We start from the raw sequence: 72,089 nt of genomic DNA on the forward strand, positions 1-72,089 counted from the left end.
TCTTAAAAACTATTTCCCAAGATATTATAATTGCAGAAAATAGTTCGCATATAAATGATAGTTTGAAAAAATTATGTAATGTTTTGGACGATATTTGCTCCCCTTTGTTTAAAAAGAAAATAAATTCAAACCCAAAAAAAGCCTACCAATGTAAATGTGCCTTATTTTGATGGAGAGTGTAAAAATTTGAAACAGAATTATTATAGATGTTTAAATATGTTCAGAAATTATTCATGTGATGAAAACAGGGTAGCTATGGTAAAGGCCAGGGGTGAATATAAAAAACTGTTAGAAAAAAGAAATTCCTTTATGACAAAGATCAGTCTAAAAAACTTGAAAATGAACGTATTTTGAATGCTAAAGCATACTGGAAGATGCTCAGAGGTACTGTTGTAAATACATGTAATAATTGAAGTTTGTCATCGAATGATTTTCAACGTTATTTTAAAGCTATAAATGAGCCTGATTCAGTTTTTTATCAACCAGATGAAGATGTTTTATTTTTTAATAATAGGTACTTGGATGGTGAATTAAATATTATGTTTTCTGAGTTAAATATACCATTTAGTAACCTGGAAATAATAAAAGCATGTAAAAACTTAAACTCTGGGAAATCAGCAGGTTCCGACTACTTGTTAATTGAATTTTTTAAATACGGTTCCTGTTCAACTCATTTTGTTAATACTCTAAATATAATCTTTTTAATAAAATATTTGATTTAGGTTACTTTCCGGAACAATGGACCGAAGGCTTTATAGTACCGCTTCGTAAAAAGGGTGACATTAATGACCCAAGTAACTATAGAGGAATTACTTTACTCTTTTGGTAAATTATTTACAAAAATTTTAAATGATAGATTAAATACTTGGGCAGAAAAATATCACGTCTACATTGAAGCTCAGTCCGGTTTTAGACAACAAATGGGAACCATAGATAACATTTTTGTTTTGCACGGCCTTATTACGTATATGTTGAATAACAATAAGAAACTATATGCTGCGTTTGTTGATTTTACTAAGGCTTTTGACTATTTAGTTAGAGATATTATATGGTTTAAATTAATTAAATATGGTGTAAGAGGAAAAAATGTTAGACGTTATTAAATCAATGTGCGAAAGTGTAAGATCCAGAATAAAATATCAAAATGTTTTGAGTGAAGAATTTTCATGTGTGTTAGGCGCCCCCCAAGGAGAGTCTTTATCACCTTTTTTGTTCGCCATGTATCTTAATGATATAGAAGAATATTTTATTATGAATAAATTTGAAGAAGTTGATTTAGGTTTCTTAAAATTGTCTTTACTCTTATATGCAGATGATATCGTTATTCTATCTGAAACAGAAGAAGGCTTACATAAAGGTTTATTGTTATTGGAGAATTATTGTGATAAGTGGAGATTAACTGTAAATATTAAGAAAACTAAAATAATGATTCTCAGAAAAGGTAGATTAAGACATAACATTTCATTCGTATATAAAGGAGAAAATTTAGAAATTGCCGACAAATTTACTTATCTAGGAGTAGTCTTTAAAACTGGTGGATCTTTTAATACTTCTTTTGAAACATTATCTGGTCAGGCTTTGAAGGGCATTATATAAATTACAATTAGATTTGATTAAATTCCCATGTATAACTGTGAAACATAAACTAGACCTTTTTGATAAATTGATCTCACCAATTTTGAATTATGCTTCAGAGATAAGCGGTATATATGATTGTTGTAAATTAGAAAAAGTGCATTTAAATTTTTGTAAAAAAAATGTTAGGCGTCAGACTACAAACTCAGAACAATTTTATTTATGGTGAATTAGGTAGAACAAATTTGAAAATGCAGAAGAATTGTAAGTGTAATAAAATATTGGCTTAAAATTATACAGCTTGAAGATATAAAATATGTTAAAATAGTTTATAATTTATTGTACAGAGAGTTACAGGTAAGACCTAACAAAAAAACATGGGTTAGAAGTGTTAAAGATTTATTACAGTCGCTTGGTTTTAATGGTGCATGGTTATCTCAAGGCGTAGGCAATGTAGATGTATTTATTAGTTTAGTAAAACAAAGAGTAAATGATGTGTTTATCCAAAATTGGTTTTCAGAAATAGATAACTCAACTAGAGCTCGTACATATGTAATATTTGCAGATTTTAAATTTCAAAAGTATTTAAAATGTATTAATATTGAAACATTTAGAATTGCTCTGTCCCGGCTAAGAGTTTCTTCACCTAGACTCGAAATTGAAACCGGCAGGTGGAATAAACCTAGTGCTATACCTTTTGATGATAGGAAATGTAAAAATTGTTTTATTTTGGAAGATGAATTTCACTTTATTTTAGAATGTTCTCTATATAATGATTTACGAAAAAAATATATAAAAAAACACTTTTGGAAAAGACCAAATATACCTAAATTTGTTACATTGATGAATTCAGAAAATGAAATAGAAATAAGAAACTTATCAATGTATATATTTAAAGCTTTCGATGTTCGAAACACTATTCTTTATAGTTAATCAAAAGTTTGTCCCAAACGCTGTATAACTGTATCTTACATACACTTATTTTCGTTTTGTTTTGTGATTTACTTCCTTATTAATAGGATTGTATCTTTCCTTAGTATTTATTTACCAGTATATGAATTGAGACATGTTGATAGTATATTCTATCTGTAAGTTACGTTTTCTGATTGCTAAAAATACTGTGTAACTTAATGATATATGTTTTATAAAGTGTGACATTGACCATTTGATTGTATTGTATGTTTGTTATATGTACTGTGTATACATGGGCATATTGTCCAAATGTACTTTGAAATAAACTTGAAACTTGAAACTTGTAATAAAATAGATTGTTATCTTTTATTATACAAGAATACCGGAATGCTGGTTTAATAGTACATTCAAACAGGCTTTAAATGGCCGACATAACCTCTGAGAGTGACGCAAAATATATATAATAATATGAAACTATTTTGCTATCGAACCTATTCAAAAACTTACAAATATATATGTATGATGAAAGCGAAACTAAATCAAAACTACCTGTAATCAACGTTTTTTTCTTTTTCTATTATCAAACAAAATAATACAATTTAACTTGGGTTCTTAACTTTTTTTATCCTATTGTATGTTTTCAATCCGATGGCGTCTCGATTTTTACATGACAGATGAAATCATTTTATCAACAACGACAATACAGGCAAAGTTAACTTAAATTTCTAATTTTTAACACTTGAGCAAATGTGAAAATATTATTGGTGTCACTTCATAAGATGATGTTAATATCTTAAAATTGTCCTTTTCTGCTGTAGTAATTTTACAAAGTCTACCAATTTTAATTAGCTTTTAAAAGACGTTTGTAAAGTGTAAACAATGTGCAAATTCCAAATTCCTTCTTTCGAAACAATTATTGCAAATTTAAAGATATCTGTTTGTCGTTATTTGAAAAAAACTCACATGACATTTTGAACTTCAATTCTAAAATACCTACTTAATGCTGGTAAAGATCATTTGTTAGGTACCTGGCCATGAAGTTGTTTCTATACTTGAAACCAAATTAATCACATCTTATAAACGGTCATTTGCTTTTGAATCAAATGATCTTAGGAATTCATACATTTATATTGTTAAATTAGTTATTGGCAAGTTGTGTTCAGTTAAGAAATTGTTTCATGGTTAAAGAAATTGGAATAATCATTAATCTTGAAGCCATAGATTTGATTTGATACTGTTTGTGAAAGATAAAACTAATATTGGCAACATTCTGACAAAAAAGATAAAAAGATATTACATTATTTGCAGCAAAAAGGGACATATGATTTCGAATTAATGGTTATCAAAAATCCGCAGTTGACATAGTCTTTCTTTATTACTAAAATATTTTCGCAAAATGTATTATTTAGTGGTTTTGTAGTTCATTTAAAGTATCAAATATATACACGTTTCTTCTTATAACATTATTAATGTTTTTCTTTTTCTTAGATTTCTTAATAAGTTAGAAAGTTTGGAATTGATAATAACATTACCTGTCACCTTTAACATTACAGACATTCTTGATCAGCTGTCACACGTGTTCTAAAATCATGAGAAATTGTCGTAGTCGGTTCATAACATGATATTATTTAACTGCAGTTTTATAAAGGCAAGTCATTTTACATATTTACAAGAAGAATTTTCATTTACAACTTATTTTATCGTGACTTAGATATTTGGCAAACGTTCTATTCAAGCAAACAGAAGACTCGATTTAGATAATTATGTTTATATTTTATTGTCCTCGTTCATTTAACCTACAATGTTGTTGATTTAAATAGTAATGAATTACAGCAGGTTGGGTGGCTCTGATCCCGGATGTTGCTCTAAGTTTGTAGCACCTGAAGTTAGCCAAAATCATCTTTGCTGTCATATGAACAAAATTAAACGATCAAAGATATTTCAATAACTTCCATGTAGAAAATGTAGTCAGTCGTTCAAAACTGGTTTTAATTTAAGATTTACAGTTCATATTACCTAAAAGATACGGTTTAACAAATAAACTTGTTTAATGTTTATCACCCAATAAAAGAGGATGTGAATAAATTTCTTAACCCATTACGTGATATACACGCCTTTTACCGCGTTTTTCATTCCCCCCCCCCCCCCCCCATCTGTTAACCCGAGCTCGATCATAAAGTAACGTGTAACCAATGCTGAAAAGCATTTGACTCTATCTCAATCAATTGAGAAATTGCAGCACTTTGAAATCATTTTTAATGGAAAGAATCATCGCAAAATAATGATTTCTGGCAATATTAAGATGTCCCCTCGTTTCCATGGAATAGGAAATTTAAGCCAAGATCATGTTGTTGCTAAGGCAATTGTCCAGTCAACAATTGTGCCAAGTTTGAAGCAGTATTGAAGCAGTTTTTAAAAACTTGTAACGTGAGACTTTTCAATGAAAAAGCCATTTTTCACAAAAGGCTCATGAAGTAATGGGTTATTATAGCTTACTTAGTACTTGGCAAAGCATTTCTTTACCCCCTTTTGGTGTGTTGTATTTTTGCAAAGTTATTGGATCTTTGTATAAACAGGCTCGACTTATTGATTCATAATTGTGACGTAGGCTTATAACAAGGGGACATAATTTTTTCTCTCTTATTGTAAATAATGTAGAGATGTTTCTTACAAAGATTTATTATTGTTTTGCATTAGATTAATTGTCCATCTACCTATTGGTATATGCTGACGCCGTCGTTTTTTTTTTTTTTTTTTTTTTTGTTATTTTTATTTCTTATTTTTTAAGAAATGGTGGACGGGCTACAACTATTTAATACATAATTTAAAATATTATAGTCAAACGTGGAACATACAGGTAAATTCTGAGTAATTCATGCACTAAATGAAACTAGAGGTAGATTGAATTGAGTTGTAATTATCTGTATTATGATGGGGAAACATAAGAAATTACTTAAAATCTTGGCGATTAGTAGTTTTGACTCGAAATTAATAGAATGAAAAATATAACTTAAAGTAAAAATTCACGAGATAGAAAGTAAAAATTCCAAACGACCTACTACTGGCAAAACAGCCACATCCTTAACAAATATAATAACCACTTCTATCATTCTCTTTATAATGCCTATAAAAATAAAGCAAAGAAATATCTAATGACAATACATTTAAATTTATATATGCACTAATTATAATATATTGACACAAAGCAAGGGAATAGATTGATTTACAAATCAAAAGCGGAGTTTTAATTTTAGTTTAAGAAACTGTCATAAATGGTTAAAAAAACATTGCAGAGCGTTGCACCATACGGTTCCTTCGTTTCTTGAGTCAGAATCATTAAATTTGGTCAGCGTTCATACTATATATCAGTTCAGTGGAATCCGTTTTGTGGGATAACACTGTGATTTATTTGTTTCTAACACCATGCATCGGACAGGAAAATACAGTTTCAGTGAAAAAAAGATATCGATTCTGTTGTTAATGTGATGAAATAAATTGAAGAAGAACATCAGAAATTGTATAATAGTATAATGGATTACACTCAGTTTTAAGTAACGAATTCGTAGACGATATACCATAGTTATAGACAAAAGAAGAATAGTCAAATAATGAGTGTTACGAAATAAAAGGTTTGAGAAAAAATATTTTTGTGTCTTAAGATATTATAGAGAAGCAGAAATGATAATGCATTTTTAATAAAGTGGCTTTAAATAAACTTAGCGATACAATTCATAAATTGTGTTGGTTTTTTTTTTGTTCTTTTGCAGGTATGCCTAAGACTTTTTTTTAATGTTTACCTTAGGTTTACACAATGTTTACAAAGTGGTGAAAAGTTGCATTCTCGATATTATAACGTATGTTCGATAATTAAAAAACCTATACCCGCTAACACCAGCCTCAGCTATTATAGCGTGTTATTAACACTATAGTAGAGAAATACAACGGATTCAGTGATCCCGGAGAGCCCGAATAAAAATACTCAAAACTTCTCAGATAAAAATAAGCGCTATTTTTACAAAAATCATTTATCATTTTTTTAAACAGTGGACAAAATAATTGCATCTAGTTGTCAGGGACTCGATCGATATAGCGCCAGCTGAAAACCCAAACACCTGACACCTTTCTGTGTAGTTGATTAAACAGGTACCTGGTATCTATAATTGATGATGATGTTGTCCTATTGTGGGAAATAAAGAAACCTGAAACTATGATAATTGCTCTTTAATTAAATATGATTTATTAGAACATAACATGCAGTTTTCCTTCCAGGGCGATTATTCGACGAGAATGATTTTTTTTAATAACAGAATGAAAATAGTAGAATTAATGTAACGCTTTTTTAAGATGTCTTTGATATTGTTTCTTTGATTTGGGTTGAATTAGCTGATTTAACATGTGCAATGAATATAAGGTAGAGAACTTGTTGTGAAATAATTTATATCTATTAAATATCATTTTGATAATAAGTATGATAATCGGATTATGTTTTTATGAAAACAGAACCAAATGCAATATGTACAGTTTTGTCAAATTTCAATTCTGTATAAATCGGTATGCTTATTAATAAAAACCTTCGTGAAACTATGTAAATAATGACCAAGCTTACTATTTTCAACTCTGTTCTTTAGTCGCCGTTTTGTGCACACTTGACCTACTCTAGTTCAAACATTAAATATTTACAATCTCAATGTGACCCTATAAAACTGAGTATACATCAAAATAAGAAGGTTCACGTAACAGTAGCAAACGCGTGAAACACGCAACAGTTCTCTAAGAAAAACAATGCCTTTGTTTGTTTTATTGCTGCATGGTTAATTGTATTATATCATGAAAACTTTCATTCTGTGATAAAAAAGGCATAGATCTATTCCAAACACAATGTAAATCAAGTGCGACTCGTTTGGTAAGATAAGGCATCGATTAATCTGTTGCTCCCAATCAATTCAACCGGGACGTATTGCCCATGAAGACAATTTAGTGATGTGCACAATTTCATAACAATGTTAAAATCGATCGTTCCAGGTGATGTAACTTCTCCATCTGATAATGTGAAGAAATAACCATTTGTTTAATTTAATATAATCATATTGTATTACTTTCTTCATTCTATACATGTACAGATACAATTTCACATGCAAACTTATGAAAAACAATACCGATTTTCAGATGCTATTGTTATTCATAAAAAAGCAAAAAGGTATATATCAGCAGTCAATATGATATCATTAAAAAGTAGAATTTGACTATAAAAACAGAAATAATGATTGAAAAATGTGTCGCAGATTTTTTTCGTCGATTTGTTTCCCTGACAACTGGTACAGTCTTTATGAAAAATATACTTTATAGAATTTTAAGGTTGTACCGTTATCGATACAACCTTTGACAATGATAAAATTTAAAAATTTAATAGTATATAATGAAAATAGTGTTGTTTAACCCTTTCCAGTAAAAAAAAAAATATATATGATGAAAACGAAACTTAAAGAAAATAAAGTTATATCCAATGCATTTATTCAGAGACATAAATAACTATGTTATCTATGTCGCTGAATTATTTCATAAATTATATAAACATTAAAATTATGATAATTTAATAATATGGTAAATTCTCAAAATATTTAGTTTTGTACAATAAAACCATACTTAGTCAAAATCAACCCTGTATGATAAATTTTGTTTTCTATATTCATTTTACAATGTTTAGGTTTTTTATGTCCTAAATTGTTTTTAATATAATTTTTATATAAAAATCTGGAAACAAAGTGATCCCACGGAAGCATTTATCATAACAAAAATACATAAGAACTGCAGACTCGGTTTGAGTCTGTACATGAGGGATAATGAATACGTGCAACATATAGACAGAATTAAACGTTTAGGAAAGAAACTAGCATGTTGCTATATATAGTAGAATTTTGACCGTTTAGCAATATTTCGAATTTGTGTCATTCGCTCTTTTATACAAACATAGTCTTTGATTCGGGTAATGAAAAGTATTTTCTTTTTTAAGAATAAAGATCAATTATCTTGTTAAAGTTATACTGTGCTCATCTTTGATTGAAATATGGCAGAAATTTATTGAAATCTATAAAATTATTAGTAAAATATTTCTTATTTAAAAAAATAACGTTCAAACTATGTAATAGGCATCTGCGTTTCTTATTACGGGTCAGATTAAGCTGGTCCTGTCTTGAAAAAAAGCCAATTATTAAATTTCACTATATATACATAGAGTGTCCATTTATAGTGTGTAGGATTTTATACATAACATATCTATTTTATGTGGAGATTGTATATGTACAAAAAGACTGTATAGCAATTATCAAAAGTTTCAAAAATCAAATTTGAGCAAAGTATATCTTTAGCTATATGTATCAGGTAGGTTTAAATTCGTTAAACATACTTCACTAAATAGCAATTATATACATTAATATTAAAAATAAAATGTAATATTTCTAAATGAAGTATCCACAAATTTTTAAATGATACCTATTAAACTAATTTATTTTCAAATTTCGTTATTTTTACAATTCAATGGGAATTCGTTCTTATCATTTTTTACATTTTTTCAAGGTTTCTAATTGTTGTCTTTTTAAATATTTCATCAACAATTATAATACACAGTTAACTGATATTTCAAGCTTTAAATATTTGTCCACATTCCTATAGGTACATGTATGCATGTTGTTCAATGAAGATTAATGTAGTTTCATAGTCATAAGATAAAGATAACTTTTTCTTTCTTGGCTTAAATCTTAATATGATAGCGCAAAATAGAACAAAAAAACCGTAAAAATACACAGTGTCATTCAAAATGAAAGATTATTTTTACAGGAAGGACTACCTTTATTTGACCTGTAATAGGAAATGCAGCTTCCCATTCATAGTTTTACGCAATTTTTATTGAAATTAGACATATTCAGAAGAGAAATCATGGAGTTGAATACATTTCTGCAACAACAAAAAAACGTATGTTACCTAAAGATAAGCAAAGTATATCTTATAATAAAATGGAAAACATCTTGCAGCCCAGTGTTTTTTTACATTAATTATTTACTGTTTTAGGTATTGTACAAGTAACACATGCTTTGGCAAAGTCAAACTAGATAATATATTATAATTGACAAACAATTTATCAAAGTACTCAGACTTGTTTAATGGTAATCAATAGAAAATTAATCGTTTGTTTTATGTAACGTTAACATAAAAAATACATTAAACCACGTTGGAAACAAACATCAAATACATGCTTCTGTTTTACGACCCAAAACGCTCCATCCGCTCAAGCAGTAAAGTGTTACGGCCTAAATCATTTTCTATTAAAGCGGCCTTCATTATGTTTTTGTTTTTTTTTTTTGTTTTTTTTTTTGTTTTTTTTTTTGTTGAGAACAATTCTGTGTTGTTTTTTTTTTTTTTTTTGGTTTTTTTTGCAAACTATGTATTCCAGTAATTTTACCTAGGAAGAGTGTATCAATGCACTATTAAGCCTTCCCCGAAAGCTATTTATTATGCGCTGTGACGTTTTTATCAAAATAAAAGATTAAGAAACGAATCGTCCAGTAAACTAAATGACATACATGTATTGAGAACGGACCTGTAGATTAGAAGTATCGAGGGGGTACCTTATTGTCTGTGAATTTTATCGACGACAAATTTTTTTTATACCCTTTTTATTTGACAATTATATAAAACGATGTTTTTTATATAACATATTTAACATTTAGAAAGCTGAAGGCCGCTTTAAAAGCTTTATAAAGTATTAGCATTTTGCGTTATTGAATATCCCCGATTCTGTTGAAAAACATGTATTGCTTGTGTTGAAATAATAAGTCTAAAGTTAGGATCATTACGGCCATAGACAAAAAAAAAAGATAAAAAAGTAATTCATGATCAAAATACACAATTTTATGTTTGTTACCTTCACCATATGTTTAACATCAATATCTATTATTTGTTGACGTGCGTTAACAAAACAATCTGTCGAAGTTCCCGGTTGAATTTCTATTTTGGCGAATATTATTGAAAAAAAAAAGTTTACTTGATTGGGTAATCGTATCAGAATTTGCAATTGGTATTACTGCTTGCAGGTACTTAACGTCCTGTATGCAAAATATAAAATTATGCTAAAACAATCTCTTTTTTTGCAGGATTATATTACTGTTACTTTAATTTGCAGTGAATATAATCAACATAAAACCTTAGCAATGGGTAATTTGGTCACAGGTCGGGATGTGTCTCGTTTTAGTTTATAGTATAACACAATATGTAGAAGTATCTTATATCTGTAAATCCTAAGTTTTAATATCATTTTGTTTTTATCAATGGGAACTCTAAAAGCCAAATATAAAAATGATAATTAATAATGATTAAGCGCTTAATTGTTAATACATCAAACCTTTATTTCCTTTAAATGTAATTTCTATACATATGTGGCAATGCCTTCTTTTCTCTCACTGTCTTTTCTTTTATCTTTGTTTAATATTAGATCTTTTTGCAAATATTTTACGTTCATGTTTTTCTTTTCTTTTAATTTGTTCATTTTTTCTTTCTGTTTCCTTATGCTGCTGCTGGTTGTTGGTTTTGTTTTGCTGTTTTGCTTACCTCTATACTTGATGTTTCTAAGTCAAAACAATTCTATATATAAACAATGGATATCAAAGGTATCCTCTTTGTGAAACAACAACACAATGTTATGCCATGTTGCCAGTCAACATAAGTTGTTTAATATTAGATCAAAGAACTAATCATTCTACAAACAAAACCATTAACAGTACCAACTTGTTAAGTCAACAACTTATATGGCTGTAAGGGTTACTAATCAAACAGTTCTGACAATACGTCTGGGAATCATTTCACATTATAAGGTTACATGTACGCATTATAAACGTGGCAGAACGTTATAATTTGTTGTTTTTTAAGTTCATTTTATAAATAATTACGATGAAATATTATCTAAACCAATGTAATGTGCGATGCTTATATGAGTTTAACTAACTGTAGTTTTATCATGGGTATAAACATTATTTATTTAAGCTCAAATTAGCTGACAGCTTTGTATCAAACGTTACGCCATCTAGATCTTCCGTCAAATATAGCTCCCGCTGGAGCATTATCAGTTATGTCAGTAATGTTTTGTCACGGATTACGCTTTCCGGTATCCTTTTTAATCATGTTTAACAACGCATAATGTCCTCCGCCACGAGACATAACGTTTTTTTAAAAGCGTAATCTAATTAAGTTTACAAACCACAAAGCGGTTTAGAAAAAACAAAGTCGGCCTTTGAGATATCGATACCTCGTATATAACAAAATGATCAAAGGTAGATCCAATTAGTAACAATTAGCATGTTTTTAAGTTAAATTAATAGGACCCGTGGATACACTGATGTCTAATCAAATGGAATTCAAATTGATGGATTTTGCCCATCCTTTTTTAATTTGCGAAACCTCAAAGAGTACTCGAAATTCTCCGGAGCAATTTATAGTATATCAGATCAATGGAATAACACCCGTTGACTTATTACTGACCTCATATACTCTGACGAGCTTCTACAATTTTGCTCAACTTCAATCTTTTATATTATGTCGGCATGTATGATTCGAACCCTCTCGACCCGCTTACTGGTTGTTTCTTATTGCCATCATCATCATCATCATTATCATTATCATCATCATCCTCATCATTATCAACATCATCATCATCAAAATATCGCTATTACAAAAATGACATAACATCACCACCATTAGAATTATTATCTTCTTATTTTTCATCCTCCTTCTCCTCATGATCATCATCTTCATCTCCTTCTTCTTCTTTTTCTTCATTATCTTTTTTTTTAATTTAACATAATACCATGGTTCAGACATATATTCTAATGTTACATAAGTTGTAACATTTTATGGTATCAATTTATATAAAAAAAATTATTTCGTTATGTTTGCAGAAACTTTTAAATACGGCTATATTTTGATGATAAAATGTGGTAAACCTAATATTGCTTCACAAGTTTTGCGCGCATATCAAGGAAAGCACAACAGCTAAATTGAACATGTTGAAATTATACTATGTACCATTGGAAAATGACAATATTCGCCTGAAATACGATAAATGTTTATATGATATTATTATGCTTAAAGAAACCATTCCGTTTACAACTGTCTGTTTATTAACAAATACTTAACATTGAACACAGTTGTTTCACACGTGTGTATTATAATATATACGTATATTGGTTAATATAACGAGTAAAAAATGGTATTTCATGTGCTTCATTTTTTTTTTCAGTTTGAAAACAAATTCAAACTTAATTGATCATTCTCTGGTTAGATTTGCATGAATTAAAAAAAAATAACTAATTTATAAAACTACACACTTCAACGGAATAAGTATTGGTTATTAATTCCGGCCGGGATTCCTCCTCATTATTACAAAATGCAATATTAATATTAAGTGCACACCTTATGAACTTATGAAATATATCCAATGACTTTTTAATGTATGCACCACGTGATTTTTCCAATAAAAGTCATTATTGGATTCAATCCTATTGATTTAGCCTCGTTTTCATTTCAAGAGAACAAAAATTAATATCTATATCAAAGGCATATCGCATGCCAAACTAGCCTCGGATTTATTTTCAGGAAAAAAACCATCTTAAATCCAAATAATACTTATACAACAAAGGTCTGTCATAATGCCAACATTTGTGGTGTTTATGAGGATGTCATTAAACATCGGTTAGAACACAATTATACTGATTCTATTGGACTCGTACACAGCTGCAATACATCAAATTAACAGTTGATCCAAATATTGATATTGATCTTTTAATTGATCCTTTTTTTAGTACGCATATTTTTGTTATTGTTAAAGATCCTGATCTTTTCTTGGTGAACACAGGACCAGGTCTGGTGTTGCTTAAAGTTTGTAACTTCCGAGGTTTGCCAAAGTCATCTTTTATATTTCTGTGCCATACGACTAATCTCTATTGTGTTGGTGTGCCGTAAAACCAAATAAACAAAAAAAACTTACATCAATAGACATTTCATCCTATCAACGTCTTAAGCAAATTTTATATTTAAACAAACCACAGTGGAAAAAGAATATATATTATTCTTTCATGTTGAACATAGAATTTTAATATATTACACAACTATACGCAGAAATGCGCAAACAAGGTTAAAGCAGCATGCCTCCAGATGAGCGAAAAAATAGTCAATAAATCAAACATGTGAAAAAACATACTAAGATTTTAGGAAAAGTTGAAAGATTCAATTATCAAGTTATAATTTACATGTTATGAGCAATAAATGGTGAATCTTTCATTATGTGAAAGCGTTAGTAACGCAGTAAGGGCATTTTTTGCATATTTTGACATCTTTTTGTAATAAACGTGAGTGGTAAGTGTCATTGATAATGTGTAAATAGCTTTCCTTCGGTTCCTATACAATTTTATACATTTGATTTAATTTCAAAAATTTCATAAAAATGTGCATAAATCTTGAGGCGTGTTGCTTTATGATAAAATAATTAATTCATTGTTATTTGAAAGAAAATTGAGCGTTTCTTTTTTCATAAAGTCATTTTCTATATTTCTATAAATGGAATGCCTTCTTCAGTCTGTCTTCGTCTAATATCTGCTGTGGCTACTTCTGAAATTACATAACAAGGACTTTCAGGTATAGTGTACTTTTTTGTTTTTAATTTATATACGAGAGGATGTATACAAGGCGAAGGGGAGATACCCCAGAAGCAATGGAAATTAAATTGTATGAAAATTAAGACTCATTTCGAGAGCTACTGTCATGTGCAACATCTTCAAATTTTCCACGCCCCCTAGCACTGGACCAAACGGTATTCCATCTTCAACACTAAAGTGCTGGAGTCGATGATCCCAAAGAACAAGAAATATATATGAAAAAAACACTGAAATTGTGCTTGACTTGCTTTCAAAGCATTGAAAATGTTAAAAAAAAGTAGTGTTGCGTTGAAAGCCAGGATGCGCAGTACGAAAATGGAACCTTACTTTAATTGATTTAGACGCGTTCATTAGAAAGCGATACTGAACACTTGTTTAGCCGATTGCTAGGACGTGAGAGAGGTTTTTCAGGATCTCTCATTAACAGACGTACTTCCTCTTCGTATTTTGTTTTGTTCCGTTGCTTATTCGTGAGTGATATCCTTTTGTCTAAATATTTTCATATAACTAAGCATTTGCATAACTGTACATTGCAGGTGAATAAATCTTATTAAAACCATTTTAAAATTCCTTGATGAGGGAGAATTCATATAAAACAGTTTAACTTTTGATAAAAATCAGATACGGATAAAATTCACCCTGTTAATAAATGCCAATCATCGACAACCTTTCGTGGATTAAAAAAATTAAAAATATACGTGTTGTAACCTCCAAAACACGTTACTTAAATACAGATTTTGATTAGCCTTTCCTTCGGATGGCTTTTGTTAACAGAGATGTTGACTGTATAATAAAATAAATACTGCAGTACACTTCTTGCCACTCACATGTTAGAAGGTCTTCTGTCGTAATTTCTGTGACCACCTCTGCTATCTTCAGAACTTCTCCTTCTGTCTCTTCTATCTTCCCTCTTAACATCTTCTGATCGACGCCGCCTATCTCTTTTCTCGTCAGACGTTCGTCGGTTGTCCTCGGATCGGTGTCGTTTGCGTTTATCCCCTGTGTCGACCGAGGCTCTTTGCCGATATCTTCCAGTCTTCAAAAAATATATATTTAACACTTTAAAGTGAACTGGTCTACAGTTGGCATATTTTAAAATATTGATAAAATATATGTTGCAATAGAAATGTATGTATCGAGATTTTAAACTTTAATAGGAACTAAATGATATAATTTTCTTATTTATATCTTGATAAATTTGGTTACCAAATACAACTGCATAAATTCGCAAAACGGCGGGATTTTTTAGTGGTTGATGCGTCTGGCGTGTAATGTAAGGATCGCTTACCGCATGGGTTCAAACCCCGTTAAGGGCATGCCGTTGTTTCCTTGACCATGATTATCTAATACCCTTTGTTTGGGATCGGATTCGAGATGATGTCTATAAGCTCGCAGCATCATTTATATAATACGGTATAAAAAATTCCTATGATACCCTATTCTTTTCATCTTTGGATTTCATTGCTTATTTCAATTAAGCATTAGTCTTTACACGATGTTTTTATCAGTAAAAGGATTTTTTTCTCAAATGGCGACCTATGATTTAGCGAATTAAACTTTCTTTAGGCGACATTTTGTCAATCGAAGGGTATAAAGTGAGTGAAGATGTGAAAGTCAAAATAAGTTTATATTTTGTCTTAATTCCATTTAATTGTATAATTTAACTTGGAATGAACGATAGATAAACTCACATGACATAAGATATAAATATCTTTCGGAAATTACCTGTAAGGTTCGATTTATGAAAAAATGGGGCAGCCTTTTATATTTTAGGCAGATGTATATTTATAAAAAACATTTTCCGATATCAACTGTTGGTAAATCACCATTATATCAGTCAACCTTTTGAAATATATAGGCAATTTCGCTCAACTTAACTATGCAATAAAAAAGAGCATAATGTCACTTTAACAGTCATCTTTTTATGCAATAATGTTCTTAATTCATTTTCATTACTGAACACTTTTTAATATAATTTTATATAATGACTTACATTATAATTTGTATTTCCTTCGCCCTTGTATTTCTTACTAGGACTCTGCTTCATGCAGTATGCACAGACCCCGATTATAATGGAAAGAACGATAACCCCTGCTGCCCCGGCCACAACCGGAAGTACCCAACCTTTAGAATGGAAAAAAATCAGAACAATAATGTTATTTCTGTTCATATATCGTTTAATATACAAATATGCAAAATTACCTTCAAATCCGGAAACCTTTCTAATCCGAACTTTATTCTAGTCCAAACGGGATCGGATTAGACAGGTTCCACTGTAGTTACAAAAGGAGACTCTTAAAACTTATTTTATTTCTATATATGTATATTAATTGATTTTGTTTATGGCATTAGATTTAAGCACTTATCTTCGTTAAAGTTTTCTGCAAGTAAGAAACATTAACTTCTTGGACATTCAAACGTGCCTTCCCAAACGCTGCAAGCAGGGAATATTTTAGTCGGTGTGCTTGATTAAGTTTCGAGAATATGTTCTACTTTTCATTTGAGGTAACAGATGCTTTTTCAGAATAAAAGTAGCTTATTAAAATTAGTTGTAGTGTGTAGAATTTTGATAACTGTTATATGTATACAGTTTTGTGTTTGTAATAACAAAATATCAAAAATAAAAGCAAAACAACAAACAAAGCAAGAAACAAAACCTGTTAAAAAGACGCCCGACTATTCTGAGTGCTTTGCTTGTGTAGTGCAGAATTTTCATAGTTCAAAGAGGGTCATAATTCAGCCAAAACCCCTTATTAAAGTTATGGGACTTGGGGAGTAGCTAGCCTCGTATTATTCTGGCAAATATATGTGTATGTGTAAGTTTCAACTCATTGCATGCAGTAATTCTGGAAATACGCACTTGCACGCAAAAACAGTATAATTGTTATCACTATACTTTCACTTTTTTCGAATAGTCAACCTTATTTAGAAATAATATGCAACAGTATTAGGAAAACGGGCATTAATTATAAAACCATGTACAAAAATGGCATTTTACAGGTACTGTGTTAGATATCTTACTCGGGAGTCCCTCTTCCTTCTTTCCTAAAGGGGTTACCAACGTCGTTACTTCTTGTGTCGTTTTCTCTGGTGTGTTTTGATTATCTGACGTCACTGGTGGCGTCGTAGGTTTATCTGTTGGTGGGGTAGATGGTGGCGTATATCCACTACATGTTGCACAGCAATCTGTGTAGAAACGTGAACAGGTCGTGTCCGAGCGGTCACATCCTGCTTTCCTGTCCCCGTACTTACAATCTATACAGAACGAAAAGATATTTGGGCTCATTTTTAAAATTAAATTCCTAAATGTTTAGGAGGTCAAGCTTCCGTGAACTCAATATTTCATTGAGATTAGATGTTCTTAATTTTTTTTTGCTCTTAAATGTATTTTAGTACAATTGTCTTATACATGCGAAAGTAGCGAAACATTATCACTCGAGGAAAATAATATCTGATTTTACAGTTAATATATTGTTTTCAACAACTATTTTAATATATAAATTAAGTGATTTTGCGTTTATTTACCGTCTTCTTGGTAAGTATTTATGTAGAAAAATCTTTATAAGTAATAGGGCCTTTCTAAATGTTTAGTGTTTTCTTCCTAATCCCAGTAATTGTAAGTAATTGTGGTATCTTTCTCAACCACGAATCCGTTGGTTCGATACCTGATGTGGTCAACACAGAGTGATTTAAAGGTTAAGATCCTCCGTGCCCGAGTGGTTAAGGTTGCTGACTTCAAATCACTTGCCCTTTACAGCTGTGGGTTCGAATCCTGCAAAGGATCATTGATTCTTTAATGTGAGGAAGATAACCAGCTAGCTTATGGAAGATTCGGAAATAAAGCACGAAATTACGCCCGACATCTTTCTTCACCACAAAAGCTGGACAGTCGCCATATGGACTTTTCAAAGTATCGGTGTGAATTGAACACTCAAACCCATCCAAAATGAGTTGTAAAAGAGCAGTACATTACCTGCTGGTAGATTGACGTATGACTGTGCAAAATCGTGGCATGTTTTGCAGCATTGTGATTCGTGTATGTTTTTGTCGTAGCACTGCTTAGAACTAATTTGACTGCAATCGCTTTCATCACCGTATTTGCAACCTATGTACATGTATAAGGAAAATAAATGAAATAAAGAAAATAGAGTACACGCAATTTTAAAGTAACACTAGTTTAATATAACCCTTTGCCGTGAATAACGTCTTTGACATCAGGAAGTCAAGCAAGGCTGCAGGTTCGAACCTTCTGTAATGCTCAGCTTTACTTGACCCGTAATATGGAACTAAAAATGGTAGTGTTTTGTATTTTAAAGAAGGATCGCTTTACTTGACCCGTAATAAGGAACGCATATTCTCATTTATATATAGCTTGTACGTTCTCTTTTTTAAAATAAGACTTATCCAGTACGAATTTTATAGATATCAATTTATTTCTGCAATAAGAATATTTAACTCAAAGATGAGAAGAGTGTATCTTTAATTGAAATACCGATATTGTTACTTTAATAGAAACTAGTAATTTACCTTCTATGTCGGTTTTGCCAGCACCACACGTTGCGCAACAGGGCTGTTCTATAGTCACCTGATAACATTTCCAAAGTTGGTCTCCAGCAAGAGTTGTGGCGCAAGATGCTCCGCTGATGAAATTGCCTGTCTGGTCTCCGTGTAAACACGATTCTGTGTTTAGAAATAGTAATTTACTTGTGCAGATTATTAATTAATTAATTTATTTATTTATTTATTTATTTATTTATAATTGACATGTTGCTGATTTTCTGTTCATACTTTAAAGGCTCATTTTGCCCAAGATATTTATTTATTTATTTATTTATAATTGACATGTTGCTGATTTTCTGTTCATACTTTAAATTCTCATTTTGCCCAAGAAATGTTTTATCTTTATCAGAAGCTATTTATTTTTGGTTTACAGTCATATTTTCAACAACAAACCAATAAATAAATAAATAAATATAATAAATAAATCATTGGTCAATTACCTAAACCGCCGTTTTCTTCTTTTGCTTTTTGAACGAAATACTACTTTGTTTGCATTTTTCTACTTTGAATGGCAATCTTTTTCACATTTGGCGCTTTGTCACTTCCGGTAACAAGCGTATAACATGCTCTAGAACTATTATTTAAACTTTGTAAAATGCATGTTTGCTCTTTCTTAAAGAGTAAAATGTTCTCGTTAATGTGACATAATGTGCCTTTGATAACAACAAAGTCATTAAAAAAAACTGCCAACAAATTTTGTTACACGAGTACATGACTGTATCTATATTGAGTACGGATTGTTTTATTTGTTTGAATAATGGAAACAGCTTGACAATTATTTGCAGCAATAAAGATGTGAAAGTACTCTAGCATACACGTAAATTTCCTTTTCGTAGAAAACATCACCTTAGCGAAATGCCAGTAATCATTTTGGCGATAACCTAAATCCGCTGGCAATTTTTTTCTATATTTAGAAAATGCTTGTCACGTGAGAGGATGCTATCGATGTTACGTCATTATTAGAGGGAAAAACCAAAATGGCGGTTCGTATATTAGTCATGAGCCTGCGTAGATTTTCATCATCTGAGTTAAATGGTAACTGATAAAGTTGTTCTTAATTTTTGTCAGAAACATACCGTCTGCTTCGGGGGCCTCCACTGCCGTCACACATTTACCATTCCAGCACCACTGTAAATACAATATTTAAAAGTACATAATGAGCCGCGCCATAACAAAACAAACATAATGGGTTTGCGACCAGCATGGATCCAGATCAGCCTGCGCATCCGCGCGGTTTTGATCAGGATCCATGCTGTTCGCTATCAGTTTATCTACTTGTTATAGGGTTTGTAAGCGAACAGCATGGATCCTGATCAGACTGCGCGGATGCGCAGGCTAGTCTGGATCCATCCTGCTCGCAAACCCATTATGTTGGTTTTGTCATGGCGCGGCTCATATAAAATCATCAAGATTTCATTTTTACTTTGTACCATATTCCATTTTTATTTCATTAAAACGTTATTTTATTCTTTTTCATTCTCACAGCAGACAAAATTTCTCAAAATTTTAAAATATGCAAATCTAATTTATGATATTTTTTTTTGTTCTGATAAAAACAAACCAAACTTATTTCTGAAATTTTGTCATTACCGTAATTTTCGAAACGCATTCGTAAATTGGATGTGTACTCCACGAAGACGTTTAATAAATACATTTCCATTAATTTGTGTCTGAATAGAGGAAAAAGCACATTTGTTCGTGCATTACCGTCTGTAGAAGTACGGAACCGCATTTAACGGCATTTAGTGTGCCCTCGGACTGGTTAAATCCATCGTCCTCGGGCTTTAAACTCGTCTTCGTGCTTTTGCAGATGTTTATGCACAATTAATTAATGCACAAGAAAAAGGTACATAAACTCTTTATTATTGTTTAGATGTTCGCAAAAGCTGTGTTTGGATATATAATCTTCAGTTGGTAATTAAATCAAATGACTTCAAATTTAAAGGTAAAGACAACAATATAATGAGATTATAAAGCTCGTTATCTTTATATTCTTTTTTATTCCTTTCTTCAATATTTACATTTGCAATGGATAAAAACACTTTTGCATGTTAAGAGATAAAAAAAACAAATTGTGAATTAAAAACAATATTATAATTGGCATTGAATATTTAAGGATGTTGCGCAATTTGAAATAATTTCTTCTTGCACGCAGTAGACCATAAACGGAGACGACAAACATGTAACATCACGGGAACACGTGTCGTCGTTGCACGTTGTTGAATATGCGTGAATCAGGCCGTCATTTGAAAATAGCACACTGCAATTATTCCGCAAGTGCAGTATTTTTGTGCAAAACCCTTATACTTTTTTTAATATCTCGACCCCATTGGCTCGGGTTTTAAAAACGTCCTCGTGCATCAGTAGATAAACCAATTAAATATGAACAAACGGCATTCTACTGGTATCGACAATCATCACTATGTTTAAGGAAGGCAACCTTCTTCTATTTTATCAATCCTATTTTTTTTCAATCGCAGTTACTTCCCTTAGTAAGCCGATAGGGAAATCACTGTTTATCATTTGTTCAATGTTACCTGACTTCATTCTAAAATTATGTTATAATTGTAAAAACTTAAAAGCCGTGCACAAATAAAAATACCGTGAGTAATATTCCATTTTTCAATTTAGAATCCTATATCACAAAAAAAAATGAAAATCTTAACAAAAAACTTCTTTTAAAGAAACTCATACCTTTTTATTTCCACATGTTGTACCATCTGCAGGTATAACATACGTTACTTTTGTAAATCCAAGTTGAGTGCATGCCATGGCCGTACATATCCTCTCCCATGCAGTAGAATGCCTTTGCTGGAGAAAATATAAATATATATTTATATAATTATATACCCGAGTATATTTTTATTTAATGTGTGGCCGGTGTATGATTATAACTCCTTGGCCGTAATAATGCTTGTAGAATAATTTTTCATTTTACTTCAATTTCATTTTTATACTTTTTTATGAATATTTTTCTTATTGGATTAAAAACTTATCTTTTTTGGTTGAATAAGAAACAGTTAACATTCATGCATATCACACAGGATTATCTACAGGTTACACCGATGCTAGAAAACCTATCTTACACCACCCTCTCCCTCCCCCCACCCCCATGTAAGACAAATCGTGTAGTTAAAATGGCAAAATTCCGCGCGCCGTTCACGAATGAATTCCGTTCTCTAACCGGCGTCGTTGTGCTGTTATGAATAAATTTGTAAATTCATACGCTACTATAAGAAGATAATCCTGAATGAAAATATTATTTCTCGTTATTTCTTTCTCAATAATGATTAATATGTCATATGTAAGAATAAGAATCAACAATAGCATGAATAGGGCTGTCATAAAAAACACAAATATCTAGCTCTCGGGTTACTGTATAGCGGAAACTCGGTAGAGTCTCGTTACCGCCGTAAGCCTCGGTATAAATATGTAAGATCCTTATAATATTCCGTGATTTTAAAGCTTTAATAATGCCTTCAAGAGACATAAAAAGCTTCGATATGACACGGAACAGCACAGAATCGCTGTCTTTTTAAATCTTGATCAGATAAGTAAATGTAGGACGTTTGCCGATTCAAATTGTCGAACAATATATTTGTACAATATAAACTTAAACAACAAAAACAACAACAATAATAATAATAAAAATAATAATAATAATAATAATAATAATGATAAAAATGATAATAATGATAATAATAATGATAATTAAAGGCCCATTATGGATTAGAAACGCTTTTATGTATATTTCTCAAAAGATATTTTTTTTATTTTTGGCATACTTTTAAAGGCTCCAAAAAGTTACTCATTGGCTAATTACCTGAACCATTTTTTCGAGTGCTGCGTTTTTGCAGTTTGTACAGTTATAGTGATTTAGTATTTTGTATGGAAGTCAAAATACTACATGTGTACTTTGTTTACATTTTGCTACTTAAATGACACATTATTTCATATCTATCGATTATTTGTGCGGGTTACAAGCATGTGACTTGCTTTAAAATCATTATTTAAATGTTACTTAATTCATGTTTGCTCTATCTAAAGAAGTAAAATTTTATTCATTTCTTCTGTGCTTTTAATGATAATAGTAATAACATAAAGAATTTTTAAAAAGTTCTCATTAATACTGTCGATTGCATAAATAAGATAATTAAAAAGTACTTAAAGGCACTACACACTCGAAACATGACTGAGTCCGGGTCAAGCATTAACTGACACTGTTTGTCAGGCGGATATAACTGACCCGGTGGACTTCCGGTCGGTTGAAGAACCGTTTCGGTGTCGTCTTCTTTCAAACAGTTATTTCCTGACCTAGATAAAAGAAACACAGAAACATTGTATAGTAAGTGTATTAAAGATGCATGCCTCCAGATGCTTATTTCAAGAAAATCAACTATGAGAAAAAATGTTTAAATATTTCAAGAAAAAATATTCCCAGTTCAAGAAATAGTTTGTATTATCAATAAATCAAATGTAATTCTGATTTTTATTTGACTAGGAAAAAATAGTTAATAATCCAGATGACCACCGCAATTTTCTATTAATAGTGTTCAAAATGTATCGGTAATGCCCAATTCATTTTTGTAGTGCAGGTAGATTTTATATCGTATCATCCACCTTTTTCATTAATAATTATTGGTTAAGTGCAATTATAATATATATTACTAATTCAACTCAACTTGACAGCGAAATAAATGAGCGTAATGTCACTTTATAACTGCTGATAAAAAGAAGTATAATTATTACGCTTTCAGATCGTCCAGCTTTGATTTGAATGCGTTCGCTGAACATGGAGAAAACTTCCAAGGATGTGTCGCCCTCGAGTCTATATAGACAGAGTTGATTGAAGAAAGTATGAATCCGTATTCATCCTGGCAGTTCTGATCACCGGCATCTTTGTCGTGCAATCCCCCTAAACTTTACAAAAAATAGAGTTTTTAGTTTTATCACAACAAATTTGACACGGTTCTTTTATAATACTACTTTCTTAAATTTACTACGTTGCTTCTAAAAAACTTAATAATTCATTGCACCATTGCACATATTCAGAAACAGTCGCCCTCATGTGCGTTTGTTACCTCTTGATAAATAAAACCAAATTAAAGGTTGTTGGTCGTAATAATCTTTGGTAAGGCTTATACGAAGTTGTTATATGACCACATATTTACAATTACCTATGGTTTTATTTATTAAACTTTGCCTCGCGCCCTCGCTTTCTAGCATGTTTTCGCTCCTTGCCCCCGCCATTTTAACTTGTTAAAATTGGCGGTGTCGCGGGGCGAAAACACGAATGGCACAAATCAGCCACCATAATTTATATATGTTTGAGCTCATGTGACGCTGTTATCCAGTTTCTTCAGCATAATTATTCATGGCTGAGCTTTTATAAAGCTCATACCACATATTATATTAAATCAGAAGAACATGCAACAGGGCTTATGTTTTAGTTGTAACATAGTATACATGTATTATGTCCTATTTGTGAGACTAGTACGTTCTTGTTACCACAAGAATAAAATTAGTATTACCTGTGATTAAGCTCATGTGCAGCTTTTACCACGTGTACCACATAATTATAAACTCAGAATTACCTGTGACAAAGTTCATGTGCCGCTGTTACTGCATAAGCATATGAAATCAGAACTTAGAATTACCTGATACCGAGTTCTTATGCCGTTGTTTCCACATAATGTTATATACTCAGATTTATTTGTGATCGAGTTCATGTGCCGCTATTACCTTATCATAAATTAGTTACACTCAGAATTCCCTGTGGGCGAATTCATGTGCCGCTGCTACCACATAATCATATAAACTCGGAACTCCCTGTAGCCAAGTTTATGTGCCGCTGTTACCACATAATTATATAAACACAGAACCACCTATGACCAAGCTTATGCAACGCTATTACCACATACATTTTGAAATTATATAACTACAAATTCAGAATTACCTGTGGCCGAGTTCATGTGCCGCTGTTACCACGGATATAAAATTAACCTTGTCTTCTACGATTGATACAGACTTATCAGTGCATATTTCTCCAGTATATGCATAACCTAGAATATAAACAGTAATTATAATGATTTGTAAGTGGAATTTGCTTTTAATTCTGACATAACATTTATGTATGAAATAAAAAAGGTCAGTTTGTAAATTTTAACTTTAATAACAAATTAGATTTTAGAGTTCAAATAAAATACTTAAGCCTGTACAACATGGAGATTATAAGTCATGTTATTTCACACATTAAAAAATTGATAATTAAACTTCATCATTCGAACCACGTGATGTTCCAAAATAAATCATTATTGTACATGTATCAAATCCTATCGATTTAGCCTCGTTTCTTGTTCCTGAGTCCAACTAATCCATATTCAATTCATATTGTACCATATAAAGCCTTGTTTTCATTTTCAGAGTCCAAAATAACTATATCAAATACATATTGTAATTCATCAAGCTTTGCTTTTATTTTCAGATAATAAAAATCATACCAAATCCTTATTTTACATAAAGTGAAAAACGTTCTGTGAAAATGTCAAATAAATGGTGGTGTCAAATAGAGATCATTATACATTGTAAAGGAGAATACTAATTAAACTGGACCCATACGCAGCTTCAAACCCTTATCGGACTCGATTTGCGCCTCGTCCAATACAGGTTTAACAGTTATGTACTCATCCCATGTAATTCAATATTGTACTCAACAATGTGGTTATAATGACCTCATACTATAAGTTGCACCAGCATCCCAACAATATCATATTAACGAATTATTACAAATAGGGATTTATTTTTATATCATTTGAAGATCTTACCTGCAGCACCGGCGTTTCCGGTCAGGGCAATTTCTCGTCTGCAATAAATGATTAAAACAAAGTCATCATGATAAAAATAATAATAGCGGCCATAAAATACGATCACGACGATGATGAATATGTTGTTGTTGTTGTTGTTGTTGTTGTTGTTGATGATGATGATGATGAATATGTTGTTGATAAAAGTGATGATGATGATGATGTTGTTGTTTTTGTTTTTGTTGCTGTTGTTGTTGTTGATGATGATGATGATGATGATGATGATTTTGTTTCAACTCATCAGTTGTGTGTTTTTTTTCACAACCTATCTTAAGGTTAAGTTATGCTGAACATATATTTTACACAACACGACCATTGCTATGGTTATTTTGCGACCAGTTTTAAAGGTCGGTGCATTTGATCATGGTCTCATGCATGAGCCGACATTCAATTAAGTAGTAACCATTAAAGCTTCTTTTTAAACCTGTTAGACCGCCTTTTCATGAAGCACGTCACTTTCTCAAAACCTAAGTAGTAGGTGTGGCATGCAATTTGAAGGTCAGTGGATTGCAACAAAGTCAACATACTGTTCAGTTTTGGTAAAAAAAAATAGTAGAAAAAGATTTCAAGAAAAAACAAAACGAAAACAAAAAGTAACAAGACATACGCTGTGAGAAGCATGTAGTGATCCTTATTCATAAATGTGTCCCGATTGCTGATTTTTTGTGTTTTAATCCATTTTTCAAACTCGCCGAGGAGGATCTCTCCGTCAATTACACCACGTGAAAATAATGTTGTGTCCGCATTCTGTGTAAATGCCGACTCTTCTGCTGTCTTCAAAAAAAACCCCAAAAAACAATCAAACAGTTTCCAATATATATATATTTGTAATATAATATAATATAATATAATATAATATAATGTAATGTAATATAATATAATATAATATAATATAATGTAATGTAATGTAATATAAACTCGTATTGCATTGATTAACTCTGCAACTTTCAGTATCATGCATCTATTGTTGTGAATATTATATACGTATACGGTAATTTTTGTTGCTAACATGTATACTTTGTAGCTTATTATTTTTATCGTGCAATGATCGTAATAAATCTTGGTATATCACCAACATTGTTCTTCTTTCACTCCTGACAGCGTATTCAAAGCATCTCATTTTTTACATTTAACGTCGCACAGTTAAGGTCATATGGCGACTTTCCAGTTTTTACTCGTGGAGAAAGACCTCAGCTGACCCTGTGTGCATGATTTCAGGTACGAAAGGGTACCTGAGTAGAACCACCAATGTTCCATAAGCTAGCCTGATAGCTTCCTCACATGAAATAATCCAAAGTCCCTTGCGGAATTCGAACCTACAACGGTGAAGAGCATGTGATTTGAAGTCGATGGCCTTAACAACTCGCACCAAGGACGCCCCAGACAACTAGACCAGTTAATTTGATGTTTTATATAACACAGTTGTGATATTAACGCCAAAGTTTTATGCTATGCAATTTCAAAGAAATTTAAGAAATTTAATACTCTACCTGAAGCACATAGATGCCAGTTAGCTCCACGTCGATATCAAGACCATAGGTAGTCTGTAAACCCTGGTACCGCAAATGAATCTACGGTGAAAAATAAACTATTATAGTAAAAGGGGAACGTCACAGTACCATGAATAAATACAAAAGGTTAACGTACCACGGAAGACCGGTGGAGACATTTCAACTTCTTGAATTCTCGGGTTCATCTTCACGAATTCACGACTTCAACTCTATTGTTTCACGATTTCAACTTTATGAATGTACGTGAAATTATAATAGTGAATTCATGAAGTTGAAATGTTTACAGTCGTCTTCCGTAGTTTACAATGGCGATAAATGCATGATGAAAAATAGTATATAAATCAAACACACACTTTGGTATGTACTATCACATCATATATGTAAGAAATACGTAACGTAGAGTATATACGTAACGCTGTTTATTACGTCGAACGAAATGTTAATGAAAGTAATTATCAAACTTCTTATTTCTGACATTTTTTAAACTAAAACTTGATGTATTGGGGTTTTAGATACGCTCGATGATTTCAATACGAGCTTATTTTCTACAAACATTCTTCTAATTTACATTTTGTTTATTTCTTGCATACTGATGACATTTTTTTTTGTGTTTTACGTGGATTGCAAATGTCACTTGCAATGTGTAAATTACTTTCTTTGGTCACTTGCAAACATTTTACTCTTTATTACATTTTCAAAATTTTCATGAAATAACCATGAATCTGAAGACACGATGCTTTGATGCAAAGCACGTGTTTCAGTGTACAGTATACATCTATATTTGCTCGATTGAAAAAGATTGGTGTGCATAAACAAAAGATAAATCTATGGACAGAGGTGCAATAAAATAGAATTTTGAGAAGTTATAACGCCTTTGTATGACCAATAACAATTGCAAAAAGACAAACTTGAAATAATAAAAGAAAACAATGTATCCTCAAGAAAGTCAATCTTGCTTACTCCATTTCCTAGGAAAGTATACATTTTCTGTATAAGGTCAAGGGCTGCCGCATCACGCTCTACTTCTGTACCGGTAGTTTGTGCTCGCCAACTGTAAAATAAAGAAACCTTTTAAAGTATTTTCGACTTGACTTTCGTTTCTTTTTTGGGATGTTCGCAGTTTTATAAAGAAACAGTTTGTTTGTGTTGCGAGAAAGAAGTCCGTCTCTGATTTTTTTTTTGCAATCTTAAATCGTTGCAAAAACTTACGTCCCTAAAATTCTAGTTCAAAGCTTGGTCAAAGGCTGGTCAAGTGGACACAAAAAAAATCGTTATAACAATAAATACTAAGACTAATAATACGGAATAGTTAAAATGTTCTCTTAATATAAAAATACAGAATTTAATTAGAAGTTCAACATTATTACAATTTCTAAAAAAGTATTATTAAGGTTACATACAATGAGTATAGACTATAGTCTACCACAAGCATTAATTCCACGAATGTTCGATCAGCCGCCCTCCGTAACCGATGATTGACGTTTGGAATTGAATTATCTAGAAGAAATATAAAAAAACGTGTTGAATAAAGCCCAAGTCACATTAGAGCTTACGACCAGTGAAGACAAGTTCACGATCACCAGTGACCTCTGGTCGCGGAAAATCTTTAAAACGTCTTACCACGGTCATCGATGATCTTTGACAGTCGCAGGTTATCTTATTTAGGTCCCACGACCAATTTCAGTTGTAGAGAGGTTTTTGAGCTTGCACCAAAACCTCCTTGCGATCAAACAGGTCGCTAGTGATCTTATAAGGTCTTATGGCTGTCGCACGATGGTCGTTCGGAAGTGCGACAATCTTACAACAGTCTTTACAAATTGCCACTAGTCACTGATAATCTTAAGTAGTCTTTAATAATCGTGTGATGGTCGTACGACAAGTTGTAGGTGATCGCATGTTATGTCACGTGTAGTCGTAAGTAATCCAAGGCAATCTTGAGACCATCGTACGTTTACTTATGACCTGTCGTGCGATTGTCAATGATGACTTGTCTTACGATACTCGCAAAAGTAAATTTATCTGAGCAAAATGGTTTCGGTCGCAGACAATCGCTGATGATCGTCAGTTTTACAAGTCGCCGGTGGTCGCAAGTAATCGTAAGCTCTAGTGTGACTGGGGTTTAAGTCATTTATAATTATTTGAAAAAAAAGTACAAAACTAGAAATACAGCAATTTGACTTAAAAAAATGCTGAGTAAATCTTCCGGAATCTTTTTGCTTGCCATGGAAAGTAGTTAAAGGCCCAATATGCCTTAGAAATGTTTTAATTTACATTTCTGCTGTTTATATTTAGTGTACTATAGTTTCCAGAATGTTACTCATTTGCCAATTATCTAAACCATTTTTTTTTGCTCTTTTGTATTTTTGCAATTATTACAGTTATAGTTATTTATTAGTTTGTAAGGAAGTCAAAATTCTACTTTGTTTACATTTTGATACTTTTATGGTAAAAAAAACCAGAGCACTACTTTTTCGGGTAAAAGCATCTGACATACTCTAAAAGCATTATTTTGACGTTATAATACGCATGTTTGCCCTTTCTAAAACAAGTAAATATTTATATGATTCTAAGGCATAATGTGCCTTCTAGGAAAATCATTACATTTTTCATTTCTTCATCTTCACAAATCAGCATCCAAATTACATATACCAACTTAATGTTTTTAAATATGCAAATCATAATGGTTTTTGTTTTCCAACGTATTGTCATGCAAGTTTGTTTTTTAATTACACTTTGATTCTTTTACCGCAGTGTAATTCTAAAAAGAATCTTAGGCTTACCTTTGACTCGACTAAGATCCGGTATCTTGTAGTCATTTGAAAAGTTTCGAGTCATGTTGACAATAAACAGGCCGTGTCCAGTGTCGATATGTGATTTATCGAGATCTTTAGGTAGAATCATATACATTTGATTGTCCAGAACAACTTCAGCAACCACAGTCACGTGACTGGTTCCTGCACATCTATCTACAAGCGCATGCGCCGAGTTTTGGATATCCTCGTACAAATGTGTACACTGCAATTAATGTACTTAAAATAACACTTTTGTGAAAAAAATACATGTATTTGTAATGAATTTACACGGAACATTTTCAATCATTTTCAGATTTAGAAAAGGGGAGTCATATATTGCTCGCTCGCGTTGCTCATTATCTTTTTTCCCCACGAGATAGTGTCCTTTGACTACGAGATAAGTAAATTCGGCGCTTCTGTAGCATCGTTACAGTAACACAGATAATAACGACATGTACACTTAGTTTTTTTTATGTCACGAGAACGAGATAACTATTATCTCGTGGTTAATAGGAGTTAAGCAAAGAAGTAAATTTGTCACCTCCCTAGCACCGTAATACATGTAAAAGCACAGATAATACACGTGCACGTCGTTATTTATCTCACGGGAACGAGATAACTAAATGATTTAAATAAAATACTATCGCCTGACTACGAGATAAATAAAGAAGTGGAAAAACTACCTCTGTGGCGTTTTAGACTGCTTGAACAAGCTTATCTTGTAACGTTTATTGATCAAAATGATTCCAGTACTTAAATGTTAACCCTAAAACCACTATTTTAATGGATTTACTGCATTGAATAAGGAAGATCTGAATTAAAGTTTGGGACGTACAAAGAAAAAGCTACTGATGGTATTGTGCCTAAACAGACTGCATGGGATTGCAGGCTGGCCTGGCTCTATAATGGGTGCAAATACTTTTCACTTCCGGTTCAAGTAGGTAAGGGTTAAATGGCGAAAAAGCAATAATAATGGTGTAGGAATTTGGTACTTACTTGGACAGTGTCTGTTTTCTCCCCCATACGACTCTTCTCTTCATTTAAAATATATATTGGACTTAAAGGCCTCTTCCTTTTCCTTCTAAATTTCAAAAATGATTTCCGGTTACCTCCGATGATTTCCGTCAATATGATATCCGGAATCCTTGCATATTTTTGCGAGACTTGTCTCTTTATACGATGAATCATTTTATGTGAAATATGTACATTTTCTGAAAGAAAAATAGAACTGTTTTGATAAAAAAAAATGAAGATGAAGAAAAAAATGAAGATTTACGTAGGATGGTCCCCTATGGTACCACTGTTCTTATTATTTCCAGCAAATTGTACACATAAAAAGAACTTGTATTTACTATTTTAATAAATTGTGTTTAACTGTCGCATCTTGCCTTTAAAATACACCTGTCATTCATAGAATAACTCAATGATTTAAATTAGAAACATCTATGGTCATTCAGACATGTTTTGAATGGCAGCTTAAACGGAGAGCACTATGGTACCGTGGTATGTAAATTGATGGCCCTTTTTGGCTTCAGTAGAACTTTTTCAATAAAATATGACATCACTACAGTTTCAGCAGACGACCTTCACTTGTCAGAACATGAAATTATCAGTTTAACTGGTAAATGTGGGGTAAAATTTAAAAAAAATTCCAACACACTCGGGTAGTTTTGGATTTTCCTATCAATGACAGAAATTTATTTAAAATGAAAATATTTCTAACAATTTTTATCCAAATTAAAAAAGCAGCACTTCCACTTTCACTTTAATGATGGAATCATTCAATTGGTCCCGTTCAGTGTGTAAAGAAACACATTTTCTGATTGCATCGGAATAGGCAAGGACGCGGTACCCGCGGGGAGTAGTATATATAAAAATAATTTGAAATAAATGTGTGATGACAATCAAGCTAAGCTCGACATTTCGGTATCTGGGCCTCCGTAAAATTGTGTTAAAGTCACTGACTTTAAATCACTTGCCCCTCAGCGCTATACGGAAAATTTTAATTGTTTTAAGGTGAGGAAGCTATCAAGATAGATTAAAGAATGTCAGTTGTTCTAAACAGGTACCCGTTCGCAACCGAAATAATGCTGCAATCGAGGCCTTCCTTCGAACTTGAAGGCAAACAGTCGTCATAAGACCTTTTCAGTTACGGTGTGTCTTAAATTTAAAGCTCACACAACAAACACAACAATTATAGCGGCAGTAAATTTAATACCAGCTGTGGCAATTTGTTTCAAAATTTCAGCTTTGACATTTTTTTTTTTTAGATTAGACACAGCCTCATCTGACAATACCTCCAGCGTTATTCTAGTAAATGGCAAGAAAGGTATGTTTTTTGTTGTCCCATAAACCGTGCCAATCTGATTAAGAAGAAAAAAAGGGACAATTTTATATGATAATAGCACATTAAACTGATTATCAACGCAAAACATGCACAAATTGCACGATCTAAAAACGCTCGTTTTCGTATTAGCAACTCTATTAGGATATAAAACCATATTATCGCAGACGTTTGTTTTTACATTAACATTTTATTTCAAATTTCAACCTCCCTTAATATGTAAGGCATCGCATGAACACATTTTTATTTCAAAATAAGGTTCAAGTTATCAAATTGATTTTCTTTTTTTTATATTTTGCAAAAGCATGCATAGTGTGTGCAAGTGTAGTACTTAAACTATTTTATTCTTATTTGTCATTCGAAACCATTCATTTATTTTTTTTCTATTGTAAGTTTCTGAAATTAAATAACACTTTAATTCCTTTAAAGTTTGTTTATTCATTGCACTAAAATTAGAGCGGTTTTTATGTTTTCATTAAAGCAGTATGCCTCCAGATCCATGCTAATATTCATGAAAATTTTGAAAATGTATTTCAAGATTGTATATGGTAAAGTGAACAAAGAAAATAATTTTCATATTGCAAATTTATACTATGAAGAACCGAAGTGCGCACAAATAACAACGCATTTCTACATTGTAGACTTAACTACATATGTGCATAAAATTTATAATTGCGTTTTGGTCTCGATTCAAATTTCATCATTTAAGAAATAGAGTTGTAATTTACACTGCAAAAATTAATTTATTCTTTAATTGCTTTTTAATGCGCAGCGTTAGCGTAGCCACTGGTCACGTGCGTCTTTCTCCCGTATTTCTTTGAAAACAGTCTAAAGTTGCTTGGGTTTTCTTCACATGAACTTGTCGTCATTAACAACTTGCATTATTATAAATTCTTTATACTGCCGGGCTATACAGGAGAATAAAGCCAGAACGATATAAATACGCGGCGAGGCGCTAGAAAATTGTATTACTAATATTATATTTCAGGTTCAATGTTTAATTAGCAACGATCAGCACATAGCATGACTTTGGCTTGGGCTAAGACTACTTTGAATAGTAAAATAATCATATTTCATCAATGAATATGGCATTCCTTTTTTAAACAACCAGGAAGGAGTGTTGTTGTGGGTTTTGTTCCTTCTAAATCATATCAAAACTCATATTTGATTAACAGCTGTCAAAGAAAAGGCAAATTTTGATAAATCGTATAAAAAAGGACAACTGTTTGAGAAATTTATTTCACAGCACGTGTTAAGCCAAAACATGTTCCCTAAATTGAATTACCATAACATGATGAGGCATTTTATTTATTAAAATGGTGTAAATCAAATCCGATTTTTACATATAGCCAATGAATTCAATCTAGACAAAACCATACACCTTTTATGGGATTATTTCAAAATACATTTACTGACTGAAAGCTAAAAGTTCAGATCATGAACGGAGGCCATACGGCAGAAATATATCTGCACTGGTAGCACTGGTAGCATGGGCTGTAATATTAAATCAAAGATGATCTTTCTGTTGAAAATGTGTCAGTGTTAAAACTGGAGTGCAGGCACTAGATAGCCCACACTTAAGAGCATGCTCATTGATTTGTCCATTTTGCGGGGTTTACATATTGTAACGACAAATGTTTTTTTTTATGTTTGACTTTGATTTAAAAGAAAAAGAACATAAAAAAACAGGCAATCTGATTAATATTAGGAGACTACGCCCCCTCGTACAAATCAGATAACCTCGTTTTTCGATGCTCTTTCTATTACTTATGACCTGGATTACTAATATGATCATAGTTAATGGAAAGACATATTATATTATGAGTGAATAATAAAATCTGTTCTGTTCTGTTTATTTTTTTTGTCACATTTTGAAAAGGCACTACCCTTGATTTTAGTTGCAATGTGTCCCACAAATATGGGTATTTTTTTTCCTTTTTTGTAAATCAACATAATAAAACAGGATGTGGTTGCCGTAGACACATATTTTTACCATGATGGTAATTTTACATATGATTTATCTTATAAAAAATAATTATATGTGTGAGTAAAGAAACTACTCGTATATATACATGTACTTGAAAGGGAAGATCAAATAAAGCCGTGAAAATAATTTCTAATTGGACAATACAAATGAATTATATAATCTGACGTCAACATTTATATAAAACATAAGTTTCATATGTACATTATATATCTAATATCCGCCTTGAAGATTTATCAACAGTTTGATATTTGATATGTTATCAAATATATTTACCTTTTTTATGGACTCGTGCAGTTTCAAGTTTGATTATAATACTTCGAAAACCCTCCTCTGTTAAAATATTTATTCGATAAGGGCGAACAATCTACAATTCAATTATTTTCGAACCACAATCATCGTATTACAGGAAAAAGGTGAAAATCCATTTCCCAGCAGCGTTTCATAAACGCTTGAAAGTAAAAAAATCATGAAAGCTTGAAAACGAAACTTAAAATCATTTATAAACTCATTTAAATAGTTGTCCATCCTTGAGATTTTTTAAGTGGTATTTAATGAAAAGGGTGATCTCGTTTCAACTAACCATCCCCACTGTTCCTAGAATTGCGTAAGGTCCATTTCAGCATTCGCATATTAAATTTATGAAATATTTCAACAGTGATTGATGTGAATTTAAATAATTTAACTTATTTTTACACGATGTACTTTTAAAAAAAAACGACATCGTGTAAAAATACGTTAAAGAAACGTTGAACCTCCACAGCTTTAGAAAAGTACTCGAGTTAATTTTAAAACGCAGTAGTTTTCTCTTATAAGTAAGACTATAAGTAGACGTTTAAGAAATGATTTACGTTCACTGCTTTGGAAACTTCTTAACTTGTATAATATTTCAATTTGTAGAATAAGTTTCATTTATTTACCCTTTCTAATATTTATTATCTATATATTTTTTAAAAGTTTTTTAATGATAAAAAGAATCTCAGATGTTTACCATGTCAAGGATTATAATTTACAGCTCGTCATTAAAGATCCTGTAACACAAATTTTTATGATTTTGTATCATAAATATGAGGCTCAAATTGAGATTTATCAATTTTGTAAGTTCCAAAAAGCATTTTTTATAAAGATGTTACCGAATTTAACATGTCATATAAATAAAGGGAGGTAATGAAAAAAAATATTTTCTATAAAGTCTTAGTCAATTTTTAAATAAGAAATCAATGTATATATTTTAATGATTACATATAATATGTACAAATATTTGCAGTACATATTTTACATACTAGTATTCTACTATGTTTGAAAATTGTTTTATAAGCATAATTATATACATATATATATAATTTCACTTAAGTGTGGTATACAACCTCAATAACAACATACAGGATCTTTAAACTCGTGTAATAAAATTATTTATTATATGTTCTAAATATAGCTGCAGTCTCATTGGTCCAATAGTAGTCAACATAACGTTTTCACTGGGTGTAGAATCATATTCACTGGCTGAATTGGAATAGATTGAGATCATATATCGTAGACTGTTAATAACGCTTGCTTATTAAAACAATATGTTGCGTTTGGTTCTTTATGGTATATTTCTCGATATCATCACTTAACAATTATATTTAAAAGTTACACCAACTACTTTTGTATACGCAGCGTTCGCGTAGTTGTTGCAAGCGTTACACGTGCGTCTTTTTTACCGCACCTTAACGAAACAGACAAAAGTTGTACATGTATCAAGTTGTACTTTTTAATCCTTGTAATCTATTCATATGATAAATCAAATTATTGACTAGTGTGCCATTTAATATGGGACAGAAAGTCATATTGATCTCGGCTATCGCCTCAGCAAATATGTCATCTGCCGGTGAATATCACATCATATTCAATGGCACACTAGTCTATGATTGTAAAATAATATAAAGTATATTCCAACTCGTTTGAGATTATATATATGTGTGTATAATATTATAAAATTTCACCTACAAACATCAAGTTGTAGGTCACTGATCAGAGGTGTGCAACTATGCATATCTCATAAATTACATGATTTTATTTCACCATAATTCCTTGAAACTACCTAAAATAAACGATAAAACGATTAAGTTGAACACAATGCGTTATTTATGTTGAAAAAAGCAATAAACGCAAACATTAGTACTGGAGAGTGTAAAATTTTCTTTCATGATTAAGTTACTTAAATAGTACTAAAAGGCATATGAGGAGCCAGAAGGTGTGTTAGAGTATCATGAACACGAAGGTTTTGTTAATCTGGTTTAAAACATACATAAAATGCAACATTACATAACTTACTCAATAGCTTTTTTTTTTAAACATACATAAAATGTAACATTACATGAAATTTTGGATATTAACTTACGTTCTTTTTGTTTGTTTGTTTGTTTTAGTTTTAGTTTTGTCGATATACTATTTAAATGACGTAGTAACTAAACTTAAAAGTACTAAGTTTAGTCTTTAAAAAACAACAGAGCGTACATGTCTAAACCAACAACGCCCCCCCCCCCCGAAAAAAAAAAACAACAAAAAAAACAAAACAAAAAAACAAAACAAAACAAAAAATAAAAAACAACAACAACAACAAAACAACAATGACAACAGAACAAAAAAAACATAAACAAAAAACACACAGATAACAACTGTCTGACCATCGTTATAATTAGTATAATCACTAAAAATGGCATTCACTCAGTGAATAAAAGGCTGTGTCAGAGTAACCTCCCTTTGCAAAAAATACCCTGTATTCCATATCAACCCGATGCTCTATGCACTATTCACCTAGACGAATAACCCGGCCTTGTATTGAACTTTATGCATCACAGGGGAACATATTGGCTTGAATAACTAAAAAGAAGATTTTTTTCACCTTGTCAATTTATGACTTTCACAAAATCTTAATACACCGCACGTATGAAAAGAAAATCAAATTAAAGAAAATGAAATTTCTTTTCATGCTGCAAAAAAAGCTGTTGGCAGCCGTCTATCGCTGCAGGATACGATGACATGTTTAAAAAACGAATAAGTTACACGAATGTAGGGAACGAATGTCGATTTTTTAAATTCATTCCATATGCATCCTAAGTAAATTAATAATTCGTGTTTATCAAAAAATAATTGAAATCATAAAACATGGTGTCATTAGTATTCGAACAATAGCATTTTTCTTTAAAGTTGCATGCCTCCGAATGAGCCTAAATATTTCAAGAAAATCAAACGTGAGAAAATATATCTAAGATATTAGGAAAAGTTAAAAGTTATAAGATTCAAGTGATTCCTTAATTTTTTTTATACGATTAATGACTGATTTAACAGTATTCTTTGGCGTGACTAACGCTGTAAGGGCTAATTTTGCTTATTTTGACCTATTCTGGTAATTGACGTGGGTTGTAAGTGATACTTGCAATGTGTTAATTAGTTTCTATGTTTACTTCACAATATTTCGCTTTTAAATACATTTTTCAAATTTTCATGAAAATAAGCATGAATCTGGAGACATGCTGCTTTAAGACTTGACTATGTTACATGTAAGTAATATATTAATATAACAGTCAGAATCATTTAACAGGAGTGAATACTAATATTGCAATGTACATGTATAAACGGTAAAAATATGTTTAAGCCTTTGGTGCATAACGTTACAGACAATGGTATAGGTGAAACATTATGCTATTATTGCCTTTCTTTTACAATCATACGATCATTATTATTGAGTAAGAATCTTTTTTTTCATGTACTGTACTTTCTATGAGAATTATAATCTCCTACCATGAATGTGTTTGGTTTTTGTATGTTTGTTTTGCTGGGTACTAAGTCACACCGCCAAAATAAGGACCATATTGCGACTTTTAAGCTTTTACTTGTAAAGGAAACCTTTTGGTGTCATTCTGTACATAATTTCAGGCACGAACGGGCACCAGAATAGAGCAACCGACGTTATGTTAGCTAGTCGACGAAATTCCACGGACTCCGGCGGGATTTGAGCCCCATAAGTGGTTTGAAGTCAGCGACGTTACCTACTCGGCCACGGACGCCCAGTAAAGTATCATAAAATATGATCATGAGTTTTGAATTGGGGAATAAAGAACAAAATGAGAAAATTAATAAAACATAACAAGATAAAATCTCAATTTAGGCAATACCAATTATCAACTTAAAATTCGTTTTTAATTATTCATCATACAGGCCGAATTTTTTTTTTTATTTCTAATGACCTTATCGGAGGGAGTATTAATAACACGCGGTGATAGCTGACATAACGTATAAACCGCAACATTTTTCCGTAATGCATGAAAGCAAACTACTAGTAAGTCTTCCTAGAATATAGAAAATAGAACAATGGTTAGCTCATTTATTTTTCTGTTTCATCGGAAAGCTTTATCTAAATTATTTATTTTAACTTACATTGTACAAATGCACATCCAGTTAAAGACGTCTAAATTTCAGAGATAAAAAATAATGTTGAAGTTGATTAACAAAAACTAATTTGCTGGTGGCATAGAGGTGTTTAAAGCAACGTTTTTGGAAATTGAAAAGGAAATGAAATTAAATAGAGGATATTTGTTTAGTTCAGTGTAAGATCGAAATTTATTATATACTTATAAATGAAATATTGAGAAATATTGATGAAATAAAATGCGTATTTTCATTTTCCGTATTTCCACTGTAAAAATTTATTTTTCACTGCAGTGAAACATATTTTCCGTATTTTCACTGGTGTCTTGCCAGACTACTTTCTTTTAAATGCTGCCAGTACACAAAATTTAAAGGAAAGTCTTTTAAATTTTAATGTCAGAAAAGAGAAAAATGTATATAATAAACAGAAAATTCAAGTTTTTTCTATAAATACATGATTTATTTTCATCTTGTGGCATGAAAATTACCATATTTCACTCGTGGCTAACGCCACTCATGAAATATTTATTTTCATACCACTCGATGAAAATAAATCATGTATTTATAGAAAAAACTTGAATATCCTCTATATATTTCACCGAGTGAACACCAAAAGGTATATTTCACGAGTGGCGCAGCCACGAGTGAAATATGAACTTTTGGTGTTCACAAGGTGAAATATCTTTCGATCTTACACTTAACTAAACAAATTTTCTTTTTATTATATGCAAAGAAACGTTTTAAAAAGACATTAAACCTAATACTGAATGAAAAAGCGCCAAATAATAATACAACGTGACGTCATTTACGACGTCACGTCATTAAGTTGGTACCCAGTTCTGTGCACGCTGGTATTTCACTGAAACAACGTAAGGGGCTTAAATTCAAAACAGTGAAATTATCAAAGTGGTAATTTCACTGTTTCAAACAGTGAAATTACCAGTTTTATATCACTTATATATTTCTATAAACCACCGAAAAGCATGTAATAAAGCGATTTACAACATCGATTATATAATTATATTGTTTTTATGACTTTATTATTTGAGCTCAATTATAACAATTTACGAGTTTAAATAAATGATTCCTCATTCCCCCAATGAACCTATTCCTCAAGTTGACACACTTAAAAACTTTTTTTTAGAAAGAATACGCTATATTTTTAAAGGCCCATCAAGCCCTAAAAGCATGTTGTTTTTTTCGTCTTCTTTTTCACATATATTTTTAGCCCTATATGTGTAAAAGCTTTGCCCGATTGTCATTATTGGGTCATTTTGCACAATACAAATGCTTATTCTGGATAAACAGGATGAGGGAATGATCTGAAAATGTGCACACATGTTATTAGTTCAGACCTACATCAAATGGTACAGAAATCTTGGGTAAAACATTCCAATCCCATCATGTCAAAAAAACTCAGTAGAGTCCCTTTAAGCAAATAAATAACACGGAAAGAATCGAAGGGAAAATTTGAATTGTTGTAAATTTTATGGTTTACCAATGAAAATAAAGTATTTTTGAAATAATGAAATAAACTAAATTTTTGCCTGCATTATGTGAAGTTACAAATTCAGTGAAGCAAGGAAAAGATTATGGTAATGGTCCTCTTTACTTCGATTTGGTATACTTGAACTGCATTCGGGTATAACAATATGTGTTAAATGGCCATAACTTAAACCTAAAATATCTTGCTAAATTCAGCTAAATCATGACTTATTGTGCAGCAATTAAACGTTTTTAAAGCATAAATAGGGTATTAAAGAACATATTAAACAGATCAAAAATTGTATTGGGTAATCGAAAACTTTTTTGATCGACGGTACGAAGGGAGACAACTTCTTGTATAAGCGTGATATTTTCAATGATCAAAGGAAATAATAACTGTCAGATCGTCAGTTTTCTTTATAAATCGACGCTACTGATGGTTTTCAATAAGATGTATTATTAGATGGTTTACCTAATAAATTATGTTTTAATGAATTAATTGTTTCTGCCAGTATTGTCTTTAACAAACAGGTAAAAAATGGTCCGCAAGCCTGTAAGGATTAAGCCTAGTTCAAAACGTCATATCATTTTATCCGCTTTATTATTCTGCAACTTTGTAACGTCGCTTTTCAATGGATAAGCTTAGTTCATATATCAACTTTATTATACTGCGACTTTGTAACGGGACAAGCTAGACTTCCATAGCATCTATATACGTGGCTGCAGCAACATTTATTTATTATTTTCTATCTGTAAGTTATTAAAATGAAACAATGGTGAAGTTTTATATATTCGTTATATATTTTTACATAATATTGTTTTTTATATGACCGTCACCTATTTTTATTGGACCATATTTTTATAACATTTTATCAAAAAGCTTTATAATAAATAACAAAATAAGAAACAGTTTAGCCCCGGTCACGCTCGTATGATTTTCACGCAACACCGAGATATCCATATTTTACACCCGATTCGTACGAATTTATTGTAAGATTAACAAAAGGTAATTTTAAAATCAGTTATCGTTTTGTACCACCCTCTTTGACTAGAGTATTTTGGTGACAATCTTGTATGATAAAAAAATACATTGAAAAAGGCCTTTGGTAATGAGTTTTATTTGATGCGAAAGTAACTGCCATTTATTTCTTATATTTTGTATATTAAACACATACATTATTTTTAATGTGATCTGTATGGGACAGATCTAGACAACTTATACAAAAGACGGCCTTCGTGGTATTTTTTCTAACATTTCATTATTTGTTAATTGAATTCAATATTCAAGAAAGAATCATAATTTTATTTATTTACTTTTTTTTGGGGGGGGGGGGGGCGGGCGGCGGGGGTAGAAAATAATAGAAAACAGAAAACAGTGCCATGTGCTAGCAAAAAATAAACATGTTTTGCACTTATCGATACAGTCTCATTTTAATACGCAGCCAGTTTATTTACTAATTCTCTAAAGGTTAAAAAAGCAAGTGATTTGTAACATTTACATGGTGTTTTCGGTGAACTTATACCGGAGCATAGGTTCAGTGCTTCAGGACTCGAACCCATGACTAAAATTCCAGTAAATCTAACGCTGTACCTAATCAGCAACGCTAGAATACTTTGAAATAACTGTTTTTAAAAATGAAGCTAGAAAAGACAAGTAAAAAAGAAAAATCATACCGATTTCTTGCAGGTCCTGAAAGTACGACGCGTGCAAAGCACTTCCGGTTGTAATTATTGTGCACGCACACCAAGTTATGAGTAAATAATGCATAACAGTTCCCCGCGATTTTTTCTTACCCGAAAAATCAAATGCATTCAAATGTATGACTAAATTTTAATGTAAATAATTTTAGCTTACTGCATTTAATATATTTGATATATATATTAAGATTAACTAAATTTTCATATCGTTTCAAGCTTATATGTTCAATGAGTATAAATATTTTTTCATGGCTGAACGCATCGCCTATCTCATTTGCATATCCAAGTCATGCAAAATTACCCTCTTCATTTATCCTGATTTAATACCTTTGTAAGTACCAGTGAAATCTTTTCATGTGTAAACGTAAAATCACACCTCCCGTGCGGTGTCATTCAATAAGATTGTGAACATATATACGCAAGATAATGGTTAAAATTTTATTAAACTCATTTCGACAGAAAAGAAATTATGTTTTAGAAATATTAAAATGTTGTATGAGAATGAAAAAGAAAATAAATTGAAAACAAGACAGAACTTTTGAAAATCTGCGAGATTTCAGAAAAGAAAGTACAGTGGTAAAGTGTGGAGAGACTTTCAGGCCATAAATAAATATTGTTTAGGCACAGATTAAGAATTAAGAGTAACAATGCAGGATTATAATCACATTCTGCTTTCTTATCAAGTTGTTTTATCCTAAAAGTGATCTGCAGATTGTCGAAACTAGGATCAATAAAAATAGGATAAGAATAAGGATCAATATTATTATTTTCCAGATCGATAATTTCGATCGGTATTAGGATAAAATTACTTGATCAGGAAGCAGGGGAGTAGTTTGCACGGAATGGAACGGTATCGAGTTTATTGTCGGACTATAGCCATGATCCGACAGAGTGGCCCAACCGGAAATGCGACTGTGCTTATTATGATGAACTTGACTTGTTCACGCACCCTTTGTTCCTTTATATATAAATTACATGAAACTAGCATTGACAAATAAATGCATTTGCTTCCGAACCGCCACTGTCGCTTTTGCATTTATCTTATAAAGCGTCGAACTGCCAGAATCCAACCATTCTTGGTCATTTTGACGCTTACTTGAAATAATTGTGTAGAACACTCAGGCACGGGTTCAGAAACTTGCGCTCAGTAGTTCATGAACTATAAACAAACTCCTTACTCTTTTCTGGATGCCTTCCTGCAGAAAAAAAGTTAAATGCGGGCTTATGGTGCGATTCAGATGTTCATTTTAAGTGTCGTGATAATCGTATTTTCCAGAAAATAGAACATTGAAGCTGGGATGTTAAATTCTAGTCAACCTTATTTTTTTAGACATGCAATTGAGAATTTTGATGTATTTTCCTGAACACAGTTTGAAGTTTACCTTTTTACATTATTAAGCAAACTTAACACTTTAACAATGACAGGAGCGTTAAAAGCTAGCCCCCTTTTAAAAACACTTAAAGTGACATTATGCCCATTTTTTCATCGTCAAATTGACTTTAATTGACTATATATTTCAATAAACTGGTTGTTCTAATGGTGATTGACCATCACAAGATATTTGAAAATATTTAGGGGAAAAAAAATTTAACCCAATATATATAAATAAAATGCCCCACTATTTTTTATAAATTGAAAGTTACAGATACATTCCGAAGGATAAGTACACACATTTCACAGGACCAAGTGAGTTATTTATGGTTCATGTGAAGTGAATTATAAAATTGAAAAGAATTATGAGAAAATGTTGACATGTTTTGACTTTCACCTGTTCACTCTATATCTTCCAATGGATGGACATAATGTCACTTTAATATGTCTTCTCTTTTAAAGAAGAAAGTAAACAGACCAGGGCGTCCGGGGATGTTTTAGTCCCATGCTTCTACAAAACAAACCTATAGGCATATATCTATTTACTATTTCATTTGTAAAAATGGCTCGGAAAATGACATGGATTTTACCTTTCAATCCATGACATGGGCATAAACTTACATGATTTATTCTTATAAAGGTACTTCCCGGTATTCTACATAAATTAAATTAAATTATCTTACAGTTCACCGAATTCTATGAATATTTAACCGCAATGAGTTTTGGTGCGATTTTCAACCGTGTCATTTTCTTCTATGTATTTCTTTGTATTGAATTGAAAAGTTACGTGTGATTTAAAATCGCGTTCGTTTCAATTGAAAGTTTTTGGCTTTTCAGCCGATATAATTATTAATCTTATATTTAATTTATTTAATTGTACGAGTACATAATTTTTATTTTAAGTTTTTTCCCCGTACTTTGCTTGTTCTGTTGCGCATGCCTTATTTCAATGAAAAGATTCTTTATCATGTCAATGTTTCATTTTGTTTCACTTTTCTTAACATTATAGGAAACCTTTGTTTGTGTGTGTGTGTGTGTGTGCGTGCGTGCGTGCGTGCGTGTGTGTGTGTGTGTGTGCAAGGATGGGGCGGGGGAATAGTGCGGGTCGCCGTGACCGACTTGCCCGTACCGCTTTGACCTCAAATAGCAATTAATTGGCACTCTGGATATTTTCGTATAGTATACGATGATATTATCCAGGCAACTCTTACGAAAGGATTAGAGTTAATGCTCTTTAGGGCTTTAAATAGGCACGGAAGAGTATATCCAACTTCTTAAGTTAAAAATTCCTTTTGAAGCAAAAAAACAAACATTCCGGGGCGGGGGAGGGTGGCTGTATTGTCTGCAAAGCTTTTATCTTTTTAATCTTTTGACGAAATGGGAGATCGCTGTTTCATATTCTGTTTAATTCCATGCCTTTTTTTCGCACTTATTACTTATTAATCATTTAAATTTAAGTTAATTATGCAATTCTTCATACCGCTTAATTTTTTGGACTTTCATAACTACAATGTATTAAACAATGGTAAGAGTATGTTTACAGTCCATTAGCCATTGTCACAAACAAGTTCTTGTAAAGTGCCCTGACGACATTTCATGTAGAGTACACGGCCTTTTCTCCATGTGTCGTGTTCATGGTACACTTATAGACCTACCTTATTTTTTTAATTTGTTTAAAATGTTAACATCTTATTTTCGCCTGCATTGATTTAATTCATAATTATTCAAAAGCAATCCTTTAAAACGAGCACCACGGGTAATTACGTTCTTTACAAAAAAGTAAATCCTTTTTTTTTTGCAATTTTTAAAGAAATATTCTTATCGTTACTTCCGCATACCAAGCTAAAGATGAAAAGGTGATTGGACAAAACACGAAAAAGGATGTTTGACATTTTGGTAAGGTCACGTCGACCTCTGTGTGTCATTTGGCAATTTCCGCCATATCTTGTTTAACTTTTTCTACTCAATGAATCTTGTTCAAGCACTTAGAACGGAGTTTAATTAAAGCCTTACAGATTAAATCGAACGCTTTGCGTCATATATCTGATTAAATTTCTTTGAAAAGAAAATTTAAGAATCAAACGTACCCAACCGAAAATACAGTACAACGGGTACATCTTCAGAGCTTCATCGTTTAGCAAATAATAAAAGATTTGGGCGGTTTCTGGGAGATACGGTGGCATAAATGTGACATGTGTGTGTTTTTTTTATTTATCTCGTGATACTATGTCGTGGCCAAGAGTTACTTAGTCGTGGCCACGAGATAGCTAAGTCATGGCCAAGAGATACTATGTCGTGGCCTCGAGTTACTAAGTCGTGACCACGAGATAGCTAAGTCGTGGCCACGAGATATTATGTCGTGGCCACGAGTTACTAAGTCGTGGCCACGAGATAGCTTAGTCGTGGCCACGAGTTACTAAGTCGTGGCCACGAGTTACTAAGTCGTGGCCACGAGATAGCTAAGTCGTGGCCACGAGATACTTTGTCGTGGCAACGAGTTACAAAGTCGTGGCCACGAGTTATTAAGTCCATATAAATGATGTAATCTGACTGGTTATTTATCTCGTGGCAACGACTTAGTAACTCGTGGCCACGACATAGTATCTCGTGGCCACGAGATAAATGAAAACGCACACATGTAACCTTTGTGCCACCTTAGGGGGATGATGATGCTCTAAAGGAGTAAAATTTATATTAAGAAGTCTAGTTTAAATTAAAGTGCATTAACATTGTTGCTTTAGCAAGGTTTTTGCTACACAGAGGTATTCTATACAAGGAGTGGAGCGGAAATGACGCAATTCATTACATGAACACATATTTTATTAACTTAAAACATAAAAATGAGATCAATACGTATACATACATGTATATACTGGCATACTATAAATATAAACTATATACAATATCAAATAAAGCGATATAAAAAATTTTTTAAAGTCATATATAAGCGATCGGTCATTTTTTAATGTTACTTCCATTTCATGGTATAATATTCCCATTTATCGACAACGTCTAAATTAATAAGTTGTTCGTGTACACCGTCGTCACATGTCTCTGTCGCAATCTAAAAATAGAACAAGATCTATAAATAGAAATGCACATGTTGCGCGCGGATTTAGATTATCACAAAATCGTATGTAACATAATTTGTTGTTGTTGTATTCTTACGCAAACGATTCGTGCATATAATTTGTTCTTAAATTACTTATCAGTTATTGAAATTAATCAACTTTTTTTACCTTTTCACGGTAAAACAATATATTTATACTATACACAGAATAAAAAGTATAACAACAAAAAGCACACCTTCATTTTGGAATCATTACAGTCCAGTAGTATCCCATAGTTCCTTGTCTTGTATTCACGGTGCAGTTTCATTATAGGGCTGTAAAGGGGGATTTGTGAGCAAGTTGTTCTTATCTGAAATATAAAAAAAATTCTCTTGTGGAACTGACATTATATTCGACTTCACTGTATTCTGCCCTTATTGGATGTTTTAAAGTCACGTGGTAACCTAATATAACCGATACTAGGATACCAGAATGTATTGTGCATAGAAAAACATTTCAAAATGGCCGCCTGATATAAAGGCTATGTTTGGTCTCTTATTTGGATGTACTTTGGTCACAGGTTTGGCTGTATATCAAAAGATGACAATATATATTATGCCAGTTGATACAGAATTAAGAAACTTTTTGATTTTTCTTTTCTTTTTCATTTTTATATTTGTTAAAATTATGATAATTATTTCAAGTTTTATCCTTACAGATTGACTTGGTTACCACGTGGTTGAGTCTGCAGAGGCTCCACATAGGTCTTTCATCATATTTTCCTCTGGTATAAAGTCCATATTACTACACGGACCAGCCCTCGTTGGTGCATATAGTGCATGATTTTTCAAATCCTCAAGAACGTTGACCTTGTTGCATATTGGCATATCTAAAAGAGAAATGTAAAAAGATTTTAAGCCAATCTTAAGAAATTCAAACAAAATAATCTTTCTTTCTTTCTTTTTTATCTTTCTTTCTTTTCTATCTATCTATCTATCTATCTATCTATCTATCTATCTATCTATCTATCTATCTATCTATCTATCTATCCATCTATCCATCTATCTATCTATCTATCTATCTATCTATCTATCTATCTATCTATCTATCTATCCGTCCGTCCGTCCGTCCGTCCGTCCGTCCGTCTGTCTGTCTGTCTTTCATTCTTTCTATCGTTCTGTCTTTTTCTTTCTTTCTTTCTTTCTTTCGTTGTTTCTTTCGTTCTTTCTTTCTTTCATTCTTTCTTTCTTTCTTTCTTTCTTTCTTTCATTCTTTCTTTCTTTCTTTCTTCTTTTTGTTTGTTTCTTTGCTTTTGATTTTTTTTAGTTTTGCTTATGTATAGGATGATATGAGTACTTCCGGTGTATTTCAGCACGTAATCCACCATTTTTAGCGCGAGTTTTACTTGGAATATTATTTAAAGAAATTGGAATATCATATTTGCCTTTATTACCACAACTTTACATGTATGCGCACAGACGCATCAGTAATATATGAGCCCCGTCATGACAAAACCAAAATAATGGGTTTGCGACCAGCATGGATCCAGACCAGCCTGCGCATCTGAGCAGTCTGATCAGGATCCATGCTGTTCACTTACCAACTCTATTACAAGTAGAGAAACTGATAGCAAACAGCATGGATCCTGATCAGACTGCGCGGATGCGCAGGCTGGTCTGGATCCATGCTGGTCGCAAACTCATTATGTTAGTTTTGTCATGACACGGCTCATATGTCAATGTATTAACTGTTTTATTTGAACAGTTCTATCTTGTATAACCTTTTACATATGGGGATCACTGCCAATATCATACAAGACAAAGATAGTCCACTAGATCACATTGTTTATGCTGCATTTATATGACCTTTCCCTTCTATTCTATTATAAGAAACAAAATCAACGTTAATTTTATTTTTAATATATGACGTTGTAAGGGAAACAACTCGGTAATGCATGCATACATACTGATTTGCGCATTTGTCTCCCTTATAATTCAGTAAAATAAATAAAATGGTGGAACCAAAAGTTAATTTTATTAAATGAATTTCATATGAAACATTTAGAAAGTAAAAAAATTGGTAATATCTTTTGCGCATATAGAAATATGTGTCAGTGCGGTCATTTTAAAGTGATAAAGTTTAAAGGAAAATTTTCATGACAGACCATTCATCAGTGGAAAATAATTATTAGTTTATTTATAACTCATTTATAACTCAATGCATAGACAGTTCAGTATATACATGACCACTAGCTTTATATACTTGTAGTGTTTTTCCCAAATCTTAACTGTGAGAAATATTGTGCGGTAATTAAATTGAAAATACATATGCATTAAAAAAATATAAAGAAAACAGGCGTATATGGTAGCAGATTTGGAACACTTTGCGCGTTACGACGCACAATGTGATCCAAATCAGCCACCATAGGAGTCTCTATATATACGAGATTTACAAAGTTTAATTGGCCAAGAACGGTAAATAAACAGTCTAAACTGAGAAGTAAGTAACCGATTCATTTGAAATACTGAAATCCTTTAGGATAGGAAATAACTTCAAACACTAATCTTAATATTGTTCAATCAACACTCACCATCAGAACACGGTCCACTATTGCATTTGGATCTCTCCTCATGATTTCCCACACAATTGTTGCCTCCATTCTGCGGTGCTGGATTCGAACATGTCCTCTTTCTGGTTGTGTACCCATCCCCGCACACTGATCCGCACCGGCTGAAATTTGACCATTCTGACCAACCACCGTCTGTGGATATGTAAAAGTCTAATTTGTATGTTATCTTTTTTTCAGTGTGTGCCAAAGTATCTCTTTTTAATACCATATGTCTATGACTGGCTTTATGCCGTTGACGGACATAAAGTGTGATACTTGATCAAATCTTTCGTGTATTTCCTGCAAACTCCGCAATCTTAAGTTTCTTTTTTAGTGTTTTTTTAAAGCTGATAGTTAACAGAACATTTTTTTCATATTTGCAGTATAAATGATTAATAAAAAAAATCTGATTTGTTTTTCTATAGCACGCACTGAATGAGGAAGAATATGGACGACTTTCACGGGCGTAAGGTTGCGGAGTTTGCCGGAAATACACGAAAGATTTGACCGAAGGATCACACTTTATTTCGAAGAGCACGAGCTAATTATTGCTGCATAACATTAAGCAAATGTTCGATTAGTTAATGACTTATAAACAATATAGAAATAATTTACCGGCATATGAACAAATACTAGGAATATATTACATACCAACAGCGCAAGATGGCATTTCACAAACGGTTATCTGATGTGAGAGTCCGACACAGTCTTTGCCTCCAAACTGAGGGGCGGGATTATTACACTCTCTTAGAGCTATTGCTTGACCATGCCCACATGTTACGCTGCATGAAACGTTACGGAAATTGCTCCACCCACCGTCTGAAAACAGTTATAGTGGAACATTCTAAAGCATAGAGACAAAAATATGTTTTATAGCTTTGAATTAGAAACTAAAACCTATTGTTTAATTTTCTTTTATTTTATTTTAAGAATATATTTTAGGATACTACCTTAATGCCAAAATTAACTTCAAGCAAAACAACACAACATGAACAATAAAAGTATTTTCTTAATTAAATTCAAACATTAATACGTTTTATATTGAAACAAATGTGACAACATGTGAATCTTGACAAGTACGCACGATAATATTTCCGGCCATCTTAAACCTTTTAATCTTTTTAACGCTTGTCAAGGTCGTTCAAGGTCACTCAGACTTTTTAACAACGTTAAGACCATGGGGATGTCTAGGGACCTTCCATTACAGCTCGCTTAACAAAAATGGAGACATTATTTCAACTTCATGAATTCACGATTTCAACTTCACGAATTCAACGATTTCAACTTCACAAATTAACCATTTCAATTTGAAGTTGAAATCGTAAATTCGCAAAATTGAAATCGTGAATTCATAAAATTGAAATCGTGAATTGGCGATGTTGAAATCATGTTGAATCTTGAATTCGTGAAGTCAAAATCGTTAATTCTTGAAGTTGAAATAGTGAAAAGATGAAATCGGGAATTTATAAAGTTGAAATGTCCCAATCTGTCTTTTGTACAAACCAAAAACCTACCTATTGGACAAGGCTGTAAATTACACGCCTCGCTCTGGTTTGATTCTCCAATGCAGTCGTTTTCCGACAGGCAGGACCTCGTTCTCGATCTACTTCCGTTATTGCACGTGGCATTACACGGGCTCCATTCCGACCAATCAGACCACGTGTTTACTGTCAAGAAAAGCTATAAATTAAGTAACACATTTGGAAATCGAGCTTTTCGCGCTAATCTGTTTCTCTTCGTATTTCGAGTTTGTTTACACGTTTTGTGCCATATGGCGTTCCCGACTCACCATTGCCAGGTGGTGTAAAAAACCTTTGATATCTTCCCTCCTTATGCTCCATATTTGAGGGCAAACAAAAAATAAATGACCCTGAACATGCCAGATAACTTCCTTAATATAATTTATATAAATTTTAATGTAAGAAACAATCATAATTATGAAAATCAGATATTTGTTTATAAATAAATTATTATATACATGTATATGTCAATCAGAAATATGAACACGTAACATACCAATGCAATTCCTAAGATTACAATGCTTGAATGAGTAGGCTTCTCCTGTGCAGTTTTTCCCGCCATATTTAGGAGCTGGGTTCGTACATGTCCGGAATGACGTCTTCACTCCAACACCACAGGTGGCGCTACATGGCATATCCTGGTAGTTACTCCATCCACCATCTAATAATGCAATATATACATGTGTACATGTAATTTATATAATGTTATACAGTATTAATATCGCATTTTAAACATATTTCTTTCTAAAGTGAGACGTTAAGTATGTTAATATTTGGGTGAATTTTTTTTATCTATATCTCATTTTTTTGCTTAAAAAGTGAAGCGATACCTGGACAATACGGACTTTAACAAATAGAAAAAATATCTTTGCAATTCTAAAACCAGTTTTCTACTATTCAAAAGAGTATTGACTTACCGATCGGGCATTCGGTTTTCAAACATGCCTTAAATTTTTGGGCATTTCCAGTACAATTTACGCCGCCATTTTGAGGACTTGGATTGTTACATAGCCTCCTTCTGAATACAACGCCAGTTCCGCAACTGCGCGAACATTCTCCAAACTCGGTCCAAGCACTCCATCCGCCATCTTAGAAAATCATAATAATAGTCTTATCATGTTGGTCTCTTAAAGACCCTGTAACACATTTTTATGGTTTCATTTCATAAATATGATGCTCACATAAGATTAATCAATATTGTAAGTTCCAAAAAGCATTATTTACAAAGATATAACCTTAAAGTTGGGTATCGCCAGAAAGAAAATACCACGGTATACCACGTTTTTTTCCTAAAAACCACGGTATAAACCGTGGTATACCACGGAATTTCATTGTACGCTATAGGTTTATGTTTCAATTTAACATTTCATATAAATAAAGAGAGGTAATAAAAAAATCATTATTTTAAGTCAAATTTTTCAATAAGATATAAATGCATAAATTTAATGATTACATATAGTACAAATACATATACATATGTATACAATATAAATACAAATACAAAGTACATATGTACAAATATTTGCAGTGCATATTTTACATATTCTTCGATGTTTGAAAATTGTATTATAAGCATAATGATGTACATACATGTATATATAAATTCACTTAGTGTGGTTAACCACTTTAATAAAAACATACAGGATCTTTAAATATTTGATATTATATAGCATAATTATGTACATATATATAATTTCAAATAGTGTGGTTAACCACTTTAATCACGACATACAGGATCTTTAAATATTTGAAATTGATATTATATAAAAAGTTTGTAATTTGTAGTGATTATTGATCTATGGCCACATTATGATATTCAGTTGCATTTATTTCTTAACAAAATGACTTAAAATACCTGTAGAGGTGTATAACATTGAACACGCTTTTAATGAATTTAAAAAAGAAGCATGCAAAGATATGTCACTAAATGTGTTTGATGATTCCATTTCAAGACCGACTGTTTAAACATTCCGGTATATAATTGTCACGTTTTTTACATCATTTAAAACAATGTAGAGTCTACTATACTTACTGATCTTCTGTGCAGGTTTCGACATCATATGTACTACCGATGCAGTCCGAGCCGGATGTACAGTGCCGTGATCGTACCCTCATCCCACTACCGCAAGTGACGCTACATGATTCCCAGTTATTCCAACCGCTCCATGTGTTTACTGCAATTTGTATTTAAAAAAGACTTTATCAATGTATTGAATTTCCATGGGACAAACGAAAAAAAGAATAAAAAGGCAAACTGATTAAAAAGAATTAACAATATCCATGAAGGCTCGTGGAAATGAAAAAAAAACCTTATCTTAAATAATGTTATCAGCAAAGACAATAAAGTTAAGAAAAGAAGAACCACATCCATTTCATTTACTTGCTTAAAATCTGTTTTTGCATGAGAAAGTTGTTTTTGCACGAGAAAGTTGTTTTTGCATGAGAAAGTTGTTTCTACATAAGAAACGTTGTATATTTGTTATTTGGTGACTGCAATATACAACTTTGATTGTTTACAGATTGAGAGTAGCACAGAATTGATCAATACCTGAACATGACGCTGATTCCGAAGAAGCCCCAACACAGTCGTGTCCACCGTGTACCGGAGTTGGGTTATTACACTGTCTGGACCGTGTTCTGTGACCAGTTCCGGAAGTTACTGAACATGCTCCAAAATTAGTCCATTGTGACCAGCCGCCGTTCACTGAAATGACAGTTGGTCCTATATGTTAATTAAGATTTGTTTGATAAAAAATACCAGAAAACTATTTATACATAATTATGTCGACATTCTTGACATATATTTATGGTAATTTGTTCTTTGATATATGTTTTATTACAAAACAAATTACTCTAACTGAAACTGCCATACCAATTAACAATTTTGTAAGCCATACGAACCATCAAAATCATCTCATCGGATCCGTCCAATGTGTCAAAATTCAATTTTCATTTTACAATCGATGACTTGTAGCTGTATGGACTTGATAAAGTCTTGTAAAGAAAAAAAAACAATCATGGACAACTAACCTGGGCAGTTCTCTTTCTGGCATGTGCGATACTCAAATTCATAGTTATCTGTTCCCGAGGAAACACCGTCTTCTAAAATAATCTCAGCATTGTCGTAAGCATTTCTTACAATGGACGTCTGCTCGTCGCCGGAATCACCTGTGAACGGCTCGCGACAAAAATGTAACTTGACTAAATCGTCGTCGTCATTACAATGTCGCTTCCGGTTCTGCTGACCTACTCCTCTATTTACTTTGCACGTGCCATTGCAGTGTGACCACCCTGACCACGATGACCAAGAGTACGGTCCTTAAATAACAATACTGTAATGTTCAATATAAAAAAACATATGAGTATTCATTGTACTTTCAAACATATCCATGTACCTACATATACACGCTGCCAAATTTTAGCAAATAAATACTAGAATAAGACCTATATAAGAATCAGCTTTCGGTTCTGATCCGTTTTAATTCATTTCACGTGTTGTATGTTGTAAATTGTAAATGTTTGTACTTGTTTGGAAAAAAAAAACTACTGATGAATAATAATTTCAATCGTTTTGGATTAATTTTTAAGAATACAATTTAAAGCTTACGCCGTGTCATCATAGATTATAGAAATATGGAGAAAAGACATTTAACACTGTCCTAAGCTTTACTCATTAAGGCCTATACAAAAGACTATTAAGTAAATGAATAACTAATGAATGACTACCTACATAACAAGTATACTACAACTTCTATAGAACGACCCTTTGTAGATCAATTACCTCTTTTAAAAAAGAACCCTTTTTATCCAAAAGTAAATTTACAAAAAAAAAAAAAAAAAAATTCAACCCCTCTAGCGCAACAAAAAACACTACAAAACGACCTAAATCGCCGTGTCGCAGAGGGTGTTGCTTAGAAGAGGTATAACTGTAGATGAAACGACACATTTCATGATTCATATCCTCGATGCTTTTTAAATTTTCTTCGAATACTAAAGAAACTCACAAAATATGTATTAAATAGGCTTTACTTAGGTACAAGTATTCTTTCAGGAAGACATTTACCTGTATCAATTGCTTGTGAACTTTGTAACTGGTCATTCAAAAACCTCCTAATGCGAGCGGCATTCAGCTCTAAAATGAAGAAAATTAAAATCATGCAAAATTATTTTCATACTTGCCCTAATTTGGTACATCACATTAAAGCAAAAACTAATAGCAATATCATACATGTAGAAGGTTCGCGGCTGTAAATTTTTAATACATTTACATTCACTGATTGTGTTTCAACGTTATTTAATGCTAAACAGGCAACTTCGAAACTTTTCAAAATCATGCAATTCTTTGTAAATATTCAGAAGACAATTTTTTGCAAATTTTCAAAAGGTTAAGTACAGAATATAGAGCAAACTCTTTTTTCCCTTCCACTATCTAGAAGTTCAAACAAGCAGTTAGTTTTTTTTACATAAAGGGAGACAACTAATTCCAAATTGTAATGATAGTAGTTGTACTATTTTTCTCCCTTGTTGTAATAACGGTAAAAATTGTTAAAAATTTTCCTACCTTGAAAGAAGAATACAGTTAGAACCGCTGTCAAAATAATTGCAAATCCTGGCCGATTCATCACCGTACTTTTGTTGTACCAGTTCTTTCTTATAATGGTCAAATAAGCAAAGCATTTGCAATGTATTCAAATCAAAAACGTGAAATGTTCTGACTGAAAATCAGATCGTTAAGGACCTTTATATATGTTAGGTTGTTTTGAAAAATGTCTCCACCGGTGAAGGGACATGTCCTTCATCCAGTGCAAGGTTGGTCGGGGCCCGGGGCGGTAAATATCTTTATCTCCATGAACATACAAATAATGACCCCCTTCTTAGAGGTCAATTCGTGGCTATACGCTCGGACCAGGTATGATGGTGACGTCATACTATCTTAACTCAGAGCTACGGTGTCCTGTAAAGAAAATCGTTATTTCGCCAAACATTTGGCCAACGCGACAATTTACAATAAAATTATACAAAAAATTGATAAGGCTATGCGAAAGTGTGGTAACTGGCAATTAGATACAAAAGTACGATTAGACGAAACGATTGTACAATAAGGCGATACGACTGTACGATAATACAATGCAAATGTACGACATGGCAATATGAAAGTACGAATAAGACGACGATATGATGAAGATAATTTATGTGAAGGCGGTACAAAAGTACGATAGAACGAAACGAAAGAATGATAAAAAATACGATAAGTCGGTACGATTTTACGATAAGATTATAAGATTTGACCGCCGCGTCACAAAATAATTATCCTACAAGTACAGTACAATCAGGCGATACGAAAATACGGTGGAAAGATAATAAGGTATGTAAAGATGACAGGGCATTACGAAAATTAGGCCCAAAACGCTAGAAGGTCAAGTTAATTTTATTAATTTACATTTAACTGTCACTGCTTGAATGGGCGATGACGCAAAAAGACCGTGCGAAATAGCGTTTGAATAGATTGAATGCAAATGTTCGATATAAATACACAATCGGAACGTCCTTGGCTATTATCTATAAAAACCTCGGAAACAATACGGATTGAAAGTAGTTCTACCACGTGGTTATAGATGTTAACAGAAACAGAGTTTGCCATATAAAACGATCGAATGTATATATTTGACATGCAAAGGAAAAAAGTATGTTTCGGTACAATTATGATTGATCTAACAACACTTTTTAACTAAAAAAGCCCACTGATGTACAATTTCAAACAAATCCAACTTAATGTCAACAGGTTTGCATTTTGTACTTCCGGTTTCTACAACCAAACCAATAAATATATAAATAATGTTTTGTTTGCTTTTGTATCTATGAATTCACTTAATGTATGTGGACTTGATATATCGGACATAAACTTGTCAACAACTCCGAGCATTAAATTACTATTTGTTTATATGTTTAGTTTCTTAGTGTAGGTTAAACCGAAATACCGTATCCATTTTGTGTATTCATACTATTGTGTCCGAGGTCCTTATCCGAAGACTGACGGAAAGGGCCGAAAATATATAGCCTTTTCAAATAATTATGTCATATCTCCGGTTTTGTATCTTCTTACTCACTAATGTTTATACCATGAATGTAACCAAAAAAGGACACGATGAGACGATAACAAACGGTAAGATATAGCAGAAGAGCGATATCGATATTGCTTTCTATCGTAGTGTATTAAAGCTGAATCGTTTTATCGCGTTAATCAATGATGGCCCTTATGCACCACCGTACTGCGTCCATAGGTAAACATCGTGAAGTAAACGGTCAAAGGGCCGAAAGTCAACTTGACCGTGTCAAACATTTAGATCAATGTCCTGTTGGCTGAAATTGTTTTTGCATCCTTAGTCTGCCCTTCGGACACTATTATTTCCGACCCGAAGACATAAGGCATGGCCTTGAACGAAGAAATGGGACGATAATTCATTTCTTTGTAGATTCAATAAATTATCTTAATTTCGGAAATGGACTGTTAAAACAGATACTGCCTCTTAGCAAAGGGGTCATTGCCTCGATCCTTCCTGGTCACAACCAAGTTTCCTCACAGGACACCAGTATTTTTGTTTAGTTCCAGGAAATGAACTCTAGAATGGTTCATTGCATCACATTCGAGCGCTTTTTTTTATAGAGCTAATTAAATTAAAGAGAGTATCAATAAAATATATTTAGTAACAAGTCTCTTCTTGTTAAAAACTCATAAACGAATATCAGTTTTTTTCTTGGGAAGGGACAAACAATTGCAAACACGTGCTAAATAATGTTTTATATAATAATGTTTTATTTAAGATCTGTATGTTGTGATCAAAGTGGTAAACCACACCAAGTGAAATTATATATATGTACATAAATATGCAAATAAAATAATTTTTAAACATTTAAGAATTTGTAAAATATGTACTGCAAATATTTGTGCATATTATATGTAACCATTTAACTATATGCATTCATTTCTTACTGCAAAAATTGACTCAAACTTTATAGAAAATATTTTTTTGTATTTCCTGTCTTTATTTACATGAAATGTTTAATTCGGTAATATCTTTATAATTTTTTTTAATAATGCTTTTTGGAACCTACAATATTGATAATTCTTAATTTGAGCATCATATTTATGATTTAAAACCATAAAAATTGTGTAACAGGATCTTTAATGGATATTAAACATATCTGATAATTGTACTTATCACCGGAAGTAAGTAGTGGTGAATGTAATACATGTACAAAATTTGCCATAAATGTAGAAACAAAAGTTGTATTTAATTTTGACATACACACAGAAAGGTAAATAGCAAGTTCTACACAGATAAAACTTACCTTTTCCCTATTGATTCTGAAGTTGATAAGTAGAAAACAGCTGACCCATAGGAGATATCGGTGTTAAATACGTTGTCATTGGTTCACTCAATAATTTTACCAAAAAAAAAAACAACTACCAAACAACAACCACTCGGGTACTTTGAAATTATTTTTAGGTGAGGATCACAATAATCGATGTGTTTTTGAATTTATTCGTATATCTGCTATGCTTACTTGATTAAACCGAGCAGTTAAAAGTTTAAAATTTTAAAAAATTATATAATATTTACATTAGACTATCTACATTCAATTTAAGTACTTGTGTTAACTAAGAAATGTGATGTTATAATTTCAAGGTCTGCTTTTTTAATTACCTTAATTATTTTTTTATTCAAGCCAAGCGTGTCTTGGGGGGGGGGGGGGGGGGGGGCTTAGCATATCGCGGCCCTATCTTGCACCACATGCCCATATATAGCCAGTTTTCAAGCTAGTGTGGATTGTCGACCTTGAAAAAAAGACTTTCGTCTTAGTTGTGATCATGCTCACGACTTTTGGATAAGGAATCTAGTGACCTGATCTACAATTGGTCTATAACCACCCTAATGTATATGTTATACCCTTTCTTAAAAACATCACAGAGATGTTTACGATTGTGTATTTAGATATTTTTTAAATCTATTTTGAAAATATTGTCATTATTTTAAACTGATATTGTAAAATTTTCGTACTCTCTTTCTTCACAGTGGATTTTCAGAATACATTGTACATGTATATGCAAATTAGTAAGTCAATAGATTGTACATTTTATGAATAACAAACAGAAATGCTGACTCTGGTACCGGTTAATCGAAAAGTCATTCAACTTGACCTGTATTATGATAATGAACATGTAACAGTTTAAGGACAAGGCATGACATCTAATCTAGTGTTAGAAAGAGTCAAAAACGGGAATTTTAAGATAACAGAATGTAGTAACTTAATTTTAATCTATACATAATTATATTGAAGTTAATTTGAAACCGGTCCTGTATTAAAGCGGACCGAAACAAAAAAAGCGAAAAAAAAGAAGAAAAGAATCTTGAAAACATGGAAGGGAAGTCTGAAGTCTGAGTTGAAAATAGGAAGTGATGAGAAAACCGCGAATTCATGACGTTGAATTCATGAGATCATGAATTCAATTTTTGTTTTAACGTTGACGTTTTGAATTCATCAAGTTGAATTCGTAACCATTTTAACTTGTGTTTATCAGTGTTAATCTATTCATTAAGTTTAAATGTTTCAATCGGTCTTTTGTACTGGGCTTTAATCTAATTGTTTTATGTATTTCATTATACTTGAAACTATTATATAGAATATATAAGTTACATGTGTTGTTATAAGAATATTCGAGCATTATAAAAAGGATGCAGCAAAATATGCGACAACCTATGTACAGTCTAGAACGAGGCACTTCCCTTTGCATTCAACCGGAAGCCCTCAGTATTTATCGCCAAAACTTTGCGGTTATTCAGCTGCTTTCACGAGGCAAATGATAAGCGCGTTTGCGTTCAAAGAACATCTAACATCAAATAATCGCAATTCAATTCATTTCTAGTATCAATTATAGAAACAAAAGTTGTCAGTATTTGAACAATGAAGGTTTTATTCACCCTTATCCCTCTTTGAAGGGACCTCGTAATCTCACACGCAGTGACCTCCCCTTACAGGATTAGATCTCTTCCATCACAACATTTTCGTCAAGATTTTTAACGGTATGAATTTTTGTTTCAGTTTTGATATTTATATTATAAAGTAAACTCGGTTCTGCTAATGTTTCAAGACTGTAATGTGTTAGATGTGAAGTAGCGTACCCTGTGCGTGCAGTTTGAGGGACTTGCACACGACCCCTCATATCACTACTGCTTCGCGTATTTTATGTACTTTTAGCGCTTTGATTAGTATGCGCAAACACTGTTTCAGCGTTGCAGTCATGTTGAATCCTTACTCTAATGAGTGATAAAATTATGACAAACGAACTTGTAGGTCGTGATGGGGCTTTCATGATTGTGCAAAGAGTAAGGGACATTAACCAGGCTTGGCCGATGTGTTTATACATGTAATTGAAGTGAATAATATTTGCTTAGAGATTAAATACTGACCGAGTGACGTCAGCAGGTCAGTTTATCACTGTATCAAAAGCATGAGCTTGGTTGACCTTAAATAATGTGGACACGTTTAGTTTGAAAAATTAAGTTGAAAGATACTTAGTATTTAAACTCGACTGAAAAAACACACGTTTATGGACTCACTTCCGAGAACGCTTCCTGGAATTTAAAGAACCTGTGTCAAACGAAGACACATGGCCGTGATCCCACTGAGCAGGGTTCAAACCTATGATTCCAGGGATGAGAGGCAGCTTCTTTCAGTACAGACCACTGCTGCCAACAAGTCCAATTAAATCAAATATCTAACTGTGTTTAACTAATTTTTAAAATAAATTATGATAAATTGTAATGTTTGATCATAATTTATATTAATGCATTCATAAAATCTATTATTAATATTATTAATTTACTATGATTTATTTTACTAGACCGAGCAATCATTTTAAAAAAAAATACATGCTTAAAGATTGCAAAATAGGCTTAGCATTTAAATACACCAGTAATATAAACGGCTGCTGTCAAATTATGTAGTATTTGTTAATCAAGTCTACGTACTGTATTGTAAAGTCGTAAAAAATCTCTTATATGTTATATGGTCGTGTTGAAACGGTTACACATATTTGCAATATAACCATCGGGTAGCGGCTCGGGTCATATCAGCTTGCAGCCAGCCTTTTAAACTTGGTCATATAACCTGTATAATGCAATTACATTTATATTTTATAGTATTGTTTAAAGATTTGTTTTTGTGGAAACTGATACGCAGCCAGTTCTGTTGAAAGTAATGCAAGGTATTTAAATGAATATATGAGCTGTATGTTTATATTTATATTTTAAAGGGACTGATGCTATGAATGTAATTTTAAAAAAGTCGGGATCACGGCGAATAAATCGGACCTGTATTTCGTATATGGCTGCCATTAAAGGCAACGGAGCTAGTTAATGAACAACTAGTGAAAAAAGTCAGCTAGTTTAACATTTTTCACAACAAAATTTCGACAAATTAAAGTCATGTGACTCATGTGTTGTCTCCGTTTAAGCTCCTGTCTGACATGGACCACTATTGCATTGAAGCCGCTCCTCGGAGATACCCGTGCAGTTTTTCCCGCCATTCAGGGGTGCTGGGCTCGAGCATGTCCGATACCGCAAAGTGTAGCCATCCCCACAAATAGAACCACATTTAGTATATTCTGACCACCTTGACCACTGACCATCTGTAGGTAAAGATTATATTGAATCAAAACAGTCAAAAAGCAAAAAAAAAGTAAATACTGGTAACAAATATTTAAATCGTTACGCATGAATTCACATTATTTAGTATGCGTGTTACCGTGAACACAGTGCAGGTTTTTATTATATTCCCTGCTTTTCTGTCACTAACACAAACTCACTGCAATGACCTAGCAAAGCGAGGACAGATGGAAAGTGAGGACTCAGGGTGTTTCCTCCACTATCCCTCGTGCTACTACGGAGGCATGTGAAAGCTGCACGCCTCCAGATTCATGCTAATTTTCATGAAAAATTTGAAAATGTATTTGAATGTGTAATATTGTGAAGTAACCAAACGGAAGCATTTTACACATTATCAATGGCACTTAAAAACACGTAAATTACCCAAAATGTGTCAAACTATGCATAAATAGCCTTTACTGCGTAGTAACGCAGTAGAAATATAGTTGTAAATACTGAAAAATTAGTCATTCATCGCACATAATATGTAAAATATTACTTGAATCTTTTTACTTTTCCTTACATCTTAGTACATTTTTCTCACGTTTGATTTATTGAAATATTTTGACTAATCTGGATGCATGTAGCTTTAAGGATCATAATTCGCCGGTGACTTGACAATGTTCTAAATGGCATTGAACCGTAATTTCCTTATGGTGCCCTCACACATAAACCACGACCTTACTGCGACCTGAAAACTAGTAAAATAGCATTTTTCTTTCGAAAATCGTTGGTTTTCTTTCAAATTTCTCTCGCAGACGGTCCGGGGCTCTGCAGTCTTGTGTTCAGTACGTTTTCTCTATGTCCTCAATACGACCCTTCTACGTCCATGGCGTTTCCACTGCGACTGTATTGCGTCCCCAAGGCGACCCCATGGCGATCATCGGCGACCCAGCTGCGACTGTGCTATGTTCTCTGCGTCCTTACAGCGACTCTACGACGACTATTGCGTTTGTCCGACGACTGTCCTGCGACTGTACGACGATCCTACTACGTTCTTGCTACGTCTATAAAAACAATACTTTTTACCGGTAAATTTCATTCTGAGTCTGACCTTACGGCGTCCTTAGTACGAGTGTACTACGTCTATTGCGTTCTTATTGCGTCCTTACTACGATGCTGCTGCGTCTATGGCGACTCCACTGCGATCCCACGGCGACCTAACCAGGACTCAGCAAGAACGCAGAGTTTCTGCGACTGTTTTGTGCATGTTCAAAATAGTCGCCGACGGTCTGCGACCTTGTGCGTCCTTGGGTTCCTCGCTACGACCTCGCTGCGTCCATGGCGACTGTGCTGCGTCCTGGGTCGTAGCAAGGTCGCAGTAAGGACGCAGTAAGGTCGCGAGGTATGTGTGAGGGCAGTATTAGTTTGATACTGGTTTTTAAGGACGTACTGTTATACTAAAATATTATATCGCAAAATGCTTTGCATATCATAACTTAAGGTTCTCGTGCTTATATATCTTTATAATAATAATACGCTCTTTACACATCACAGAAACAGGGTATGTACGTATAACCAGCAATATGAGGGCATTCAGCTGTCTCTTTAAAATGCGGTCTTGCATAATTATCAAAAACTTAATATCCCTCTATTCCCTGTAGCAAGGGATTTGCGCCGGACCGCAATCAACAATGCGACATTATTGGGCTAATGATATTTTTTGTCATAAATCATTCACTAAATGTTATTTTAGGGGGAGGGGATGTAGAAGATTCTGTGCATATTACAAGTTTGAATCATGAAAAATGAGGTTGTTAATGAGATTAATTAGGTTTATCATAACCAAAATTGGAAAATCGGCTTTTTGCTTTACAATACATTTAAAAACTCCTTTTAAAATCAATGTACAAAAAATACCTATTACACAAGATGGCAGATTGCACTCCGATATTCTGTGGGCTATTCCGTCGCAATATTTACCCCCATTTTGTGGAGAGGGGTTGTTGCAGTATCTCAGCGAAACTAATTGGCCACGCCCACATGTAACGCTGCACGAGATATTCACAAACTCGCTCCATCCGCCGTCTAGAATTCAACATTTGAACAAGTCTTAAAATATACCAAATATACGGTGTTCCATTTGGAATTTCGCCCCTACCCGCGAAGCACGATGGTACGATGGTGAAAACGCGATGACACGATGATGAAAAAACGATGGTACGATGGTTAAAATGCAATGTTATACCGCGTTTTCACCATCATACCATCGCGTGTTCAACATCGTACCATCGCGCCATTGTGTTTTCACCATTGCGCCATCGTACCATCGCCTTTCGGTCAGTATGACCAGTACACATACAGAAACATTTCAGATTCTTATACGGCAACTAATTTGAGTTATAAATAATAAAACCTGTTATCTTTACATTAAATTTTCCATTTATGTCATTAAACTGTATATAGATCAAAGACTATTTAAATAATATATGCTTATATATGCTTAATGTAAGTTTGCATTTTTTTTCTTGCTGTATTTAAGATATCAACTTGAAACTGGACAAGGATGACAACTTTTTTTTTTTTTAAATTTTTGAGCGGTTGCCTTTTGTTATTTTTCATGTTTTAAATACTAAGATCTCAAAGTGCGCACATAGAAAAAGTGCGGGGTTAAATAATGAGAAGGCATACATTGTTAATAAAAATGTACCATTGCGCATGACCACCGGAAGACGATGGCACGATGATGAAATCGCGATGGTACGATGGTGAAAACGCGATGGCACGATGGTGAAAACGCGATGGTACGATGGTGAAAACGCGATGGTACGGTGGTGAAAACGCGATGGTACGATGGTAAAAACGCGATGGCACGATAGTGAAAACGCGATGGTACGATGATGAAAACACGATGGCGCGATGGTGCGATGGTACGATGGTAAAAACGCCATGGTACGATGGTGAAAACGCGATTTCACAATCGTACCATTCGTTTTCATCATCGTACCATCGCGTTTTCACCACCGTACCATCCGCGTTTCACCATTGTGTCATCGTGCATCGCGGGTACAGACCAAATAAAAAATCGATTGTCCAAAACGAACACCGTACAAATATCTATTGCCTATTTTCTTGTCGTTTTTTATCTCCAGATATTTTGTTCAATAATGACTTTTGCGATATTAAAATAGTTAATTTAAAATGCATTCATATTTCTATTGGGTAACAGAAGAATTTCCCTAAAACTGCATACCTTGTATAATTTTTACTTTTAAACAGCAACAACAACAACATTGACGATGTACGACAATGATAATAATAGTAGTAAGAAAGATGGTAGTGGTGGTGGTGATGATGATGATGATGATGATACTACTACTACTACTACTACAACTACTAATGATGATGGTGATGATGACGACGACGACGTCGATGATGATGATGATGATGATGATGATGATGATTCTACTACTACTACTACTACTACTACTACTACTACTACTACTACTACTACTACTACTACTACTACTACTACTACTACTACTAATGATGATGATGATGATGATGACGACGACGACGATGATGATGATGATGATGATGATGAAAAGACGGAGAAGAATGATGATGATAATAATTATAAAACTAATACCAACTGTGTGCGGACATGACGTCTTTACACAAGCTTCTGTTTCGTGGCTTTCTCCAACACAGTCGTTTGAAGACAGACACGTGCGCGTTCTTGATTTCATTCCGTTTGCGCATGTCACACTGCAGTCGTTCCATGAAGACCACGTGGACCACTGATCAACTACAATATATGTTCATTACATAGAGAGATGATGTCATTGTCTTCTAGCTACTTTACGGAAACTCTGTAATTGTTTATTATCCCAATACTAAAAATCTGCTCCTCTAGTCCGATAATTTTTTGGGGCGGGGCAGTAGCGAAAAACATAGATTAATTAGGTGCTGTTGGTTCATTTTTTCTAGGGTTTACATGAAGTTAATTTTGAAACAGGAAGGAAGGGGCACAAGATATGGAAAGAGATGAAAAAACACCTAACATAGTAATTTATTGCTGATTTCTGTCGCAACAAATCGTAAAACTGCGATAAAACAGTTAAAATATATGAAACTGGTTAGTTACGGGTATAAACACTGGCTGGCTTGGTGACATCTCGGATGTTTCTGCAAAAAAAAACCGTCTCGCACTAATGCCTTCGGCATATCTTTTTTTAGAAGAAACGTCAATCAGGGTGTCTCCCGAGCCAGTGTTATATCCTCGTAATAAATTCGTTTCATATATCATAACTATTACCTAGAAGTCAGTAAATTGTAATTCTTTTTTTAAAGACGTTTGTAAAGCAGAAAAACATGATCAAAGAAACCAATACGTCAATGTTAACGTACATGCCATAAGTACAATGCATGTGCCGTTATAATAGTTCAGTTATGTGTATGTAATTACCTTTGTCTTGAAATTGTAGAATTGAATATAAGATTAAATCGACAAAAAAATTAAAGATCTTGCTGGGAGCTATTAACTTTTAAATATATACTAACTTTATACCTAAGCAGTTCTTCAAATAGCACTGGGATAATTTGTATCCTTCACCAGGGCAATCCTGTCCGCCATTTCTCGGCGTTGGGTTTGTACATGATCGTATTGACGTCATTATCCCTATTCCGCAGGTGGCGCTGCATGCCAAGTCGGTAAAATTACTCCATCCGCCGTCTTAAATTAATGATACAGCTAGTGAAACAAAACGCAACTATTCTATTTTTGAATCAAATATCAAACTATCAGATGTTATTGCAACCGTGATATATGAGATATCAACACATAATTTATCATACTTGAATAACTAATTATCCAACAAAGCATCAAGCAGCTTATTTTACGAAACATTCAAATCATCTATCGGAAAAAGTTACCAATAGGACAAGGGAACGTTGCGCATGCCCGGAAGTCTTGGGCACTTCCTGTACAATTTTGTCCGCCATTTTGAGGAGCAGGATTATTACACTGTCTGTGCCTGTGCTGAACACCGTTTCCGCACGTGCGTGAGCAGTTTGCAAAGTCCGACCATGATCCCCAGCTGCCATCTAAATCTTTAAACGATTTGATTCAAATGAATAAGATTAAATACATTATACATTACATAAACCTATTTTGAAATGTTCTTATGAAATACAAAGAAAGTGATTCTGTTTTATTTGTTTGGGTCGTCAGACCAAACAGATAATGGTAGCGAAATTTCAGACTCTAATGCTGTTAATTGCAAATGCCGAAAGTAGTCCGCTTTTTTGAAGCGGTTACTTTCCTTTATATGTAACACTAAGGCCGAAAGATTCAGGGGAGATCACTGCGTAAATATGGTCACATGACAGGCGCATTAATTTTCAAGCAAAATAATTCCCAAATGGTCGAAGATTTCTAATATTGTTTCATTCTTTATAGATATGCATGCTTATAGTAAGCGCCATGATTATTTACACAAGTGTTAAACAACAGTTAGCGTCGTTACAAACCCTAATTTAGAATAATATGTTTTTTTCAGGCCGTTAACATATAAAGTTACCGTGGCCGAGGGGTTTGCACGCTCGCTTAGGAAGCGAGAGCTCTGGAGTTCAAATCCCAGTTACGGCAACTCATTTTTTTTTTAAATTGTTTAAGTCAAATAAACATTGGATTGAATATCAGTGTTGGAATTAGTCTTATAGCCAATCTACTACAATTAAAACGCTGGAAAGCATTGGTGGCACTATACAAAAACAAATTGTTTTATAATCTCACAACCTTCACCTTTCTGACATTCTGAGACCTAAACAAATTCAGCGCCTTCTGTGCTTTGATTTAATACTGTAGCTATCAACATATGTGCAATGTTTTAGACTCTCTGTTAGATTTAGAGATACATGTACAAATTCACTAGACAAAACTTAAAGACACATCATGTCTCAGAAATACATATTCCTTTTTTCTTTAGAAATGTCAAACATGTGTGTAATAATGTTTAAATAATGTTTTACAACTGAAAAAGTAGCCCTTAACATACAGTTCAAATAATAAAGGTAGGAAAATATAAATGAAGTAGTATTTTGCAATTCATACAAAATACTTATTCACGATAATTATACCAATTGCCGACATAACTATAGATGCAGAAGACAGGTCTTGTGTATAGAAATTATGTATGTTTTTGGAAACTGTAACACGACACCAAAATTCAACAATTTTGGAGAAATAAAAATGATACCATATCTCAGGCAAAAAGTGGCCTTTAAACTTTATTCATTCTAATGCAAATGAGAACTAAACATTGAAACCTATAATCTATATAATATATTAATCTATTTCTGATGCTGCGAGTGTCCACCTCTATGCTCTGTCAAATGTTGTTGTCTTATTAGGATAATCTTATCAGCATGCAAGACTGCCAATATAGGCTCGGACCTATAGTGCATGTTAAACTGGTCGAAAACACGTCATACGTATATATGGGATCGATTTTTAATTATTTATCTCAACATACCTTTTTGACAACTTTGTTTAAAGCATGCACCGTACTGGATAGGTTCACCTATGCAATCTATGCCGGTGCTACAGGTCCGTGACCTTGACCATTTACCTATTCCACAGCTTACACTGCACGTTGACCAAGTTTGCCAAGGGCTCCATATATTGACTGATACTATGTTGAGATCGGAAAATACATCATTATCAAATCTATAGCATAATATGAATATTAAACATATCTTGTACAAAATGATTATTAAAAGAGTTGAAATATATATACATGTATATTATCATATGCATTACCTCCTGTTATTAATTCCTTGTCAAGTTATTATTTCAAAGGTACATCAAATGGTTAAAAAGTGTCGAACAAATATAAATAGTTCCTACATAATTTTAGTCAAGATTATTAAAGGAACTCTACTGGGATTCAAATATAAAATTCGAAACTTTTACAGAAATCAGCTAGGGTCACTTAAAACAGTAAGATATGCAGCAGATTATTAACTTACATACGTCTGAAGAAGTAGACTAAAAATCATATGTTGGTCTATTCTTTGTCCGATTTGCAACGCTTTTCAATTTTGGGTCATTTTAACAATTTGAATATTAAAATATTCTGGAAGCAAATGAGCTAATGTGCTGAAATTTTGCACACGAGTTATAATTGATCTAGTTATAGATCAAATGAAACATTAATGTCTAAAAATTATTTTCAGTCCAGTCATGTATCAAAAAAAAAAAAAAACTCAGTGTGAAGTCCCTTTAACTTATTTAAAATCTTGACATCTGGACCATCTTAAACCCAGTTAGAACCAAATCAATCAAACATTTCAGATATGAGTAAATCACGTGCAAATTTACCGTGCGGCGTACACGTCACATGACATGTTTTCGTTTCATATGCTGTTAAGCCATCATTTAAGTTAAATGCATCCGACCTTTCCAAATTCTGTGCATCTCTTCTAAATACCAATGTGCCGACGTTGCCCACGTATTGACCTTGGCATAAATGTACTTTGACATAGAACCTTCCATCGTCACAGTAACGGGTTCGAACACTTTGTCCAATGCCGCCAGCGTTCGAACATGTTGCGTTACAAGAAGACCAATCGGTCCACGTTGACCATTGATACGGGCCTTCAAAATGTACAAAAATATAAGTTTTTTTGAAGACATACCTCGTGCATTCTAACAGATTTCATTAACAAGTTGTATAATTGAAATAACAGTTATTGTTGTACATGTATCAATGAAATACCGACCAATAAAAACCAGTTATTGCCATATGTATGAAATATCAACCATTAGAAACCAGTTATTGTTGTAAAAATGAAATACCGACCATTAAAAACCAGTTATTGCCATATATATGAAATATCGACCATTAGAAACCAGTTATTGTTGTAAAAATGAAATACCGACCATTAAAAACCAGTTATTGCCATATATATGAAATATCGACCATTAGAAACCAGTTATTGTTGTAAAAATGAAATACCGACCATTAAAAACCAGTTATTGCCATATATATGAAATATCGACCATTAGAAACCAGTTATTGTTGTAAAAATGAAATACCTACCATTAAAAACCAGTTATTGCCATATATATGAAATATCATCCTTTAGAAACCATATTGGTGTATATATGAAATATCAATCATTAAAAGCAGTTATGAAATATCAACGATTTGTAACAAGTTACTGCGCTTTTTTCAAAGTGACGGCATCGAAGTTTGAATTCAACAAATGTATTTTCTTTATCAGAACAATAGAATGTTAGCAAAATAGATAAATTTTACCTGTATAGATGGCAGCCTCTACGAATCTTTTACCAAGTGATGCACTGTCGTCTGTAAAAAAATCACACATATATTTGCATTCGCATTTTCTCGGTCGTTTCCGTCACAATTCGAAAAAGTAATCATGAATAATAACCGAGATGTTCCGATTGTAATATTTTGTGCATTAAAGTGTGTTAATTTATCCAATCGTTTGAAATAAAGCGTACAATTTAAATAAAGCGTGGAATTTGTAAAACTAAGTGTTCTAATGATTTATAAGTATGTTTTTTCTCGGCAATTATAACAATGACCCCTGTCATAGGGGAATAACGGGGACTTAGCCTTCTTTGCTTTTATACCCTCGGTAAAGGTTGGGAGCAGTCAGATTGTAAACTTTCCTCTTCATGCAATTGCAAATCAAATTTGTAGTGGATCAATTTGCCAAAATGATACCATAGCAAATAAAAGTATCAAATGGACCTGACAGTGGGAAGGTTTAATATAATCTCATTTCCATTCCCATCCCATTTGACACGATGGAAGACGTGGTGACAATGAAATAGTGATTTACTTATATCTTTTACGCTAATATGAAATTGTTTTTATTTAAGCATTAATGGTTTTACATCAAATTCATGCCTTTAAAAACAAACTTTGTTTACCAGTACTTTATTTAGTATGTAATTATCGAGCGCTTATAGCGCATAGGGCAAGAGTAGCGATTTGAAAAATGTGGTTTGTGTAAAATTAAAAAAAGGAACTTCAGTCGATGTAGGTAGGTATTTTTGTGAAAACTATTCTAAATGAATGGATTTTATTTAATAACAAGCCATACAGCATACATTGTTACACAGGCGACATTTTCTAAGCTATTTCCGAAATTCCTTACAAGCTCATTTTAGCAAAATCGTTAGCCAGATAAGTACACTTGCACCGAGCTCAGAAAAGTCAAAGATAAAAATACATAATACAAAATTCACATCTCAGATTCTGAATAAATTACCTGCTTTACACAGTAACAAAATCAACAACATGGAATAATTAACCGTCGAATTCCTGAAATCCATTGTATCATTAAATAATAGAAAATGAGCAAAATATGTGTCCTAAATAGATTTTTAACGAAACATGATTTAACTGTCTGATAAAAGGTGTTGCATGTACTATGCTCGTATCACGAAACAATTTCGTAATCGCGCATAAATTAAAAATCTCTGGCTGATATCAGAAGAATTCTTACATTTCTATAATTACTCAATTCTTATTATGCACGCTATTTAGTTAGATAATATATAGAGGATGTTCAAGTATTTTCTATAAATACATGATTTATTTTCATCGAGTGGTATGAAAAAAAATATTTCATGAGTGGCGGTAGCCACGAGTGAAATATGATAATTTTCATGCCACAAGATGAAATAAATAATGTATTTGTAGAAAAAAACTTGAATTTTCTGTTTATTATATACATTTTTCTTTTTTGACGTTAAAATTTGAAAGAATTTCCCTTAAATTTTGCGTATTGGCAGAATTTAATAGAAAGTAGTCCGGCAAGACACCAGTGAAAATACAGAAAATATGTTTCACTGCAGTGAAAAATAAATTTTTACAGTGAAAATACGGAAAATGAAAATACACATTTTATTTAATTGATATTTCTCAATATTTCATTTATAAGTATATAATAAATTGAACGTGTATAAAAATAGACGTTTGTTAGTTGTGCATTAATTCATTTATTTATTTACTTATTTATAGATTTTTTTTTAAATATCTAATAAATTAAATGTCACGGTTCCTTTACCACGTGACTTACTTTTCATTATTGTTTTTGGATGAATTGTAGAACCCGCTAATTCTGGTGAGTAACAATAATTGTATGATTTTTTTTCCGGAAAAGTGAAACTGCGTGTATATCTTAATGAACAAACACGCGGTTTCACTAAGAGTACTACATGTATTTAGATGGAACAAAGGTAGTCAATGGCTCATTTTTAGGCTCACTGACTGCGGTAATGGCAACTATGGAGCATACTAAAAAAATAAAAATAAAAATACGCAAAAATAATTCGTTTTACAGTAAACATTTGATCTGTATCACGTGATCACAATCTCTTTTGAGCATGTATATCAATCGGAACGTCGTCGGCTATTATCCGATGATTGACGGAAAGGTCCGAAAAGTTGCGATTGACTTGCATATGTGATCCGCCATACTGGTATTTTCTTAAGACGGAAAACACACTAGCGACATTAACATTCTAAAATTAGATGAACGGGGACTGTCGAAATATAACGAAAGCAACGATGTTGCTCGACATAAACTGTTAATTTTTAAAGACCCTTAAGAGAAAATATCAAAACGATAAGGTGTAAATAAATTCTACAATTTAATAATATATAATTTCATTTGATAGATATGTAATTTAACTTCGCAAACTTATAATTAACATAATATATTAACTCTAGTATCACGTGACATAGTCAAAAACATTTACATCGTATTTTAATCCATACCTTAGTAGTAAAAACATAAGAAATTATGATTTTAAAACTAACATGTCAATTCTTTTATCAAAGGGGCGCAACCTTTACAAAATAAATGCAAGCATATATACAGCAGTTACTTCCCTTGAATTGAGTAAAAACACTTTTTATAACCCCAGCTCTCCGACTAGTAATTAAAAAAAATCAGCCGTGATATAACTGAAGTTTATGGAGGTAACATATTTTCAAAACGACCGTTAAAGG

General features: G+C 32.6%; 3 protein-coding genes and 1 long non-coding RNA gene across 4 annotated transcripts in view; all 4 read right to left on the reverse strand.

The window, feature by feature from the left end:
- Nucleotides 1-13,579: 13,579 nt before the first annotated feature.
- Nucleotides 13,580-42,054, reverse strand: LOC132719123 (A disintegrin and metalloproteinase with thrombospondin motifs adt-2-like). Its single transcript, XM_060702867.1, has 19 exons — nucleotides 41,813-42,054; nucleotides 30,909-31,123; nucleotides 29,901-30,135; nucleotides 28,521-28,617; nucleotides 28,081-28,171; nucleotides 27,100-27,180; nucleotides 26,217-26,383; nucleotides 25,571-25,608; nucleotides 24,703-24,808; nucleotides 23,496-23,666; nucleotides 22,928-23,060; nucleotides 21,441-21,557; nucleotides 19,823-19,874; nucleotides 18,714-18,866; nucleotides 18,160-18,291; nucleotides 17,208-17,441; nucleotides 16,180-16,310; nucleotides 15,014-15,222; nucleotides 13,580-14,139 (listed from the first exon to the last, which is right to left on the reverse strand). The coding sequence occupies exons 1-19, from the start codon at nucleotides 41,904-41,906 to the stop codon at nucleotides 14,118-14,120; spliced, it is 2,478 nt and encodes an 825-aa protein (XP_060558850.1). The 5' UTR covers nucleotides 41,907-42,054; the 3' UTR covers nucleotides 13,580-14,117.
- Nucleotides 42,055-46,976: 4,922 nt separating this feature from the next.
- On the reverse strand, nucleotides 46,977-70,497 carry LOC132719122 (A disintegrin and metalloproteinase with thrombospondin motifs adt-1-like). Its single transcript, XM_060702865.1, has 18 exons — nucleotides 70,342-70,497; nucleotides 69,357-69,407; nucleotides 68,417-68,692; nucleotides 67,569-67,727; nucleotides 65,968-66,144; nucleotides 65,603-65,767; nucleotides 64,682-64,840; nucleotides 54,450-54,518; nucleotides 53,417-53,704; nucleotides 52,935-53,108; nucleotides 52,419-52,560; nucleotides 52,119-52,123; nucleotides 51,304-51,474; nucleotides 50,883-51,047; nucleotides 50,381-50,533; nucleotides 49,518-49,685; nucleotides 48,849-49,019; nucleotides 46,977-47,147 (listed from the first exon to the last, which is right to left on the reverse strand). The coding sequence occupies exons 1-18, from the start codon at nucleotides 70,403-70,405 to the stop codon at nucleotides 46,987-46,989; spliced, it is 2,718 nt and encodes a 905-aa protein (XP_060558848.1). The 5' UTR covers nucleotides 70,406-70,497; the 3' UTR covers nucleotides 46,977-46,986.
- Nucleotides 60,821-63,133, reverse strand: LOC132719124 (uncharacterized). The gene is made up of 2 exons (XR_009624173.1): nucleotides 62,953-63,133; nucleotides 60,821-61,076 (listed from the first exon to the last, which is right to left on the reverse strand). It is a non-coding gene; the product is annotated as an uncharacterized LOC132719124 (long non-coding RNA).
- A 1,218-nt stretch (nucleotides 70,498-71,715) lies between the features above and the next one.
- Nucleotides 71,716-72,089, reverse strand: part of LOC132719120 (UDP-GlcNAc:betaGal beta-1,3-N-acetylglucosaminyltransferase 7-like) — a 2,821-nt gene continuing 2,447 nt past the window's right edge. The window contains exon 1 of the mRNA XM_060702863.1: nucleotides 71,716-72,089. This exon is cut by the window's right edge and continues 2,447 nt beyond it. The gene's annotated coding sequence lies outside the window, so the exon portion shown is untranslated.

This window comes from Ruditapes philippinarum, unplaced genomic scaffold (assembly GCF_026571515.1).
Source record: "Ruditapes philippinarum isolate M1 unplaced genomic scaffold, ASM2657151v2 ctg2103_1_1_1_1, whole genome shotgun sequence".
NCBI classification, from domain to species: domain Eukaryota; kingdom Metazoa; phylum Mollusca; class Bivalvia; order Venerida; family Veneridae; genus Ruditapes; species Ruditapes philippinarum.

Bases quoted from the DNA above. Each gene is read 5' to 3' on its own strand.
- LOC132719123 (XM_060702867.1), bottom strand. From the start codon at position 41,906: ATGCATTATTTACTCATAACTTGGTGTGCGTGCACAATAATTACAACC. The intron at 25,609-26,216 runs GTATGTCTTGTT...CATTTATTGCAG, and splicing joins CACTACATGCTTCTCACAGC to ACGAGAAATTGCCCTGACCG. The intron at 19,875-21,440 runs GTATGAGTTTCT...TTGTATTTACAG, and splicing joins CAACATGTGGAAATAAAAAG to TGGTGCTGGAATGGTAAATG.
- LOC132719122 (XM_060702865.1), bottom strand. From the start codon at position 70,405: ATGGATTTCAGGAATTCGACGGTTAATTATTCCATGTTGTTGATTTTG. The intron at 52,561-52,934 runs GTATTGATCAAT...TACAAATTGCAG, and splicing joins GGAATCAGCGTCATGTTCAG to TAAACACATGGAGCGGTTGG. The intron at 50,534-50,882 runs GTATGTTACGTG...TTTTCTTGACAG, and splicing joins TAATCTTAGGAATTGCATTG to TAAACACGTGGTCTGATTGG.